This window comes from Panulirus ornatus, chromosome 43, assembly GCF_036320965.1.
Source record: "Panulirus ornatus isolate Po-2019 chromosome 43, ASM3632096v1, whole genome shotgun sequence".
Classification (NCBI taxonomy): domain Eukaryota; kingdom Metazoa; phylum Arthropoda; class Malacostraca; order Decapoda; family Palinuridae; genus Panulirus; species Panulirus ornatus.
Window position 1 is genome coordinate 2,484,868 of NC_092266.1, and position 69,664 is coordinate 2,554,531.

Below are 69,664 nucleotides of genomic sequence, written 5' to 3' on the forward strand. Positions count from 1 at the left end.
GATATCTAAAACACTTCACTTCCTCCAGTTTTTCTCCATTCAAACTCACCTCCCAATTGACTTGACCCTCACCCCTACTGTACCTAATAACCTTGCTCTTATTCACATTTACTCTCAACTTTCTTCTTCCACACACTTTACCAAACTCAGTCACCAGCTTCTGCAGTTTCTCACATGAATCAGCCACCAGCGCTGTATCATCAGCGAACAACAACTGACTCACTTCCCAAGCTCTCTCATCCCCAACAGACTTCATACTTGCCCCTCTTTCCAGGACTCTTGCATTTACCTCCCTAACAACCCCATCCATAAACAAATTAAACAACCATGGAGACATCACACACCCCTGCCGCAAACCTACATTCACTGAGAACCAATCACTTTCCTCTCTTCCTACACGTACACATGCCTTACATCCTCGATAAAAACTTTTCACTGCTTCTAACAACTTGCCTCCCACACCATATATTCTTAATACCTTCCACAGAGCATCTCTATCAACTCTATCATATGCCTTCTCCAGATCCATAAATGCTACATACAAATCCATTTGCTTTTCTAAGTATTTCTCACATACATTCTTCAAAGCAAACACCTGATCCACACATCCTCTACCACTTCTGAAACCGCACTGCTCTTCCCCAATCTGATGCTCTGTACATGCCTTCACCCTCTCAATCAATACCCTCCCATATAATTTACCAGGAATACTCAACAAACTTATACCTCTGTAATTTGAGCACTCACTCTTATCCCCTTTGCCTTTGTACAATGGCACTATGCACGCATTCCGCCAATCCTCAGGCACCTCACCATGAGTCATACATACATTAAATAACCTTACCAACCAGTCAACAATACAGTCACCCCCTTTCTTAATAAATTCCACTGCAATGCCATCCAAACCTGCTGCCTTGCCGGCTTTCATCTTCCGCAAAGCTTTTACTACCTCTTCTCTGTTTACCAAATCATTTTCCCTAACCCTCTCACTTTGCACACCACCTCGACCAAAACACCCTATATCTGCCACTCTGTCATCAGACACATTCAACAAACCTTCAAAATACTCATTCCATCTCCTTCTCACATCACCGCTACTTGTTATCACCTCCCCATTTACGCCCTTCACTGAAGTTCCCATTTGCTCCCTTGTCTTACGCACCCTATTTACCTCCTTCCAGAACATCTTTTTATTCTCCCTAAAATTTACTGATAGTCTCTCACCCCAACTCTCATTTGCCCTTTTTTTCACCTCTTGCACCTTTCTCTTGACCTCCTGTCTCTTTCTTTTATACTTCTCCCACTCAAATGCATTTTTTCCCTGCAAAAATCGTCCAAATGCCTCTCTCTTCTCTTTCACTAATACTCTTACTTCTTCATCCCACCACTCACTACCCTTTCTAAACAGCCCACCTCCCACTCTTCTCATGCCACAAGCATCTTTTGCGCAATCCATCACTGATTCCCTAAATACATCCCATTCATCCCCCACTCCCCTTACTTCCATTGTTCTCACCTTTTTCCATTCTGTACACAGTCTCTCCTGGTACTTCCCCACACAGGTCTCCTTCCCAAGCTCACTTACTCTCACCACCTTCTTCACCCCAACATTCACTCCTCTTTTCTGAAAACCCATACTAATCTTCACCTTAGCCTCCACAAGATAATGATCAGACATCCCTCCAGTTGCACCTCTCAGCACATTAACATCCAAAAGTCTCTCTTTCGCACGCCTGTCAATTAACACGTAATCCAATAACGCTCTCTGGCCATCTCTCCTACTTACATAAGTATACTTATGTATATCTCGCTTTTTAAACCAGGTATTCCCAATCATCAGTCCTTTTTCAGCACATAAATCTACAAGCTCTTCACCATTTCCATTTACAACACTGAACACCCCATGCATACCAATTATTCCCTCAACTGCCACATTACTCACCTTCGCATTCAAATCACCCATCACTATAACCCGGTCTCGTGCATCAAAACCGCTAACACACCCATTTAGCTGCTCCCAAAACACTTGCCTCTCATGATCTTTCTTCTCATGCCCAGGTGCATATGCACCAATAATCACCCACCTCTCTCCATCAACTTTCAATTTTACCCATATTAATCGAGAATTTACTTTCTTACATTCTATCACATACTCCCACAACTCCTGTTTCATGAGTATTGCTACTCCTTCCCTTGCTCTTGTCCTCTCACTAACCCCTGACTTCACTCCCCAGACATTTCCAAACCACTCTTCCCCTTTACCCTTGAGCTTCGTTTCACTCAGAGCCAAAACATCCAGGTTCCTTTCCTCAAACATACTACCTATCTCTCCTTTTTTCACATCTTGGTTACATCCACACACATTTAGGCACCCCACTCTGAGCCTTCGAGGAGGATGATCACTCCCCGCGTGACTCCTTCTTCTGTTTCCCATTTTAGAAAGTTAATACAAGGAGGGGAGGATTTCCGGCCCCCCGCTCCCGTCCCCTCTAGTCGCTTTCTACGACACGCGAGGAATACGTGGGAAGTATTCTTTCACCCCTATCCCCAGGGATAATATACATATATATATACATATACTCACACACACACACACACACACACACATGCACATACACACACACACACACATACATATATATATACATATGAAAAATGTAAGAAACAATTTAGAAAACAAACTTTTAGCTTGAAATGAATGAAAAAAAATGAATGTCACATAATGGTTCAACCTCTGGCTATGGAAAAGGAAATGTACAATTTATTCACACAAACGTCAATAGCAGTTCTCATCAATTTCACCACTGTGTCAATAAGCTTCAATGTCTAAGCTACATTTTTCTCCAACTTCACTATTTTCTTGTCAAAAACACCATGCATGAAAACTATCACTCCATTAACACAACTATAAACATTTACTTCCCCTTTAAAAGTTCTGGGGAAGTCTGTCTCGATACACTGCGGCGAGGCGACGCGACGCTGACACAATCACTGTCACAATATCACTTCTGCCTCCTCAAGTCAATCTCTCAGCCACAGTGCAGGCCTTCATCGTCGAAATCGGTCTTCTGGAGGTTACCGTTGTCGATGGGTGTGACCATGTCCTTGCTGGAGTTGCAGCCCAGTAGTTGAGGATGGGCTGGAGTTGTAGATCCAGTCCATCTTGTGTTCTCCACTCTTAATTCGACTTTGGGGATGCCAAAGTGCAAGGGAATTGCGTGGAGGCATCCAAAATCTGCGTGTAGTGGGCGTGGAAGAGGATGAAGACCGAGTGGTAGTAGCCAGCTGTTGCCAGAAGTGTGAGCAGCGCAAGCAGAGGCGATGAGGATTCTCCTTCTGCCACATCTTGCCATACCAGCCTCTTGTCTTCGTTACCTTCTGCCTCGTCTATCGCTCCTGTGATGCCTCGTTACGGACAGAAGCGCCTCCAATGGCGTGACATTGCGATATACTGACACACACACACACACACACCAGCGATGTATGTATTTTCAATAATGGATGGAACTCGGCTCCTAAGGTGATTTTGTTGTTGGAGTGGGACCTCCAGCCATTCTGTCCACCTTTTCCCTTTCTAGACATGTGGTGGTGCATTAAGTAGTGTGGCAACCTTCGTCTTCATCTTTTTGGGTGCAGGCTTCCAAACCTCGTGGAGTAGTTGTGGGGTTTGCTTCTTTACTGCATCCGATATAGCCATCTGGGCGTAGCTATCTACCCGGGCTGGTGGGTCAGCCAGCATAGCTACACGCTCACTCGGTACCTGGGCTGGTGGACGAGCAGCCTTCCTTTCTTCCATGGCTACAGTCTGCCTAACGTTACCTGGGGTTGTGGAGCAGCCATCCTTACTACCACCCAGGTTGGTTGGGCAGCCTTCTTTCGTTTCTTTGCTACACCCTTCTGGTTGGGCTGGTTGGGCAACCTTCTTTTTCCTCTTCTTCGATACAACCTGCCAACCGAATTCGTCTGCTGGTGGGTCCGTTTCTTTCATGGATACAACCTCTGTAGCCACTTGGGCTGGCCGGTCAACCTTCGGTTGTAGGTAAAAGTATATATATAGAATAATGTGGTTATCATCAGCAGCCAGAGGCCATTCCTCCCTCCTTGCCTGCAGAGTGCTTGATTTTCTGGAAAGTTCTACGAAATTCTGGTAAGATAAATACCATTGAGAGGACGTTGTTAGGGGACAGTCAGGTTCAGTTTAGAGTTTGTTGTGGGATGGTTCTTTTACTGTGTCGTATCAGCCAGATGGGTATTTCTTTTCACAATTTTCGTTAAAGTTTCTGTTTTCTAGAAGCATAATCTAGAACACTATTTTCCATATGTTTATCATTTTTCTCGTTATATTTTCATTATCATCATTAGTTATGTTATTGTTGACTTTCAGATATTTGATGTTATGTTTGTGATTCCCGTGGAAGCGTCTGACATCTTGCTAGAAGACTTTCTGGTCACAATATTTCTGCACTGGGGAGTTGATCGTATTCTTTTATTGCAGGTTTTGTTATTATCTTGCTTTACATTAAGGTCTACTGGAGGTTTTCCCAATGTTGGTTGAACATATGTCCAGCAACAGGAGATGGAGTAAGATACAGTATTGATGAGATTTATCTATCTATATAACTATCTAAATATTGCTCTATCAATCTATCAATCTATCTATCTATATATCTATCTTTATCTGAAAGTCAACAATAATAAAATCAATGATATATGAAGCATAACAATGTCCTCTCAATGGCAATTATCTCACCAGAATCTTCTAGAACCTTCCAGAAAACTATGAACTCTGCATGCAAGGAGGGAGGAATGGTCTCTGGCTATTGATAAAACCACATTATTCCATATATATGTTTATATATACATATTTATGTATATATATGAATGTGTACATAACGTACAGAATAATGCTGTCATCATCAGTATCGAAGAAAAGTGAAAAGATGGGTTCCCACCGAGATTCGAACTCGGATTGCTGGATCCAAAGTCCAGATGTGATTTCATCTAAATGTTTTACATATAATCAACCAGAGGCCATTCCTCCCTCCCTGCCTGCAGGGTTCAAGGTTTTCTAGAAGGTTCTCGAAGGTTCTGGTAAGATCATTACCTTTGAGAGGTCGTCGTTAGGTAACAGTCAGGTTCACTCTATGGTTGGTGTTTGTAGTTGGTTGTCCGAGGATGTTGTTATACTTGATCAATTTTGTAATTGTTGACTTTCAGGTAGGAAGTACTCATTTACGATGCATCCTTATACTCACAACAACCTTATGAGTCACTTCAAGATTTATCTTCACTACAACTTTATCTTCACTAAACCATTAAGGTTGAAGTCAATGGTCACATTCACTACAATCTCAACACGACTGGTCTTATACCTAACCCATATTATCACTACATCCATGTACATGTATTTCTTGCAGAATAACGCTGATATCAATGATTTCTGTGAAAATAGACATATACAGCCTTACGTATCTATCGATCTATCTAATATCTGTTTTTTACCTATCTATCTATCTATCTATCTATCTATCTATCTATCTTTCTAAATCAGAAAGTCAACAACAATATCATTAATGATACGTATAACTACGTCCTCTCAATGGCAGTTCCTACCCAGAATCTTCGAGAACCTTCTAGAAAACCTTGAACCCTGCAGGCAGGGAAGGAGGAATGGTCTCTGGTTGATTATATGTAAAACATTTAGATGAAATCATATCTGTTCTTACCAGGTCCCATGGTGTAAGGGTTAGCACTCTGGACTCTAAATCCAGCAATCCGAGTTCGAATCTCGATGGGACCTCACCTTTTCAGTTTTCTTAGAAACTGATGATGGAACTGAGCCATATAGTTGACCTTCGATGGACATATATTTCTTACGGCCGACCATTTTATTTAAGTATGAAGATCTCACGGCAGAGAGGAAACGTGTGATATTCAAAATCAAAAGCCGCAATTGCCCTCATGGTAATGGTCGACATGTTTGCAGACAGATGACACAGACATGTGAGAAGTTAGACAAACATGGACGTTCCTGGTTGCTGTATAGCCTAGGTTTCTTATCACTTGTAATGAAGGAGAAATGTTGCACATTATTCCACACCTTTTTTATTTAGGCTAGGTTAGGCTAGGATGAATAGGGTCCATAACGTAACAGAGCTGGGAAATGCATCATATCGGATCTGTATTTGTGCAAAATGGCGCAAGTTTGTGGAAGTGATTTACGCAATGCCGGAGAGAATCCACCTCCACCAGAAATAATGTCTCAGACCATACAATATCTGCTGTTGGACGAGCAGGGGACATTAGACCAATATATTCCTGTAGTTTACTGCTCTTCCCAAACACGCAGCAAGACATTCGTAAAAGCGTTAAACTGAACTTTTCCATCGGTTTTCATATCTTTAATTACTTACACCAGTTCCAACAGATGGAAAAAATCATTTGAAAAATCAGAAATTATTTGCCTACAAAAAGCATTTTGATCGATCGTACCAAATATTCAATTATTTATGTACCCGACAAAATATTCAGTCACTCCTATATCCGACATTTTTCCTGCTGGCTGGTGCCGTTAAAGTCATATGGTAATTTACCGCAATTAGATTATAGATATATTCATCTATATGGAATGGCTCAGCGTGAAGAAACATATATATTTTCACTAAATCCTCCTCTTCACTACACTCCCATCTTCACTACATAGTTCTAACAGAACATCTTGACTACACCATTGTATGACCACATTATCATATCATTGTGTTCTTATCTTCACCACAGCCTCGGCAAAATTGATGTTTTCTTTACACATCAGGGTAGATGGCCATCTTTATGATGACAGAGAACACGCATAACATATTAAACCACTTATCTTTAGTCACTTTAATATAATTTCTGCTGATAAAAACGAATTATAATGACAATCCTTGTGTTCTGTGACGGGACATTGCACAGGTGAAGGAATTGTTGTCAGGCACATGTATTAAACTATTGAGAAATAAACTTAACTGTATTAAAGTATTGACTTCACTATATTAGACTTCTCTATATTAAGCTATGCTAGGATATGATCAGTTCCCAGGGTATACAAGGGCGGGAGCCGGGACCGAGAGCATCATTGGAGCTGTGACCTCTGTCGAGTGAACATCTCTGCTCCGCCTTGCAAGCTCCCTCAACCTTTCCTCGAACACTTCAATATAATAATGTTCACCAAGGAGGTAGGACGATCCTCCTTTGTCCAGGAGATGGAATTTGAATATGTCCATGTATTTGACATGGGCTATGGCTGTGTGGACATGGAGGTGGAATACCCAGACGTGGAAGTGATGGATGGAGTGGAATTTGGCTGTGTGGATATGGAGGTCGAATACCCAGACGTTGAAGAGATGGATGTAGTGGAATTGGTGGAATACCCGGACGTGGAAGTCATGGATGGAGTGGAATTTGGCTGTGTGGATATGGAGGTGGAATACCCAGAAGTGGAATTGGAGGAAATGGAATATGGGTGAAGCTGGTATGAACGCCATATGGATTTGGTGAAGGTTGACCTCGTAATGTGTTGACGTAAAATAGGTCAACCACTGTGACCATGTGGCGGGGAGGGCCACATCCACCAACCACGAAGCGAGCCCCACCACGGAGAAGTATCCTGGCTGCATCCACGTACGAGAACCACCGCGGGATTGCCGTCATCCAGTACCCCTGCTATGCCTCCTACAAGAAGGCACTTCTTGCCAACGTGACACCACTTTCCGTCAACGGTCGCTGTACAAAAGTGAAACCTCACCGTCCCACTGATGCTGACCAAGTGACCTCGCCCACTCAAGTGGCACTGCAGCCCACACGCCCTACCAGACCCACCATCCATGAGGAAATGCAGCCCACCCCACTTGTCAGGCCCACCTTCAGGGAGACATGGCAGGTCTCAAGACCTGTCAGGACCACCATTCAAGACCGACTTGGTCCCCCAACACATGTCAGGCCCACCATTCAAGACCGACTTGGTCCTCCAACGCACGTCAGGCCCAGCGTTCTAGACCGACTGTGACCAATAACACATGACATGTCCTACGTTACAGACCGACTGCACTCCGCACCACGTACGGGCGTTAAAAGGCGTGTCGAGATGACACACGCTCCCCGTGCCAAAAGATTCAGTTTGTGAGGAACCTGAGTTCTTTCTTCCTGCCGGTGCTGCAGGAGAACACGGCCCTAGAGTGGACACTGGGGGTGTGTTTGTGTTTGTGTTTGGGTTATCACTGAGGAACCAACACCAAGACAACTTTAGTTTCGCCCCGCCAAGGATTACGGTAATCTAGCGGAAGTCTGGCTTTCTCCCAGTATCGGATGGCACATAATATCTACATAGGGACATTGAAAAACAAAGAAAGAAAAAAAATGGGAACATTATCCCGCCCCCCAAAAAATACATAAATTTACGGGGATAATTTCCTTCGTCTTCAAAGAAAAAAGGAAACTCTTCCGACGCTACCGTGCCTTCCATAAAGCAACCCTCAAAGAAATCACTTTCTACACAATGCGCAAGGATTCGGTTAACCAGTCTTCATATGGCTGGGCTATTCTTCCCTCTGATTGATTCATTTTTCAAGATTAAGGAAAGTTATAATAAAAATATTGTATTGAGTTTCTTCGTTGGCGTCAGGGTAAACACCCATCCCCCCCGAAGCTTGGTTACCTTTCCGTGGTGGGGGGGACTTCATGGATTGGGCAGTAGCAACCATCGTTGGTTGCTTCTGTTCAATCCATGAACGAAAAACCAAGCATCTTGAGCGTAATTGTCGTATAAATTCACTTGGTGTCAAAACTGACGCGAAAGTGGTTGTCTCAATTTTGTCAGAAATGTTTGTGCGTCTCGGCCTGATGGTGGGAGTCGGTTTGGCGCTGTGGTCATGAGGGAATACGAGGAAGATTGGCAACCGTCCCAGAAGTAGCTACAGTGAGGCCCAGCAGCTGTCCCTAATACTGTGGAAGGCACTCATGTAAGGTGTGCAGTGAGGCGTAGCAGTAACAAGGGAAACGGACAACCAAAACAGCAATCTTGATCATCAGGAGGCTATCCAATGCTCAGAGTAGATAAGGACGATTATTGTATGGCTTCGCTCAGAGGATGAAAATCTTAGCCGTCAAAATCAAGTAAAATAACTAGTAGTTAGTGGTAGTGAAGTGGAATTACCGCGTTTCTCTGGTCTTAATAGTAAAACGAAACTTTTCATTTTCTCCATCAATCTAGAGGTGTTGTAGACCACCATCCTTAAGGTTGTAAGGTAATGGTAACTACAAGGTTATGACCTCAGCAAATTTGTGATGGAAAGTGCAGGAAATGTGGTAATGTATATAATATAAATTATATATTGTTGTATAATAAATGTGTAAGAAAATTTTGTCTTTTCTGTTCCAGTTCATTAATTCAAATACTGGTAAGTTTTCTCTCTAACGAGGTGGGATAAGCTACGTGCACTCGGCTTGTAAATGTGGTGACTTTCCCTTCATTACCACAATGTTGTGCTGAACTGAAGATGTAGGATTCCGTAGACGAAACTAAGATAGGAAATCAATCTACATCAAAAATTGAACGTATGCATCTTTAGATGGACATAAAACAAACGGACGGAGGGGCACACTGGAGCAAATGAATTTCAATATCACCACTTAAAGTAGGCCTTTCAACTAGTTGTGGCTTTAAAGCAAACTTTTTCTAGCCAAGGTTTAGTTAGTACCTAAACTAATCCCCACGACCTTACCTTAAGAAATATCTTCAGAAGGTACTGTCTGAACATATTTCTAAGGTAAGGTCATTTAGGTTTGGTTTAGATGCTACCCTAACCTAGGCTAGAAAAAGTTTCCTTTGCTTTAGAGCCCCAACTACGTAGACGGGCTACTGTTGATATTAAACAGTAACAGAAAGTTGATAAAACTGAGATGAAATGAATAAAAATATAGAATGGGTCAGTTGAAAGTTGAAGTATTTGCTAAATACAATTTTTGACAGATCCAAATGCATCCTAAAGTCATTCACTTAAATCGCAGTGCTGACTATTGTTTTAATTGTTGGAACTAGTTACAAGAAGTAAAAACATCAAGCTTAAAGGGATGCCATTACAATAACATTACAATAACAATAACATTACCATTACATCTATAAAGTACCATGTAAAAATTGTGTTAAGTTTTATGTTGGGCAGACTGGTAAGGATCTTTCTGTTAGACTTAAGCAACATAAATATAGTATAAGAAAAGGAAAGGAATCGAAACTTGTTTAATCAAGTTAAAAACTACGACCATTGTATTGACTGGGGTAATGCCATATCAGTTATTAACTCTAACTCCAGTACCACGAGAAATACCATTGAATCTTCAGTTATTAAATACACAAAGAATTATGACTTTGATATTGATAAATGTCTATACATATTGGATAACTTTATTGTTGATAAGATTTGTAAACAATCCGTCTTCTTGTCCATATAATAAGTCTATGATACACTAGTTGTCTGTCTTGGACAATCGCATGTTTGCCAAATGGCGTCCTAGCTACGTTTATTCGTTATATATCAACTAACTGTTATATATATATATATATATATATATATATATATATATATATGTATATTTTTCTATTATATTTTGTCGCTGTCTCCCGCGTTAGCGAGGTAGCGCAAGGAAGCAGACGAAAGAATGGCCCACCCACCCACATACACTTATATATACATACACGTCCACACACGCACATATACATTCCTATACATCTCAACGTATACATACATAAACACACACAGACATATATTTATATACACATGTACATAATTCATACTGTCTGCCCTTGTTAATTCCCGTCGCCATCGCGCTACACATGAAATGACAACCCCCTCCTCCCGCATGTGCGCGAGGTAGCGCTAGGAAAAGAAAACAAAGGCCACATTCGTTCGCAATCAGTCTCTAGCTGTCATGTATAATGCAACAAAACCACAGCTCCCTTTCCACATCCAGGCCCCATGAAACTTTCCATGGTTTATCCCAGACGCTTCACATGCCCTGGTTTTATCCATTGACGGCACGTCGACCCCGGTATACCACATCGTTCCAATTCATTCTATTCCTTGCACACCTTTCATCCTCCACCATGTTCAGGCCCCGATCACTCAAAATCTTTTTCACTCCATCTTTCCACCTCCAATTCGGTCTCACACTTCTCGTTCCCTCCACCTCTGACGCATATATCCTCTTAGTCAATCTTTCCTCACTCATTCTCTTTATGTGACCAAACCAATTCAAAACACCCTCTTCTGCTTTCTTAACCACACTCATTTTATTACCATACATCTCTCTTACCCTTCCATTACTTACTCGATCAAACCACCTCACACCAGATATTGTCCTCAAACATCTCGTTTCCAGCACATCCACCCTCCTCCACACAACTCTATCTATAGCCCACGCCTCGCAACCATATAACGTTGTTGGAACCACTATTCCTTCAAACATACTCATTTTTGCTTTCCAAGATAACGTTCTCGATTTCCACACATTTTTCAACGCTCCCAGAACTTTCGCTCCCTCCCCCACCCTGTGACTCACTTCCGATTCCATGGCTCCATCCGCTGCCAAATCCACTCTCAAATATCTAAAACACTTCACTTCCTCCAGTTTTTCTCCATTCAAACTTACCTCCCAATTGACTTGTCCCTCAACCCTACTGTACCTAATAACCTTGCTCTTATTCACATTTACTTTCAGCTTTCTTCTTTCACACGCTTTACCAAACTCAGTCACCAGATTCTGCAATTTCTCAGCCGAATCAGCCACTAGTGTTGTGTCATCAGCGAACAACAACTAACTCACTTCCCAAGCTCTCTCATCCACAACAGACTTCATACTTGCCCCTCTTTCCAAAACTCTTGCATTCACCTCCGTAACAGCCCCATCCATAAACAAATTAAACAATCATGGAGACATCACACACCCCTGCCGCAAACCACCATTCACTGAGAACCAATCACTTTCCTCTCTTCCTACACGTACACATGCCTTACATCCTCGATTAAAACTTTTCACTGCTTCTAACAACTTACCTCCCACTCCATATATTCTTAATACCTTCCACAGAGCATCTCTATCAACTCTATCATATGCCTTTTCCAGTTCCGTAAATGCTACATACAGTTCCATTTGCTTTTCTAAGTATTTCATACATACATTTTTCAAAGCAAACACCTGATCCACTCATCCTCTACCACTCCTGACACCACAATGCTGTTCCCCTATCTGATGCTCTGTACTTGCCTTCACCCTCTCAATCAATACCCTCCCATATAATTCCCCAGGAATACTCAACAAACTTATACCTCTGTAATTTGAGCTCTCACTTTTATCCCATTGCCTTTGTACAATGGCACTATGCAAGCATTCCGCCAATCCTCAGACACCTCACCATGAGTCATAGATACATTAGATAACCTTACCAACCAGTCAACAATACAGTCACCCCCTTTTTTAATAGATTCCACTACAATACCATCCAATCCCGCTGCCTTGCTGGCCTTCTTCTGCCGCAAAGCTTTTACCACCTCTCCTCTGTTTACCAAATCATTTTCCCAAACCCTCTCACTTTGCACACCACCTCGACCAAAACACCCTATATCTGCCACTCTATCATCAAACACATTCAACAAACCTTCAAAATACTCACTCCATCCCTTTCTCACATCACCACTACTTGTTATCACCTTTCCATTAGCTCCCTTCATTGATGTTCACATTTGTTCCCTTGTCTTACGCACCTTATTTACCTCCTTCTAAAACATTTTCTATCCTCCCTAAATATGATGATACTCTCTCACCCCATCTCTTATTTGCCCACTTTTTCACTTCTTCTACCTTTCTCTTGACCTCCTGCCTCTTTCTTTTATACATCTCCCAGTCATTTGCATTATATCCCTGCAAGAATCATCCAAATGTCTCTCTGTTTTCTTTCACTAATACACTTACCTCTTCATCCCACCACTCACTACCCTTTTTAGTCTGCCCACCTCCCACGCTTCTCATGCCACAAGCATCTTTAGCGCAAGCCATCACTGCTTCCCTATACATATATATATATATATTTGTATATATCTAAATTTATCTTTCTATCTATCTATCTATCTATCTATCTATCTATCTATCTATCTATCTATATATATATATATATATATATATATATATATATATATATATATATATATATATATATATATATATATATATATATATATATATATATATATATATTTATATGTATATATATACATATATATATATATATATATATATATATATATATATATATATATATATATATATATATATATATATATATATATATATATATGTTTGTATTGGAAGGGGTCACAATTTTGCGCGCGATCAAGATATTCCTATGAGTCCACGGGGAAAAACGAAACACGAAAAGTTCCCAAATGCACTTTCGTGTAATAATTGCATCATCAGGGGAGACACAAGAGAGAAATATAACAGTCAGTTGATATACATCGAAGAGACGAAACTAGGACGCCATTTGGTAAACATGTGATTGTCTAAAACAATCACATGTTTACCAAATGGCGTCCTAGCTTTGTCTCTTCGATGTATATCGATATATATATATATATACATATATATATATATATATATATATATATGTATATATATATATATATATATATATATATATATATATAAATATAAATATATATATATATATATATATATATCTTCTTTTTCTTTCAAACTATTCGCCATTTCCCGCATTAGCGAGGTAGCGTTAAGAACAGAGGACTGGGCCTTTGAGGGAATACCCTCACCTGGCCCAATTCTCTGTTCCTTCTTTTGGAAAAAAAAAAAAAAAAAAAAAAAACGAGAGGGGAGGATTTCCAGCGCAAGGAAACAGACGAAAGAAATGCCCCCCCCCCCCCATACACATGTATATACATACGTCCACACACGCAAATATACATACCTACACAGCTTTCCATGGTTTACCCCAGACGCTTCACATGCCTTGATTCAATCCACTGACAGCACGTCAACCCCGGTATACCACATCGCTCCAATTCACTCTATTCCTTGCCCTCCTTTCACCCTCCTGCATGTTCAGGCCCCGATCACACAAAATCTTTTTCACTCCATCTTTCCACCTCCAATTTGGTCTCCCTCTTCTCCTTGCTCCCTCCACCTCCGACACATATATCCTCTTGGTCAATCTTTCCTCACTCATCCTCTCCATGTGCCCAAACCACTTCAAAACACCCTCTTCTGCTCTCTCAACCACGCTCTTTTTATTTCTACACATCTCTCTTACCCTTACGTTACTCACTCGATCAAACCACCTCACACCACACATTGTCCTCAAACATCTCATTTCCAGCACATCCATCCTCCTGCGCACAACTATCCATAGCCCACGCCTCGCAACCATACAACATTGTTGGAACCACTATTCCTTCAAACATACCCATTTTTGCTTTCCGAGATAATGTTCTCGACTTCCACACATTCTTCAAGGCTCCCACAATTTTCGCCCCCTCCCCCACCCTATGATCCACTTCCGCTTCCATGGTTCCATCCGCTGCCAGATCCACTCCCAGATATCTAAAACACTTCACTTCCTCCAGTTTTTCTCCATTCAAACTCACCTCCCAATTGACTTGACTCTCAACCCTACTGTACCTAATAACCTTGCTCTTATTCACATTTACTCTTAACTTTCTTCTTCCACACACTTTACCAAACTCAATCACCAGCTTCTGCAGTTTCTCACATGAATCAGCCACCAGCGCTGTATCATCAGCGAACAACAACTGACTCACTTCCCAAGCTCTCTCATCCCCAACAGACTTCATACTTGCCCCTCATAAAGCGAAGCGCGGAATGAAAACAATGCAGCAGAGTGTATTGTCACACGGTTTTTGAATATGATGACCTTCCCACCACCGTCGAGGACCACGTCACCCTCATTCGTCTACTGACATCGCAAGAGGGAGGAAGGAAGCCGTCATGACAGCACTCGTCTTGCCTCAAGGAGGGTTGTACCTCCTTCACGTGAATTAGGTCTACCGACTTCTAGTAAGAGGCCTATAGATGTTCCTGAAGAAATTGAATATGGAAAAGCTGAGCCACAACTTCTCCCAGGGAAGTCAGCACCACAAGTAAAGCATTCTCCTCGAAGGCTCAGTGCGAGGTGCCTAAATGTGTGTGTAGATGTAACCAAGATGTGAAGACCCTTACTGGAAAAACAATCACTCTTGAAGTAGAACCTTCAGACACAATTGAAAATGTGAAGGAAAATAGTGAAATTGGAAAAAAAAATGTAGCTTAGTCATTGAAGCTTATTGATACAGTGGTTAAATTGATGAGAACTGCTATTGACGTTTGTGTAAAAAAATTATACATTTCCTTTTTTCCATAGCCAGAGGTTGAACCATTATGTGACATTCATTTTTTTTCATTCATTTCAAGCTAGAAGTTTCAGTTTTCTAAATTGTTTCTTACATTTTTCATATGTATATATATGTATGTGTGTGTGTGTGTATATGTGCGTATGTATGTGTATGTGTGTGTATGTGTATATGTATATATATATATGTATATTATCCCTGGGGATAGGGGTGAAAGAATATATATATATATATATATATATATATATATATATATATATATATATATATTTTTTTTTTTTTTTGCTTTAACGCTGTCTCCCGCGTTTGCGAGGTAGCGCAAGGAAACAGACGAAAGAAATGGCCCAACCCACCCCCATACACATGTATATACATACGTCCACACACGCAAATATACATACCTACACAGCTTTCCATGGTTTACCCCAGACGCTTCACATGCCTTGATTCAATCCACTGACAGCACGTCAACCCCGGTATACCACATCGCTCCAATTCACTCTATTCCTTGCCCTCCTTTCACCCTCCTGCATGTTCAGACCCCGATCACAAAAAATCTTTTATATATATATATATATATATATATATATATATATATATATATATATATATATATATATATATATATATATATATATATATATATATATATATATATATATATATATATATATATATATATCACATACATTCTTCAAAGCAAACACCTGATCCACACATCCTCCACCACTTCTGAAACCACACTGCTCTTCCCCAATCTGATGCTCTGTACATGCCTTCACCCTCTCAATCAATACCCTCGGATATAATTTACCAGGAATACTCAACAAACTTATACCTCTGTAATTTGAGCACTCACTCTTATCCCCTTTGCCTTTGTACTTAGAAAAGCAAGTGGATTTGTATGTAGCATTTATGGATCTGGAGAAGGTATATGATAGAGTTGATAGAGATGCTCTGTGGAAGGTATTAAGAATATATGGTGTGGGAGGCAAGTTGTTAGAAGCAGTGAAAAGTTTTTATCAAGGATGTAAGGCATGTGTGCGTGTAGGAAGAGAGGAAAGTGATTGGTTCTCAGTGAATGTAGGTTTGCGGCAGGGGTGTGTGATGTCTCCATGTTTGTTTAATTTGTTTATGGATGGGGTTGTTAGGGAGGTGAATGCAAGAGTTTTGAAAAGAGGGGCAAGTATGAAGTCTGTTGTGGATGAGAGAGCTTGGGAAGTGAGTCAGTCGTTGTTCGCTGATGATACAGCGCTGGTGGCTGATTCATGTGAGAAACTGCAGAAGCTGGTGACTGAGTTTGGTAAAGTGTGTGAAAGAAGAAAGTTAAGAGTAAATGTGAATAAGAGCAAGGTTATTAGGTACAGTAGGGTTGAGGGTCAAGTCAATTGGGAGGTAAGTTTGAATGGAGAAAAACTGGAGGAAGTAAAGTGTTTTAGATATCTGGGAGTGGATCTGGCAGCGGATGGAACCATGGAAGCGGAAGTGGATCATAGGGTGGGGGAGGGGGCGAAAATTGTGGGAGCCTTGAAGAATGTGTGGAAGTCGAGAACATTATCTCGGAAAGCAAAAATGGGTATGTTTGAAGGAATAGTGGTTCCAACAATGTTGTATGGTTGCGAGGCGTGGGCTATGGATAGAGTTGTGCGCAGGAGGATGGATGTGCTGGAAATGAGATGTTTGAGGACAATGTGTGGTGTGAGGTGGTTTGATCGAGTAAGAAACGTAAGGGTAAGAGAGATGTGTGGAAATAAAAAGAGCGTGGTTGAGAGAGCAGAAGAGGGTGTTTTGAAATGGTTTGGGCACATGGAGAGAATGAGTGAGGAAAGATTGACCAAGAGGATATATGTGTCGGAGGTGGAGGGAACGAGGAGAAGTGGGAGACCAAATTGGAGGTGGAAAGATGGAGTGAAAAAGATTTTGTGTGATCGGGGCCTGAACATGCAGGAGGGTGAAAGGAGGGCAAGGAATAGAGTGAATTGGATCGATGTGGTATACCGGGGTTAACGTGCTGTCAATGGATTGAATCAGGGCATGTGCAGCGTCTGGGGTAAACCATGGAAAGCTGTGTAGGTATGTATATTTGCGTGTGTGGACGTATGTATATACATGTGTATGGGGGTGGGTTAGGCCATTTCTTTCGTCTGTTTCCTTGCGCTACCTCGCAAACGCGGGAGACAGCGACAAAGCAAAAAAGCAAAAAAAAAAAATATATATATATATATATATATATATATATATATATATATATTTATATATATATATATATATATATATATATATATATATATATATATATATATATATATATATATATATATATATATATATATATATATATATATATATATATATCTTCCGCAAAGCTTTTACTACCTCTTCTCTGTTTACCAAATCATTTTCCCTAACCCTCTCACTTTGCACACCACCTCGACCAAAACACCCTATATCTGCCACTCTATCATAAAACACATTCAACAAACCTTCAAAATACTCACTCCATCTCCTTCTCACATCACCACTACTTGTTATCACCTCCTCATTATCGCCCTTCACTGATGTTCCCATTTGCTCCCTTGTCTTACGCACTTTATTTACCTCCTTCCAGAACATCTTTTTATTCTCCCTAAAATTTAATGATACTCTCTCACCCCAACTCTCATTTGCCCTTTTTTTCACCTCTTGCACCTTTCTCTTGACCTCCTGTCTCTTTCTTTTATACATTTCCCACTCAATTGCATTTACTCCCTGCAAAAATTGTCCAAATGCCTCTCTCTTCTCTTTCACTAATACTCTTACTTCTTCATCCCACCACTCACTACCCTTTCTAATCAACCCACCTCCCACTCTTCTCATGCCACAAGCATCTTTTGCGCAATCCATCACTGATTCCCTAAATAAATCCCATTCCTCCCCCACTCCCCTTACTTCCATTGTTCTCACCTTATTCCATTCTGTACTCAGTCTCTCCTGGTACTTCCTCACACAAGTCTCCTTCCCAAGCTCACTTACTCTCACCACCCTCTTCACCCGAACATTCACTCTTCTTTTCTGAAAACCCATACAAATCTTCACCTTAGCCTCCACAAGATAATGATCAGACATCCCTCCAGTTGCACCTCTCAGCACATTAACATCCAAAAGTCTCTCTTTCGCACGCGTCAATTAACACGTAATCCAATAACGCTCTCTGGCCATCTCTCCTACTTACATAAGTATACTTATGTATATCTCGCTTTTTAAACCAGGTATTCCCAATCATCAGTCCTTTTTCAGCACATAAATCTACAAGCTCTTCACCATTTCCATTTACAACACTTAACACCCCATGTATACCAATTATTCCCTCAACTGCCACATTACTCACCTTTGCATTCAAATCACCCATCACTATAACCCGGTCTCGTGCATCAAAACCACTAACACACTCATTCAGCTGCTCCCAAAACACTTGCCTCTCATGATCTTTCTTCTCATGCCCAGGTGCATATGCACCAATAATCACCCATCTCTCCATCAACTTTCAGTTTTACCCATATTAATCGAGAATTTACTTTCTTACATTCTATCACATACTCCCACAACTCCTGTTTCAGGAGTACTGCTAATCCTTCCCTTGCTCTTGTCCTCTCACTAACCCCTGACTTTACTCCCCAGACATTCCCAAACAACTCTTCCCCTTTACCCTTGAGCTTCGTTTCACTCAGAGCCAAAACATCCAGGTTCCTTTCCTCAAACATACCACCTATCTCTCCTTTTTTCACATCTTGGTTACATCCACACACATTTAGGCACCCCAATCTGAGCCTTCGAGGAGGATGAGCACTCCCCGCGTGACTCCTTCTTCTGTTTCCCATTTTAGAAAGTTAAAAAATTACAAGGAGGGGAGGATTTCTGGCCTCCCGCTCCCGTCCCCTCTAGTCGCTTTCTACGACACGCGAGGAATACGTGGGAAGTATTCTTTCACCCCTATCCCCAGAGACAATATACATATATATATACATACACACATACACACACATACACATACATACGCACATATACACACACACACACATACATATATATATACATATGAAAAATGTAAGAAACAATTTAGAAAACTGAAACTTCTAGCTTGAAATGAAATGAAAAAATGAATGTCACATAATGGTTCAAACTCTGGAATTTATTAAAAAAGGGGGTGACTGTATTGTTGACTGGTTGGTAAGGTTATTTAATGTATGTATGACTCATGGTGAGGTGCCTGAGGATTGGCGGAATGCGTGCATAGTGCCATTGTACAAAGGCAAAGGGGATACATACACATACATACGCACATATACACACACACACACACATACATATATATATACATATGAAAAATGTAAGAAACAATTTAGAAAACTGAAACTTCTAGCTTGAAATGAAATGAAAAAGTGAATGTCACATAATGGTTCAACCTCTGGAATTTATTAAAAAAGGGGGTGACTGTATTGTTGACTGGTTGGTAAGGTTATTTAATGTATGTATGACTCATGGTGAGGTGCCTGAGGATTGGCGGAATGCGTGCATAGTGCCATTGTACAAAGGCAAAGAGGATAAGAGTGAGTGCTCAAATTACAGAGGTATAAGTTTGTTGAGTATTCCTGGTAAATCATATGGGAGGGTATTGATTGAGAGGGTGAAGGCATGTACAGAGCATCAGACTGGGGAAGAGCAGTGTGGTTTCAGAAGTGGTAGAGGATGTGTGGATCAGGTGTTTGCTTTGAAGAATGTATGTGAGAAATACTTAGAAAAGCAAATGGATTTGTATGTAGCATTTATGGATCTGGAGAAGGCATATGATAGAGTTGATAGAGATGCTCTGTGGAAGGTATTAAGAATATATGGTGTGGGAGGCAAGTTGTTAGAAGCAGTGAAAAGTTTTTATCGAGGATGTAAGGCATGTGTACGTGTAGGAAGAGAGGAAAGTGATTGGTTCTCAGTGAATGTAGGTTTGCGGCAGGGGAGTGTGATGTCTCCATGGTTGTTTAATTTGTTTATGGATGGGGTTGTTAGGGAGGTGAATGCAAGAGTTTTGGAAAGAAGGGCAAGTATGAAGTCTGTTGGGGATGAGAGAGCTTGGGAAGTGAGTCAGTTGTTGTTCGCTGATGATACAGCGCTGGTGGCTGATTCATGTGGGAAACTGCAGAACCCGGTGACTGAGTTTGTTAAAGTGTGTGGAAGAAGAAAGTTAAGAGTAAATGTGAATAAGAGCAAGGTTATTAGGTACAGTAGGGTTGAGGGTCAAGTCAATTGGGAGGTGAGTTTGAATGGAGAAAAACTGGAGGAAGTGAAGTGTTTTAGATATCTGGGAGTGGATCTGGCAGCGGATGGAACCATGGAAGCGGAAGTGCATCATAGAGTGGTGGAGGGGGCGAAAATTGTGGGAGCCTTGAAGAATGTGTGGAAGTCGAGAACATTATCTCGGAAAGCAAAAATGGGTATGTTTGAAGGAATAGTGGTTCCAACAATGTTGTATGGTTGCGAGGCGTGGGCTATGGATAGAGTTGTGCGCAGGAGGATGGATGTGCTGGAAATGAGATGTTTGAGGACAATGTGTGGTGTGAGGTGGTTTGATCGAGTAAGTAACATAAGGGTAAGAGAGATGTGTGGAAATTAAAATAGCGTGGTTGAGAGAGCAGAAGAGGGTGTTTTGAAATGGTTTGGGCACATGGAGAGAATGAGTGAGGAAAGATTGACTAAGAGGATATATGTGTCGGAGGTAGAGGGAACGAGGAGAAGAGGGAGACCAAATTGGAGGTGGAAAGATGGAGTGAAAAAGATTTTGTGTGATCGGGGCCTGAACATGCAGGAGGGTGAAAGGAGGGCAAGGAATAGAGTGAATTGGAGCGATGTGGTATATCGGGGTTGACGTGCTGTCAGTGGATTGAATCAAGGCATGTGAAGCGTCTGGGGTAAACCATGGAAAGCTGTGTAGGTATGTATATTTGCGTGTGTGGACGTATGTATATACATGTGTATGGGGGGGGTTGGGCCATTTCTTTCGTCTGTTTCCTTGCGCTACCTCGCAAACGCGGGAGACAGCGACAAAGCAAAAAAAAAAAAAAAAATATATATATATATATATATATATATATAAATATATATATATATATATATATATATATATATATATATATATATATAAATATATATATATATATATATATATACACATATTTTTTTTTTTATACTTTGTCGCTGTCTCCCGCGTTTGCGAGGTAGCGCAAGGAAACAGACGAAAGAAATGGCCCAACCCCCCCCCCCCCCCATACACATGTATATACATACGTCCACACACGCAAATATACATACCTACACAGCTTTCCATGGTTTACCCCAGACGCTTCACATGCCTTGATTCAATCCACTGATAGCACGTCAACCCCGGTATACCACATCGCTCCAATTCACTCTATTCCTTGCCCTCCTTTCACCCTCCTGCATGTTCAGGCCCCGATCACACAAAATCTTTTTCACTCCATCTTTCCACCTCCAATTTGGTCTCCCTCTTCTCCTTGCTCCCTCCACCTCCGACACATATATCCTCTTGGTCAATCTTTCCTCACTCATCCTCTCCATGTGCCCAAACCACTTCAAAACACCCTCTTCTGCTCTCTCAACCACGCTCTTTTTATTTCCACACATCTCTCTTACCCTTACGTTACTCACTCGATCAAACCACCTCACACCACACATTGTCCTCAAACATCTCATTTCCAGCACATCCATCCTCCTGCGCACAACTCTATCCATAGCCCACGCCTCGCAACCATACAACATTGTTGGAACCACTATTCCTTCAAACGTACCCATTTTTGCTTTCCGGCATAATGTTCTCGACTTCCACACATTCTTCAAGGCCCCCAGAATTTTCGCCCCCTCCCCCACCCTATGATCCACTTCCGCTTCCATGGTTCCATCCGCTGCCAGATCCACTCCCAGATATCTAAAACACTTTACTTCCTCCAGTTTTTCTCCATTCAAACTCACCTCCCAATTGACTTGACCCTCAACCCTACTGTACCTAATAACCTTGCTCTTATTCACATTTACTCTTAACTTTCTTCTTCCACACACTTTACCAAACTCAGTCACCAGCTTCTGCAGTTTCTCACATGAATCAGCCACCAGCGCTGTATCATCAGCGAACAACAACTGACTCACTTCCCAAGCTCTCTCATCCCCAACAGACTTCATACTTGCCCCTCTTTCCAAAACTCTTGCATTTACCTCCCTAACAACCCCATCCATAAACAAATTAAACAACCATGGAGACATCACACACCCCTGCCGCAAAGGAGATGGAGTGAGTATCTTGAAGGTTTGTTGAATGTGTTTGATGATAGAGTGGCAGATATATGGTGTTTTGGTCGAGGTGGTGTGCAAAGTGAGAGGGTTAGGGAAAATGATTTGGTAAACAGAGAAGAGGTAGTGAAAGCTTTGCGGAAGATGAAAGCCGGCAAGGCAGCAGGTTTGGATGGTATTGCAGTGGAATTTATTAAAAAAGGGGGTGACTGTATTGTTGACTGGTTGGTAAGGTTATTTAATGTATGTATGACTTATGGTGAGGTGCCTGAGGATTGGCGGAATGCGTGCATAGTGCCATTGTACAAAGGCAAAGGGATAAGAGTGAGTGTTCAAATTACAGAGGTATAAGTTTGTTGAGTATTCCTGGTAAATTATATGGGAGGGTATTGATTGAGAGGGTGAAGGCATGTACAGAGCATCAGATTGGGGAAGAGCAGTGTGGTTTCAGAAGTGGTAGAGGATGTGTGGATCAGGTGTTTGCTTTGAAGAATGTATGTGAGAAATACTTAGAAAAGTAAATGGATTTGTATGTAGCATTTATGGATCTGGAGAAGGCATATGATAGAGTTGATAGAGATGCTCTGTGGAAGGTATTAAGAATATATGGTGTGGGAGGAAAGTTGTTAGAAGCAGTGAAAAGTTTTTATCGAGGATGTAAGGCATATGTACGTGTAGGAAGAGAGGAAAGTGATTGGTTCTCAGTGAATATATATATATATATATATATATATATATATATATATATATATATATATATATATATATATATATATATATATATATATATATATATATATATATATATATATATATATATATATATATCCGTCCACACACGCATATATACATACTTATACATTTCAACGTATACATATATACATACAAAGGTATATACATATATATACATGTACATAGTTCACATTTGCGCCTTTATTCATTCTCGTCGCCACCCCGCCACACATGAAATGACACCACCTTCTGTACGGTTGAGTTCATAGGACGGAAATCAGGTCTTCTTCGTCTGTGGTACTCTATGAAGATCAGGCGGCCTTTGTAGATTTATCACAAAAATATGTACGTACATCTGTAGTACTCTGGGCTAAAGTCTTATGACACACTACGACACACTCTAGTGAACAGTGTGACGATGCTGGCCAGTGTGTCCCCTCAGGTCACACTGGCAGGGGTTATATTGGAGTCTGTCAACACCCATTCAACAACGTGTTCAAATAACAGATCAGCTCTTACGTGTTCAAACATCCTGATTAACAGTAGCCCGTGGGAACAGTGAGCCCGTGGCAACATGCATCTAACTCTATGTAACGAACAGTAAAATGATGATAACAAAAAGCTAATGAAAAATTAATGGTAGTGTGCGTGAGTCTTACATTTTGCTCGGCCACAACCTGGCTCAAGCTCCTGCGAGCCATGATAAGCTATGGTTATACATGAAATAATACTGAATATAAGGGTACAGAAATAAGCAAATTGTAGGTATTTACAAGAGTTATTCCTATATCAACTAGTGTGCTTGAGAAGAGGGATAACACACTTTACAATTATTAGATTATCAAAAAGATATATACATGGATATTATATATGGTGTAAACAAAATCAGTATGCAAATGAAATGAAAAAAAAATCAAAAATTCAAACAATTTATTGAATACATATTATGGAGTTAGATTTCTCCTTATATAAGGAAGTGCTGCTGCAACTACCTTTTGAACGTCCAGTGTGGGCGTAGGGAATTCTATGATAGATACCCTATGTCGTAGACGACAATATAAGATAAATATTACGAACAAAAATATAAGTGCAATAGACAATGAAACAATTGAAATTCCAGATATATGAGAAGCGTACTTAAAAGGTACAAAAGCCAGAACATCTATTGTAGAATCTAGATCGTTCTGAACCATAGATGGAAGATGTTGGATCTTTACTTCATCGATGATTGATAAGTTGATGTTTTGGGGGATTCGTCCTAAACTCGGGATAGTTCTATCAATTTGTCCCAAATAATGATCATGAGTGCCGAACAATTTGAAACTGGAACTGATAAGAGTATATTGTTGTCCTAACTGAATGTGTCCCAGAAATAAATAAGATTTGGGATGATTAGGTGGGCAATGAATAAGAACATTTTGTGGGTCTGGGAAAAACAGTACGTGATACTGGTCCATACTTTCAATCCAAGGTTCATTAACAACAATTTCCTTAAAGGAACAAGAACGAAGAACATTTTGTTGATGCCCAAAAAGTAGTTGGTACTCACATGAATTTGTTTGTAAATTATGGAAAACCAAGGTATTGGGGGGTGGGGGCAAATCAAGTTGTCAAGCAATGGTTTATGGCACAATGCTAAATCATCCAAGGAGAGATGTGCAATCAATGAGGAATAAATATTTTATAATAGAAAGTTTATGTTATCAGCAAGGACTATAGTTTTTTGCGACCCTTTTGTATAATTAAAAGAGAATGGTATTACGTTCACAAGGCTGTAAGTATTGGAGTCAGTGAATGGTATGTGGATAATGACCACTTCGAGGATCACGTCAACCGTTAGTAAGGAGTAATAACTGGCCACGTGATGCAGAGGGAGAGCTGGGGTGCAACCGAATTACGTCATTGCTTGTTTAATGATACGTGTGAGGTCCGAGAATGGCGTGACAACTTGGCTCACTAGATTATTAACATCTTCCAATAAGTCAGTGAAATAATGTGCATAATAAGTGATCTGGGCATATAAACTATCAACATATGTGGAAATAGTCACTATAGCATATATGGGATTAACAAACTTTGACAGTAGGTCTACCTGTTGTGTCATTAATTGTTAACATGATGTTATTCGAATACTTTGAATGTTGCTTTAAGATCTTAGCCTCAGCCTTAATGTACCTGTTGTTAAGAAATTGTTGAAATTGTATCTCATCTGATTCCTAACTGAATGAAGTTCTTTCTGAGTAGCAGTACCAAACAAATATGATTGGAGGGACCCTACAAAATTAAGCAGACCTCTTTCGCTTCTCCTTTGCTTTTTCGTGTTGATCCTGGCATTAGTATTTACTGGGGATTCAATGTGTTGTAACATGTCATACAGAATCACACAGGTGCTATTCAGTTTCCAGGTCCACTGTTGTAACAAAGTTGGAGGAGGAGCAACACTAGAGTTTCTGATGGACGCACTGGTGTAAAACTTGAGTAGGGTAGACCGTAATTGAGTCGTGCGATATTTTTCCGCAACAACTGATTTCTGGACCGCTGGACATGAAGGAGGGGACGCTATTATGTCATACGGCAACACTTTATCAAAACCGTGTAAGGCGTGGAAGGGTGTCTCCAATTGACTTATGATATCCAGAGTTTAATGAACATTGGATATCAGACAGGTATTCATCCCATTCATCATGATCAAAATTAATGTTGGTGCGAAGACACTGGAGGATTTTACAGTTCAACCTTTCTGCCAGGCCATTCGAGGCTGGGGGTTGTGCCATTATATTACATTTACTTATGTTATACAATTTACAGAGTTCTTCTAATAATGAGTTATTAAATTCCCCTCCATTATCTGTGAATAAAATCTTCGGCGCATTATATCTGTCTAAGATATGTTTTTTGAACGCCTTAGCGACAGTGGCTGCGTCTTTATTTTGAACTGGAACTAATTCACAATATCTCGTGAAGGCATCAGTAATTACTAAAATGTATCTGTAGCCTGCCATGGACCCAGGAAAACCTCCTAATATGTCCATATGAACTCTTTCCCATGGGTGTGAAGGTAAAGGACATTTCAACACAGTCTGCGGGGTAGTAGGACTTCCCTTGTGTGTGTTACAGGTTTGGCACCTCAAAATATGATCTGTAAAGTTTCTCTGCATCTTGGCCTAAAATACCTCAAACGAGTTTGCTTATAGCATGTATCTGCACTTGTGCGGCCTGGGTGTGCGGCCTGGGTGTGCGGCCTGGGGTCGCCTGGGTGTGCGGCCTGTGTGTGCGGCCTGGGTGTGTGGCCTGGGATCGCCTGGGTGTGCGGCCTCTGGGTGCTGCCTGGGTGTGCAGCCTGGGTGTGCGGCCTGGGTTCGCCTGGGTGTGCGGTCTGGGGTCGCCTGTGTATGCGGCCTGGGTGTGCGGCTTGGGGTCACCCGAGTGTGCAGCCTGGGTGTGCAGCCTGGGTGTGCGGCCTGGGGTCGCCTGGGTGTGCGGCCTGTGTGTGCGGCCTGCGTGTGCGTCCTGAGTGTGCGGCCTGGGGTCGCCTGGGTGTGCAGCTTGGGTGTGTGGCCTAGGGTCAACTGGGCGTGCGGCTAGCGTGTGCGGCCTGGGTGTGAGGCGTGGAGTCGCCTGGGTGTGCGGCCTGGGGTCGCCTAGGTGTACGGCCTGGGTGTGCAGCCTGGGGTCGCCTGTGTTTATGGCCTGGATGTGCAGTCTGGGTATGCGGCCTGGGGTCGCCTTGGTGTGTGGCCTGGGTGTGCAGCCTGGGGTCGCCTGTGTGTGTGGCCTGTGTGTGCAATCTGAGTGTGCAGCCTGGGTTCCCTGGGTGTGCGGCCTGTGTGTGCGGCCTGGGGTCGCCTGTGTATGCGGCCTAGGTGTGTGGCCTGGGTGTGCGAAATGGGGTCGCTTGTGTGTGCGGCCTTGGTGTGCGGCCTGGGGTCGCCTGGGTCTGCGGCCTGGGGTCTCCTGGGTATGCAGCCTAGGGTCGTCTGGGTGTGCGGCTTGGGTGTGCGGCCTGGGGTCGCCTGGGTGTGCGGCTTGGGTGTGCGACCTGGGTGTGCAGACTTGGTGTGCGGCATGGGTCGTCTGGGTGTGCGGCCTGGTTGTGCGGCCTGGGGTTGTCTTTGTGTGCTGCCTGGGTGTGCGGCCTGGGTGTGCGGCCTGGGGTCGCCTGGGTGTGCGGCCTGGGTGTGCGGCCTGGAGTCGCCTGTGTGTGCGGCGTGGGGTCGCCTGGGTGTGCGGCCTGGTGTCGCCTGTGTGTGCACTCTGGATGTGCGGCCTGGGGTCGCCTGTGTGTGCGGCCTAGGTGTGCGGCCTAGGGTCGCCTGGGTGTGCGGCCTAGGTGTGCGGCCTGGCTGGAGTCACCTGTGTGTGCAGCCTGGGTGTGCAGTCTGGGTGTCCGGCCTGGGGTCGACAGTGTGTGCGGCTTGTGAGTGCGGCCTGGGAGTGCTTCCTGGGGTCGCCAGTGTGTGTGGCCTGGGTGTGCGGCGTGGGGTCGCCTGGGTGTGCGGCCTGGGTGTGCAGTCTGGGTGTCCGGCCTGGGGTCGACAGTGTGTGCGGCTTGTGAGTGCGGCCTGGGAGTGCTTCCTGGGGTCGCCTGTGTGTGTGGCCTGGGTGTGCGGCCTGGGGTCGCCTGAGTGTGCGGCCTAGGGTCGCCTGGGTGTGCGGCCTGGGGACGCCTGAGTGTGCGGCCTGGGGTCGCCTGAATGTGCGGCCTAGGGTCGCCTGGGTGTGCGGCCTGGGGTCGCCTGAGTGTGCGGCCTGGGGTCGCCTGAGTGTGCGGCCTAGGGTCGCCTGGGTGTGCGGCCTGGGGACGCCTGGGTGTGCAGCCTGAGTGTGTGAAATGGGGTCGCCTGGGTGTGCAGACTTGGTGTGCGGCATGGGTCGCCTGGGTGTACGGCCTGGGTGTGCAGCCTGAGTGTGCGTCCTGGGGTCACCTGGCTGTGCAGCCTGGGTGTGCGGCCTAGGGTCACCTGGGTTTGCGGCCAGTGTGTGCGGCCTGGATGTGCGGCTTGGGTGTGCAGCCTAAGTGTGAGTCCTGGGGTCACCTGGGTGTGCAGCCTGGGTGTGCGGCCTAGGGTCACCTGGGTGTGCGGCCAGTGTGTGTGGCCTCTGTGTGCGGCCTGGGGTCGCCTGGGTGTGCGGCCTGGGGTCGCCTATGAGTGCGGCCTGGGTGTGCGAACTGGGGTCGCCTGTGTGTGCGGCCTGTGTGTGCGGCCTGGGTATGCGGCCTGGGGTCGCCTGTGTGTGCGGCATGGGGTCGCCTGGGTGTTCGGCCTGGGGTCGCCTGGGTGTACGGCCTGGGCGTGCGGCCTGGGTGTGCGGTCTGGGGTCGCCTGGTTGTGCGGTCTGGGTATGCGGCCTGGGGTCGCCTGGGTGTGCGGCCTGGGGTCGCCTGAGTGTGCAGCCTGGGTGTACGGCATGGGTCGCCTGGGTGTGCGGCCCGTGTGTGCGGCCTGGGTGTGCGGCCTGAGTGTGCGTTCTGGGGTCACCTGGGTGTGCAGCCTGGGTGTGCGGCCTAGGGTCACCTGGGTGTGCGGCTATTGTGTGCGGCCTGGGTGTGCGGCCTGGGGTCGCCTATGTGTGCGGCCTGGGTATGCGGCCTGGGGTTGCCTGTGTGTGCGGCCTGGGTGTGCGGCCTGCGGTCGCCTGGGTGTGCGGCCTGGGTGTGCGGCCTGGGTGTGCGGCCTGGGTGTGCGGCTTCGGTGTGCGGCCTGGGTGTGCGGCTTGGAGTCTCCTGTGTGTGCGGCCTGGGGTCGCCCGGGTGTGTAGCCTGGGTGTGCAGCCTGGGTGTGCGGCTTGGGGTCGCCTGGGTGCGCAGCCTGGGTGTGCGGCCTGGGGTCGCCTTGGTGCGCGGCCTGGGTGTGCGGCCTGGGTGTGCGGCTTCGGTGTGCGGCCTGTGTGTGCGGCTTGGAGTCTCCTGTGTGTGCAGCCTGGGGTCGCCCGGGTGTGTAGCCTGGGTGTGCAGCCTGGGTGTGCGGCTTAGGGTCGCCTGGGTGCACAGCCTGGGTGTGCGGCCTGGGGTCGCCTGGGTGTGCGGCCTGTGTGTGCGGCCTGGGTGTGCGACCTGAGTGTGCGGCCTGGGGTCGCTTGGGTGTGCAGCCTGGGTGTGCGGCCATTGTGTGCGGCCTTGGTGTGCGGCCTGGGGTCGCCTGGGTGTGCGGCCCGGGTGTGCGGCATGGGTGTGCGGCCTGGGTGTGCGGCCTGGAGTCGCCTATGTGTGCGGCCTGGATGTGCGGCCTGGGGTCGAAGTTGTGTGCAGCCTGGGTGTGCAGCCTGGGTGTGCGGCTTGGGTTTTCCTGGGTGTGCGGCCTGGGGTCGCCTGTGTGTGCAATCTGGATGTGCGGCTTGGGGTCGCGTGTGTGTGTAGTCTGGGTGTGCGGCATGGGGTCGCCTGTGTGTGCGGCCTGGGGTCGCCTGGGTGTGCGGCCTACGGTCGCCTGTGTGTGCGGCCTGGGTGTGCGGCCTGCGGTCGCCTGGGTGTGCGGCCTGGAGTCGCCTGGGTATGCGGTCTGTGTGTGCGGCCTGGGTGTTCGGCCTGGGTGTGTTGCCTGGGTGTGCGGCATGGGTGTGCGGCCTGGGTGTGCGACCTGGAGTCGCTTGTGTGTGGGGCCTGGGTGTGCGGCCTGAGTGTGCGGCTTGGGGTCGCCTGGGTGCGCAGCCTGGGTGTGCGGCCTGGGGTCGCCTTGGTGTGCGGCCTGGGTGTGCGGCCTGGGTGTGCGGCTTCGGTGTGCGGCCTGTGTGTGCGGCTTGGAGTCTCCTGTGTGTGCAGCCTGGGTGTAGAGGCCTGGGTGTGAGGCCTGGGTGTGCGGCCTGGGTGTGCGGCCTGGGTTCGCCTGTGTGTGCGGCTTGGGTGTGCGGCCTGGAAGTGCGGCCTGAGGTCGGCAATGTGTGCGGCCTGGGTGTGCAGTCTGGGTGTGCGGCCTGGGGTCACCCGTGTGTGCGGCCCGGGATCGCCTGTGTGTGCGGCATGGGGTAGCCTGTGTGTGTGGCCTGGGTGTGCGGCCTGTGTGTGTGGCCTGGGTTCGTCTGGGTGTGCGGTCCCGGGTGTGCGGCTTGGGTGTGCGGGCCTGGGAGTGCGGCCCTGGAGTCGCCTGAGTTGTGCGGCCTGAGTGTGCAGTCTAGGTGTGCGGCCTGGGGTCGTCTGTGTGTGCGGCTTGGGTGTGCGGCCTGGGAGTGCGGCCTGGGGTCGCCTATGTGTGCGGCCTGGGTGTGCAGTCTGGGTGTGCGGCCTTGGGTCACCTGTGTGTGCGTCCTGGGGTCGTCTGTGTGTGCGGCCTGGAGTCGCCTGGGTGTGCGGCCTGGAGTCGCCTGGGTGTGCGGCCGAGGATCGCCCTGGGTGTGCGGCATGGGGTCGCCTGTCTGTGTGGCCTGGGTATGCGGCCTGGGGTCGCTTGGGTGTGCGGCCTGGAGTCGCCTATGTGTGCGGCCTGGGGTCGCCTGTGTGTGCGGCCTGAGTGTGCGGCCTGGGTTTGCGGCCTGGGGTCGCCTGGGTGTGCGTTTTGGGGTCGCCTGTGTGTGCGGCCTGGGTGTGCGGACTGGGTGTGCGGACTGGGGTCGCCTGTTTGTGCGGCCTGGGTGTGCGTCCTGGGGTCACCTGGGTGTGCGGCCTGGGTGTGCGGCCTGGAGTCGCCTGTGTGTGCGGCCTGGGGTCGCCTGTGTCTGCAGTCTGGGTGTGCGGCCTGGGGTCGCCTGTGTGTGCAGTCTGGGTGTGCCGCCTGGGGTTGCCTGTGTGTGCGGCCTGGGTGTGCGGACTGGATGTGCAGCCTGGGTTTGCTGCCTGGGTGTGCGGCCTGTGTGTGCGGCCTGGGGTCGTCTGGGTGTGCGGCCTGTGTGCGGCCTGGGGTCGTCTGGGTGTGCGGCCTGGGTGTGCGGCTTGGGTGTGCGGCCTGGAGTCACCTGTGTGTGCGGCCTGGGTGTGCAGTCTGGGTGTGCGGCCTGGAGTTGCCTGTGTGTGCGGCTTGGGTGTACGGCCTGTGGTCCCCTGTGTGTGCGGCCTGGGTGTGCAGTCTAGGTGTGCGGCCTGGGGTCGCCTGTGTGTGCGGCCTGGGTGTGGGGCTTGGGTGTGCGGCCTGGGTGTGCGGCCTGGGGTCGCCTGTGTGTGCGGCTTGGGTGTGTGGGCTGGGTGTGCGGCCTGGGGTCGCCTGGGTGTGCGGCCTGGGTGTGCGGCCAGGGGTCGCCTGTGTGTGCAGCCTGGGGTCGCCTGGGTATGCGGCCTGGGTGTGCCGCCTGGGGTTGCCTGGGGTCGCCTGTGTGTGCGGCTTGGGTGTGTGGCTTCGGTGTGCGGCCTGGGGTCGCCTGTGTGTGCGGCTTGGGTGTGCGGCCTAGTTGTGCGGCCTGGATATGCGGCCTGGGGTCGCCTGTGTGTGCTGACTGGGTGTGCGGCGTGGGTGTGCGGCCTGGGGTCGCCTGGGTATGCGGCCTGGGTGTGCGGCCTGGGGTTGCCTGGGTGTGCCGCCTGGATGATGGATGATAAAAGATAAAAAATAAAAAAAGGATGTGAAGATGGACTGGAGGCAACGCGGGGGTGTGGGAAGCAGCGAAGGTGGTGAGGGAACAACATCGGGTCTCTTCTCTTCGAGGAGAGTGGCAATCAGATGACGGCCATTGTGATAGCTGCGCACGTTAAATTGTAAGATTTTTAGCATTTTACGACTTATGGAAGTTTATTGGCCTTCTGTGTCTGTTGTCGATGGAGGCCGTTGACGCACCGTTTGAGTGTTTCACGTGTATCATGTTTCTAGTCTTGGGTCGGGATCTATCTGGTGAGGGGTCAGGAGAGGGGAGAGGGGAGGGGAGAGGGTCATTGTCGACAATTTGAAGGTCGAGGTTGACCGTTGGTGGGTTGTCTGGTGTGTGGGCAGGATCAGGTGCTGGGGCTCCTCTGGGAGGGTTAGTCGTTGGACGGAGGGAGGGGGAAGGGGGAGGGGGGGATTGATGAGTTGAGGTTCAGGGGAGACTGTCGTGGTGGTGGAAGTTGGGACGGTGGGGGTGGGAGAGGAATTGGTATTTGGAGAGACAGTTCAATTGTTGGTGTTGGGTTGGGGGGTTGTGGATGGAGTTGTGTTAGGGGGTGCGGAGGGGGTATTGGAAGTTGGGAGGGTGACAGGTTGTGTTGTTGGGGGAGAGTTGGAAGTGTTACTGGGGGTCTCCTGGGCAACATTATCGTTAGGGGTCAGGGAGGCAGACGAGACAGGGGTCGGGGAGGGATGGTTGTTGGCGAGGGAGGTGAGGAGTTCAGGTGGAGTTCGTACGTTGGGTAGGTTGTTATGAGCAAGCAGCAAATCGAAGATTCTGATGAATTCCGACTTATCTTCCTTGCTCAGGAACAACACTTTTAGGTAGCACGCATGCATCCTACCTTGTAGGGTGAGGAGGTCTGAAGAATTAGTAGTTGGGATAGGAGAAGCTTGGGTGGCAGGGGAAGGAGCAGCATCAGCAACTGTTGCGTAGAGGTGTGGGTTTGTGGAAGGAGGTGAATTGGATTTTTGTGCCTGACGCACTGCGCGGAGGTGCTCCTTTTTACAAGGGCACAGCCCAATACAACAATGTGATTACCTTTACAGTTAACGCACTTCGCTGCCTGAGCCTTGCAATCACGAAAACCATGACTAGTTTCCGCGCATTGACTACAGGTTTGGTGGGGTTCTTTACATTTCTTAGTCCCATGTCCGAATTTCAGACATTTGAAACATTGTTATACGTCGAGATATTCATCTTTCTTCAGGGATTTTGCTGGCAGAGAGATCATGGGGAACAGGACTCCCCGGGAGAGCAGGCGATCGGCCTCGGTCGGGTTTGAACATTGTATCTTTATTGATCTGGAGTTATTCGGTTTATAGACGTTGATGACTTTAACGTCATTGTTTTCGCCATTGATGGCTTCAACAATCTCCGAAGGGCTGAGGGACAAGATAGATTCATCAACATTGTAGGCATTGTAGGCATTGTAGCTTGAAGGGGGCAGCGGTTCTAAACGATTTGGTAGTTTTTTTTGGCTAGTTCATCAAGGAGAGGCTTTGATTGGACTTCATCTAAATCACTATCTTTGCCCAGGCAAGTCTTAAACTGGTATTTGTTCAAGAGGAATTGAATGACCCTAATGGGACGGATCTTAGTGGTCTTAAAGACGATGGACAGGAGTTCGAACGTGGAAGGGGGCGGGGGGACAATCAGTTTTGAGGGATTTTAGACGTATGTCGGGCAGCATGTTGGTGGCATCAGTGTCCTAGTGCGAGAAAACGTGAGTGAGGGACGCTCGACGGTCCAAGGTAGGGGAGTGGTAAGAGAAAGTGTGAGGGTCTCCACCCCGTCAGGTGAGAACAGGTTCACTCCAGCCTCCACTCCTCAGGAAAATGAGTTTTCCAGAATGGGGTGGGGAAGCTGGGGTAGAGATTGCTCAAGCCAAACGGTCGAGAGATGGATGATGGATGATAAAGTATAAAAGATAAAAAGGGATGTGAAGATGGACTTGAGGCAACGCGGGGGTGTGGGGAGCAGCGAGGGTGGTGAGGGAACAGCCTGCCGGCGTCGTCACCGTAACGGTCTCCCGCGGGAAGGACCAACGCGGGAGGCAACGTTACAATCCACTTCTTTCTTCTGTCTTCTCTCTTCTGTCTTCTTTCTTCCCTCTTCTTTCTTCTCTCTTCTGTCTTCTTTCTTCTCTCTTCTGTCTTCTCTCTTCTTTCTTCTCTCTTCGTGGGATCTGGCGGTTAATCCTCCATCAACCACGTAGCCGAAACAGGAGCAGCAAGAACCTTCTCGAATGGCAAGAAAAGAAGGGAATACGATGATAGAAAGGTCCCTTCCAAGGAAGAGCGGAAAAAGAGTGGGGGAAAGAGCAAGAAATTGTTAGAGGAAGTGAATTTTAGAGGGAGGAAAAGAGCCAAGTCTTAACCCAGCTTGCACAGGAATAATAGGATGAGCAGGTCAAAGATGATGAGTGGAGGGCAAGTTTTTTTTTTTTTTTTTTAATATAGGAGGAAATGGATCGTATCTCTGGCTGATGGACACTGATTTTACCAAGGCCTTCCCCGCACGGACTTAGCAGCAAGATCTATAGTGATTTTTAGTTCTTCATATATTGGCACTGGATGTTGTTCATGTTGGATAATGAACATGTTATCTGGGTGATCTATTGGCAGGAGATTGTTGAAGTAACCAGTCCAGTGAGTATGATGTATCTGAAATCGCTCTACTTGTCTTTCAAACAATTTCCTCCAATAGATGTTTGGAGGAGGGATTCGTGCTCTCTCGTGAAGTTCTGTGTTCCTGATGAACGCGTGCCATTTGATGTTAAAAAGCCAACGTAGAGCTTTGTTCTGAATGATTTAGAGTGCATGGATGTTGGATTGGGCTCCGAGTTCAAGAACTGAAGGGGCATAAGTGATAAATGATCGTATTATTGCTTTATAGAAGTGCAATTTGGTTTTGAATTGCGCCTCTCTAAATCTATACAATTTCACGAACTCTGCTCTCGCGATAGCCGCTCTAGACTGAATATGTCGTCTCATTCTCCGGTATACATCATAATTCAGGCTCAGCACAGTGTTGGTATTTGAGATGGGAATGGGTAAATGACGGTGTATACGGGAGTGTAGGTAGACATTAGTTATGTCGTATCTCTGACGTACATTAAAGTAGGATATTTTGGATTTTGCTGAATTTGTTTTGATCCTCCATTGTAGCTCCCAGAGCGAAACGTGGTCAATTTCCTGTTGGGTTCTATTGATTAAGTGTGTGAGGGTTCTGGCTCTGATTAGCTGTGTAACATCATCTGCATATTGGAGAGTGATGGAGTCCAGGTGTATAGGATTGGGAAGATCATTTGAATAGAGTGTGTGAAGAGTGGGGGCCAGCACGAAGCCTTGGGGTAGACCGGCATTAAGGAGGAAGTAGTTTGAGTAAGTGTTTCTGTATTTCATTTGGGTTTTTCTGTTGCTAAGATAGTTAGAGAGAAGCTTAATACTGGGTCATGGGGGTTGGAACTGGGTGCTTAGTTTATACCTCAATCCATCGTGCCACACGGTGTCAAAGGATTTTTCAACATCTTTTGTGATGAGTGCGGTCATTTTGTGTGTCCGCGTGTTGTTTCTTATGTAGTTCGTAATGATGTTGAGTTCATCTTGTGTGGAGCGATACTGATGAAAGCCAAACTGCTTGTGTGAGAGTATGTTGTTGTTTGTTAGGTGTTGTCTAAGTCTGTTGTTTAAGATTCTTTCAAATGTCTTCCCAATGGACTCAAGTAGGCTGATGGGTCTGTAGTTCATGGGGTCTCTGTTGGATTTGTTGGGTTTAGGTATCATTGTGGTTGTTGCAGCTTTGAAGGCCGCGGGAAAATAGCCAGAGGCTAGTGCCGCGTTGAAGAGGAAGGTGATGGCTCTGATAGTGTTGCCAGGGAGATGTGTAAGTAGCTGGTAACCAATGCCTGAGTTACCTGGAGCTGCTTTGAACGATTTTAGGAGGTGGAATTTGACCTCGCTCGATCTTATTGGAGTTGTGAGAAGGTGGTCGTGTGAAAGCGATTGGAGGTGTATGATCTGTTCTGGGTAGAAGTGACTGGGTCTGTTTTGTATGTGTTGTGCGACAATTTGAGTGTTTTCGTACGCCAGAGGGTGAAAGGGGTGAGGGTGAAAGATATCTTCCCAGTGTTTTTGAAAAATATTGGCAATGTCTTGTGGGTTATGGGGTAGTGTTGTCGTCATTTAGCCCATTAAAATCTGTTTTCGGTATTCCTTTGAGTTTTCGGAGTCTGTTCCAAAACTCTTGAGGAGATTTGATCCGGCGTTGTTCTGTTGTGGTGATAAGAGATTTCCAGTGTCTATCGTGGTCTTTTAGACGGCTGTTGAGTGTGTGGTTTCGTAGGGATGTGAGGTCCCACCGTACTAGGCCCAATCGACGTCTGTTTTGCTCAAAGCGTCGACGGTAGCACGAGAGGAGTCTTGTTTTGGGAGAGGGAAAGAAGGAGTATCTTGAAGTAAATGAAGATTTGGGGATAGAAATGTTAGCTGCCTGTTTGATTGTTCCATGTATATGTTCTATTTCTGTGTCTATTAGTGTTATTGGGTGGTTTTCGCAGTTTGTGGTGTAAGTGCAGTTGGAGAGAGTGTCTCTGAAGTTCTCCCAGTCTGCTCTTTTGTAGTGGTAGTGTGAGGGTGATGGGACGAGGATAGGGTTAGACGAGAGATGAATAAAGATAGGGATGTGGTCGGAACCACACAGTGGTCCCGGAGACAAGAAATTGTGAAGATAATTACTGGCTCTGTTGGAAAAGACAACATCCGGTCTGCCTTTTCCTCCTAGGCCAGTTAAGACAGAGTGGAAGTAAGGTCCTAGGAAGTTAAGACGTTTGTAAGAGTATAAAGCGAATAAGTCATCACCATGAGAATTGTTTCTGTTGTGGTGGAAGGTTCTGTGTTGGGCGTTGAGGTCACCTAGAAGGTAGACTGGGATATGTGTGTGTGATTAAATACTGTGTAGAGATCATGGAGTGGAATGGTAGTGTTCGGTCGAGAGTATGTAGTACAGAAGATAATTAAGACATATATTGTGTTTATCTTAACTGCTAGAAAGTGTTCGTATTGCCATGAAGCGGCCAGGTATTGGTGTTCGATGGTGTTGCGTGTAAGGATGGAGACTCCCTCGTGTCTACTGTCTGGAGACTGTCGTGATGTATACCCGCAATGTCTGATCTTATACCCGTTGGTGATACATGTGCTGTTAAGTATCACAACATCGGGTCTCTTCTCTTCGAGAAGTGTGGCAATCAGATAACGGCTACTGTGATAGCTACGCACGTTAAACTGCAAGATCTTAAGCACTTACGATTTTTGGAAGTTTGTCGGCCTTCTGGGGGAGAGGGTGAACGTCGACTATTTGAATGTCGGGTTTGACCAGAGGAGGGTTGTCAGGTGTGTCGGCAAGGTCAGGTTCTGGGGCTCCTCTGGGAGGGTTAGGCGCAGGAAGGGAGGGGGTGGGTGGAGGGGGGGGATTGGTGTGTGGAGGTTCAGGGGAGACTGTCGTGGTGGTGGAAGTTGGGACGGTGGGGGTGGGAGAGGAATCGGTATTTGGAGAGAGTTGGATTGTTGGTGTTGGGTTGGGGGGTTGTGGATGGAGTTGTGTTAGGGGGTGCGGAGGGGGTATTGGAAGCTGGGAGGGTGACAGGTTGAGTTGTTGGGGGAGAGTTGGGAGTGTTACTGGGGGTCTCCTGGGATACGTTTTTGTTAGGGGTCAAGGTGGCTGACGAAACAGGGGTCGGAGAGGGATGGTTGTTGGCAGAGGAGCTGAGGAGTTCAGGTGGAGTTCGTACGTTGGGTAGGTTGTTGTGAGCAAGCAGCAAATCAAAGATTCTGATGAATTTCGACTTATCTTCCTTGCTCAGGAACAACACTTTTAGGTAGCACGCATGCATCCTACCTTGTAGGGTGAGGAGGTCTGAAGAATTGGTAGTCGGGATAGGAGAAGCTTGGGTGGCAGGGGGAGGAGCAGCAGCAACTGTTGCGTAGAGGTGAGGGTTTGTGGAAGGAGGTGAGTTGGATTTTTGTGCCTGACGCACTGCGCGGAGTTGCTCCTTCTTACGTGGGCACAGTCCAGATACAGCAACGTGATTACCTTTACAGTTAACGCACTTCGCTGCCTGAACCCTGCACTCACGAAAACCATGACCAGTTTCCGCGCATTGACTACAGGTTTGGTGGGGTTCTTTACAGTTCTTAGTGTCATGTCCGTATTGCAGACATTTGTAACATTGTTGAACGTCGAGATATTCATCTTTTTTCAGGTATTTTGCTGGCATAGAGATCATGGGGAACAGGATTCCCCGGGAGAGCAGGCGATCGGCCTCGGTCGGGTTTGAACATTGTATCTTTATTAATCTGGAGTTATTCAGTTTATATACGGTGATGATGTTAACGTCATTATTTTCGCCATTGATGGCTTCAGCAATTTCCGTGGGGCTGAGGGTCAAGATAGATGCATCAACATTATAGGCAATAATGGTACATCTAGTTTGAAGGGGGCAGCGGTCTTGAACAATTTGGTAATTTGTTTTAGCTAATTCATCAAGGAGAGGTTTGAATAGGATTTTATCTAAATCACTATCTTCGCCCAAGCAAAATTTAAACTGGTATTTGTTCGTAGGGAATTGAATAACCCTAGTAGGACGGATCTCAGTGGTCTTAAATACGATGGACAGGAGTTCGAACGTGGAAGGGGGAGGACAGTCAGTTTTGAGAGATTTTAGTCGTATGTCGGGTCGTATGTCGGGCGGCATATTGGTGGCATCGGTGTCCTAGTACGTGAAAACGTGAGTGAGGGACGCTCAGCGGTCCAAGGTAAGGGAGAGGTAAGAGATAGTTGGTGGCATCAGTGTCCTAGTACGTGAAAACGTGAGTGAGGGACGCTCAGCGGTCCAAGGTAAGGGAGAGGTAAGAGATAGTTGGTGGCATCAGTGTCCCAGTACGTGAAAACGTGAGTGAGGGACGCTCAGCGGTACAAGATAAGGGAGAGGTAAGAGATAGTTGGTGGCATCAGTGTCCTAGTACGTGAAAACGTGAGTGAGGGACGCTCAGCGGTCCAACGTAGTGGGGAGGTAAGAGAGAGTGTGAGGGTCTCCACCCCGTCAGGTGAGAACAGGTCCACTCCAGCCTCCGCTCCTCAGGAAAATGAGTTTTCCAGAATGGGGTGGGGAAGCTGGGGTAGAGATTGCTCAAGCCAAACGGTCGAGAGATGGATGATAGATGATAAAACAAATGAAAAAAAAAATTGGAAGAGAAAGATTGAGTGGAGGCAAGGCAGGGGTGTAGGGTGCAGCGGCGAGGGTGGTGAGGGAACAGCTTGGCTGCGTCAGCTCACCGTAACTGTCGCCCGCGGGAAGGAGGCAATGTTACTATCCGCTTCTTTCTCCTCCCTCTTCTTTTTTCGGTCTTCTCTCTTCTTTCTTCTGTCTTCTGTCTTCTCTCTTCTTTCGTCTTCTTTCGCCAGACGGACCTTAACGAGGAGCGTAATATGGAGGAGAGGATGGAGGAGGTGGTCCACTATGATGATAAACCTGCTGAGTTCTGGCAACGTGTCGTCTATGGTGACGAAAACACGTTCACCTCAGATGGTCATCCACAAACACATTATGTTGGGCCTAACACCAGGCTACTCTCTCTCTCTCTCTCTCTCTCTCTCTCTCTCTCTCTCTCTCTCTCTCTCTCTCTCTCTCTCTCTCGCGGCTGCCTATTCCTAACAATAGGTGCCTCAGCTTCATCCATATCCATAGATTGGTGTTGTCTGTAGGTTGGAGAATGCCTCACTACTGCAACGTAACTGAACGTCAAACAAATTGAAGGAAATACGTTATCCCACAACATAGTAACTATCTGCAGCCTTGTTATCCTACAACATAGTAACTATCTGCAGCCTTGTTATCCTACAACATAGGAACTATCTGCAGCCTTGTTATCCCACAACATAGTAACTATCTGCCACCTTGTTAGGTTTCTACTGTATATATGTCACACAGCCGTAACTAGTTTAACATATTGACATGATTCAGCAACACCTACACAAACGTTAATGATCAATAAAACCTCCATCATGATGTGGTATGTTTGACATACACACTTCACTATCACTTATATAGTGACAGTGGACGAGTCTGAACGATTAATTATCGTGCCCTGGCAACCTACCGGACGCACTGGGACGGTGCCAGGTCACGATGATTAAACCTTCACACTCGTCCACCATGACTATAGATGGGTTAATGATGTGTGGCTACTGTATGTTGCCACATGTGCCACACCTGCAACGACCCCGGACGGACCCGTGCTGCTGCTGCTGCTGCTGTCATCGCCGGTGGTGTGGAGACGTGGCACCACAGCGACCGACCGACGCCGTCCTGGAGTACACGTCACATGGTGACGTCAGCCATGTCTGAGGCTGGACTGTGTTAGCACAGCGCCAGGATATACTCGTTGTTTATATATTAATAAAGATGTGAAGCAGGTCTTACTTTGGTTTTCCTGAACATATGACACAATATATTGTAAATATAGTATTATATTACCTGAGCGTAATAGAGTATATGATTTTGCCTAACAATCATATTGTAATGATGGCCAGTCAGCGACCAACCATACATAATTGTCATACATTGCATTACACAGGTGATGTGTATTAACGTGACACGTGAGGTGTTTGGTCACGTGATTAGATCCATGATGTGTGTGTGTGTGTGTGTGTGTGTGGGTAATAAGCACATGACGTCATCCGTTGATCACATTATCGGCACACAAAGATCGGCCTGTATACGTCACCAATGTGAGTCACGTGACCCACTGGTCTCCCATGATAAATGACCAATGTGTATGACCAATGTGTGTTTATATAAACATATGTTAACAAGGGGATATCGGTAGTTGGCGATATATGGCAACTCCCGACATCAGGGCTACCAACATGTGCTACGACCGACACTAATATTTCAGTGAGTTTCGTAGTGTGTTGCCAAATGTTTCACTCATATTGTACACCGATACTTTTGTGATGTAGTGTACATACTGCGTCTTATATACTGACATGATTTTCATTGTTCACAAGATACAAGGAGGAATTAATGACCACTTAGCTGAGCCTCAACAATACTGAGATATACAATACAAAATGTCAAATGTATTAAGAATATGAACGAGGGGAAAGAGAGGGGGGGTGGGGGGGTGAGGATCTGGTGGAAGGTCAAAGTGGTGGTCAGGTTAAGGTTGGGTCACCGCTGCCAGACGTAGCGTAACACAATGTTATTAATGGTCATATCTGCAGTGCATTACACACATGTCTCACTCCCCACAGGTGTTAGTGGTGTCATGTCTCACTCCCCACAGGTGTTAGTGGTGTCATGTCTCACTCCCCACAGGTGTTAGTGGTGTCATGTCTCACTCCCCACAGGTGTTAGTGGTGTCATGTCTCACTCCCCACAGGTGTTAGTGGTGTCATGTCTCACTCCCCACAGGTGTTAGTGGTGTCATGTCTCAATCCCCACAGGTGTTAGTGGTGTCATGTCTCACTCCCCACAGGTGTTAGTGGTGTCATGTCTCACTCCCCACAGGTGTTAGTGGTGTCATGTCTCAATCCCCACAGGTGTTAGTGGTGTCATGTCTCACTCCCCACAGGTGTTAGTGGTGTCATGTCTCACTCCCCACAGGTGTTAGTGGTGTCATGTCTCACTCCCCACAGGTGTTAGTGGTGTCATGTCTCACTCCCCACAGGTGTTAGTGGTGTCATGTCTCACTCCCCACAGGTGTTAGTGGTGTCATGTCTCAATCCCCACAGGTGTTAGTGGTGTCATGTCTCAATCCCCACAGGTGTTAGTGGTGTCATGTCTCACTCCCCACAGGTGTTAGTGGTGTCATGTCTCACTCCCCACAGGTGTTAGTGGTGTCATGTCTCACTCCCCACAGGTGTTAGTGGTGTCATGTCTCAATCCCCACAGGTGTTAGTGGTGTCATGTCTCAATCCCCACAGGTGTTAGTGGTGTCATGTCTCACTCCCCACAGGTGTTAGTGGTGTCATGTCTCACTCCCCACAGGTGTTAGTGGTGTCATGTCTCACTCCCCACAGGTGTTAGTGGTGTCATGTCAAGATATTTCCTACAAGTGGCTTCTGTCTGACGTGTAGTTCATTCATATTTACACAATATCCCCTGCATGACCTGACCTAAGACTCGTATTACTCTTCATCTCTTGTAACTGATCCAGAATGACAAAGTTCCCTCCATCCTCACTGATCCTGGCTACTGAACCCTCTGGCTATATATGCTTCCTCCCTGATTCAAGCCTCACACTTGATATATATGGCACATATAGGTATGTACATGTGCGTGTGTGGACGTGTATGTATATATATGTGTATGTGGGTGGGTTACGCCATTCTTTCGTCTGTTTCCTTGCGTTACCTCGCTAACGCGGAAGACAGCGACAAAGTATAATATATAAAATGAATAGATAAATTGATATATATATATATATATATATATATATATATATATATATATATATATATATATATATATATTTTTTTTTTTTTTTTTTCATACTATTCGCCATTTCCCGCGATAGCGAGGTAGCGTCAAGAACAGAGGACTGGGCCTTTGAGGGAACATCCTCACCCGGCCCCCTTCTCTGTTCCTTCCTTTGGAGAGAAAAAAAAAAAAAAAGAAAAAAAAAAAAACGAGAGGGGAGGATTTCCAGCCCCCCGCTCCCTTCCCTTTTAATCGCCTTCTACGACACGCAGGGAATACGTGGGAAGTATTCTTTCTCCCCCATCCCCATATATATATATCTTATTATTATTTTGCTTAGTCGCTGTCTCCCGCGTTTGCGAGGTAGCGCAAGGAAACAGACGAAAGAAATGGCCCAACCCACCCCCATACACATGTATATACATACACGTCCACACACGCAAATATACATACCCATACATCTCAATGTACACATATATAAACACACACAGACACATACATATATACACATGCACACAATTCACACTGTTGCCTTTATTCATTCCCATCGCCACCTCGCCACACATGGAATAACATCCCCTTCCACATCCATGTGTGTGAGGTAGCGCTAGGAAAAGACAACAAAGGCCCCATTCGTTCACATTCAGTCTCTAGTCAATGGATTGAATCAGGGCATGTGAAGCGTCTGGGGTAAACCATGGAAAGTTCTGTGGGGCCTGGATGATATATATATATATATATATATATATATATATATATATATATATATATATATATATATATATATATATATATATATGAGCAGTACAGATGAATTTTTTACATTGTAGTGTTACAATCAGGAGGCTGTTTACAGTAAAGTATGAAGATGGCATAACGTTATATTGTGTGAAGAATTCAATAAAAAAGCGCATGGATGAAAAAAGTACAGAATGGTATGGTTATGTAGAGCGGACGGCAGATAATAGGTGTGTCGAGAAGATACAGAGCAGGAGAGCAGAGGGTACAAGGAGAGGCAGACTTTGGAAGAGATGAACTGATGAGAGACAATTTTCCTTACAGGGAAGTATATATCAGATGAAGATGTCAGAGCAGTGACTGGGGTTGGATACAGTGGACACATGGTAACTATGGATCTGGTGCGACTGCCGACGTTGATCTCACAAGACGAATCAACTTACTGTAGTGAAAACGTAAGAATCACTTTCCGAAGTGTGGAAGTCCGTGTGTCAATCTGACCGCTGGACACGGGTTATGTAGTTTGTGTGATGTTATGGAAGCTTTATGTATCTGGTCCACCTGATTAAGATGGGAATGGGTGATAAAATGTACTTTACAACACATTGTACTTTACACAATAACTGTATATGCAAATTCATGTGTTTTGTTAAAAGTATCCCAAAACATATTTCATATCCCAAGCTAACTGATGTTCCTGCTTGAGAAATTAACGTTTTAGTGTGTGTGATTTTTATGATGATAATATACAAAGAAAAAATATAATATTAGTAAAGCTTGGTAACACAGGCAAGATAACATGCCAGACACCACTTGCAAATGACACACATTAGTCTGTATAAAACAGTATCATATGGAAGTTCATATGCTTTTGCATTATTTTCATTGGGTCGCTTACATCCAATGCCAGCTTCTGCTTCTGCTATGGGAATGGAAGTGTAAGTGATAATACAACGTACAACGTAAATAGAAAGATATGAGATAAGAAATGTGAAGTACTCAGATAAGAGGAGATGCCAGACACCACTTGCAGAGGACAATCTTTGTGTCACTGGAACCACACCAAGTTAACCTAAATTGATATGACTCGAGAAGACTAAACCAGAGATTACTTAACTGTCTGAATTACACATCTAAGCGATACTCAGGAGTATCTTAGATAAAACCATTTTCTTTTTTCCTGGTAATGTCATCGCCCTCGATGGGAGAAATCTATTACAAAAGACAAACTTTCTTGAAGCAATTGCATCGCTGCCGACACTAAGAACAATGCAGCTGAACTTGTCAACAACTCGACAGAATTCTTTGTTAGTCATGTTTACACTGAGGCGACCGCAGCTCCTACATAGGCCTCTCGATAGACCGTCACTAAGTTACTGGTTCACCGGTTCACTGGTAAAAGTATCTGATGTGTATATCTCTCTCACAGTCATGTTCACTGAAGATGGACACTCTTGTGTGACGATGAGAGGTCCATTGAGGGGCAATACAAGCATCAGGCTGAGAGAGAGAGAGAGAGAGAGAGAGAGAGAGAGAGAGAGAGAGAGAGAGAGAGAGAGAGAGAGAGAGAGAGAGAGAGAGAGAGAGTTCAGGTCGACATCTTGATCTGTAGGCGGCGCAGTAGGCGGTCCGGTAGTATGTTTTGTATAAGTGATAACGAATGTTAAGTAACGTAATATTTCGTGGTGTTGGTAAGACCAGCTGTCAAACTGCTGTCATTACTTACTTAATAATTATGTTATATGACACTTTATTAGCAAGTGTCCGTTGTGGAGGTCCATGCAAGATTCTGTGTAACATATATTAAATACAAACACAGCAACTGTGTCAAACATGAACAAGCAACATTTACGGGAAAATTGTCATGTCTTGTGACCTCTAGACACTCACCCTCCCCCTCTGCTGCCCCTCCCAGACACCCTAACCCCCCTTACCCCGTTTTAACCCAACCTTCCCTGGCCAGTGATATCGCTGCCTTCACACGTCTGTGATTACCTCTGATCGAATAAAAATCATTGTTGCTTTCCCTTATGATATTAGTGCTAATCACCATTTGCACCTGAAAACAGTTAACAGTTCACGTCACTCTACTGTGTTCCACGTCCCATTACTCCTCCCCCATACTGTCTTACCAGTTCAGTTGACATACGCATTACTTTTGACCTATTATATTGCTATCATTGCTAACGACTGTACATCATATTGTGCACTATTTCAAATACACATTTATACTCTGTATAAATGTATATTTATGTGTAAATTGTAAGTCTAAAATGTTTCATCACTTACCCATGTATATATGTCAATGCTAAGATGATATCCTGTATGACTTATGTCATACCTCCTTCGTATTACACAAACGTTGTTACCTATGTTACTATCAGTATACTGTATGTCGTGTTATACCTGCTTTGTGTTAAACAAACGTTGTTACCTATGTTACTATCAGTATACTGCATGACTTATGTTATACCTGCTTTGTGTTACACAAACGTTGTTACCTATGTTACTATCTGTATACTGTATGTCGTGTTATACCTGCTTTGTGTTACACAAACGTTGTTATCTATGTTACTATCAGTATACTGTATGACTCATGTTATACCTACTTTGTATTACACAAACGTTGTTACCTATGTTACTATCTGTATACTGTATGTGGTGTTATACCTGCTTTGTGTTATACCTGCTTTGTGTTACACAAACGTTGTTATCTATGTTACTATCAGTATCGCTCAGTATACTGTAATTAATGTATCCTAGACCCACCTCTGAAGGGAGTATACCCTTGGGGTGCCTGAGCCCGCTCGCTTTCCCCCGTCACTCTTCTATGATGATGTATTTTACCCACTGTGCGCTCTATACTGGCCTCCACCTACACCTAGATATGTATGTACACTTCACCCATACAATCACTGAGATGTTTTTTCTATGGATATCCAGACAAGAATCTTTCTTTTGATAAAAGAAATAACATTTATTGAATTGTAACAAACTTACTCAATCCTCAACATTATCAACGTCACGAGCAGGTTTCTCAACTAATTGGACTATGGAACTATCAAGCAAATTTACGTGGATCCGAACATTAACAATATCTACAATACTTTATGTCGTCGCAAAAACGACACATTTCTTTATAGATACCAGTACACGGCTTCACTTTCATGAAACAATGACAGTAAAACAATGCAAAGTTCAATATTAGTATTAGGTGCAGCGACAAGTATAACATTGCAAACTGTTGGCACCCGTTACCACCACACATAAGTATTAAGGTTTTCTACACAGTCTAATGGCAATAAACAGACAACTTACCCACAGTAAGCTTATTTTAATGAAAAATCACGTTTCCTTCAGGAACTTCGCCTTATGTGCTTGCAGACAGTAACCTGAGTTCTCCTGGCTTAATGTTGAGGCTCTCTATATACTGTACTACACGTCTGTACATACCATTATGCATAGTTAATTTTCATTGTAAATAACATGTGTCCTGCTGTTGCTTTTATAAGTAGATGCAAGTGACATGACATACTGCTGATCAGGCAAATAAAAAGTGAAGTGATTAATCAAAAGGCAATCTATTTTGATAACATATCACTAATAGAGTAAACACGGTAGATCAATACTTTGTTCCAAAACAATTGATATTTCTGTATTGAGAGTTTTTACAAATCAAGTAATCTATGGCACAGTCTACTGAGGCCGTAATGTATATATTTGATCAAAAGGTTGTGAACATAAAGTTGCTTAAGCCGCAGACACCCACCAGAGATGATCATATGTGAGCAAGAGGGTGACAACTATGTTACTATAGACCAGACCTGAGGGTGAGGCAGTGTGCCTACCACACACTAGACCAGGCACTGGGCTGCTGTATTCTACACTCATCATGGATGGTACAAGATAATGAATTTCCCATAAGCCAAGCATAATGTCCTCAAACATCAAGACTGGCAACGTGTCTCTGCAGACCAGACCTGCAGAGAAGCTTGCCGATTGTGTCACTACACAACAGGCTTAGCACTGTGGTACTGTGTCACTAGGCACTGCACCTGGCACAAGGGTCCTGTGGCACCACACATACACTAAATCTGTGGTAGTGTCTCACCACACACCACACCTGTCACGAGGGTCGTGTACCACCATACCATACCTACACTAACACCGGGGTACTGATGTCACCAGACACCTCACCGTAGTGAAGGAAGGTCTTGTAGGTCGGCAGTGAGGGTGAGTAGTGTACGTAGGTGGTGAAGGAAGGTAGTGTTGGCACCTGAGCGCTGTACCACCACACCTACACCGACACTGGGGTACTGTGTTACCAGACACCCACAAGGCACTAGGACGGTGTAACACCACACCTACACTTACACTGGGGTACTGTCTCACGACACACCACATATGACACTAAGCCATTTCATCTCACACTCACCAGTATTGCACTGGCACTGAGGTACTCTGTTCCTCACATACCAGACCTGGCAGGTAGTACTATGTCCCACACACCGCAAGCTTGTACCGGGATGAGGATACTGTGATAAGAGTTCCGTATCTCTGCTTGGGCATGGCGTTCCTTCACACATCACATCTCACACATAGGTATTGTGTCCCTCACACACCAGACGTAGCACTGGGGAACTGTTCCTGCACACCACACCTGGAGCTGGGATCCTGTTTTCCCACATCCTGAAAAATAATGAATATAACTCTCAGCACTGGTAGGCTTCCTGTAGATCTTAAAGGATAACTAATCAAAATACCTAATTATCACCACATTAAGGAAGGGTGATTTGCCTTTGTGTTTCCATTTAGTCTTAAACTTGATGGTGGGATGAATCGTAATTCATTAAAGAAAACATCATGATCTTGGTAAGATGGCCATAAGAACCACACATCGTTAACGTATCTTAACCATATTTTTGGACTGTTACTAACTGAAGTTTGGATCTCAGTATTCCATGAATAAGTTACTGAGAATGGGAGTGAGGGAATTTATCATGGCTAAACCGAATTTCGTTCAATAAGAATCAGCCTCAGCAACTTGGAAAACGTTATTGTCAACAAAGTTTTATTAAATCAATGAAAGTTTTTGAGGGTAGGGGCATCTCAGCTACGTTAAAGGAAAAAGAATCTCGCCATATAATGTAAATAATAGATTAGATTTTGCTAAGAGGGCTAGGATCATTTATTTGCCTGATCATGAACTTCTTAGATTTGATATCAATTTCTCTTTACCAAAGTCTATATTGATGAAACCATTGCTTACTTAACCCTAAAACACTATTGTCAATAATGAGGAATGGTTTTACTTTCCTCGGGTCCAACAGACACAGAGGGAAAAAAGATCTCATTACAATTTACTAAACAAATTACATGGACTTAAGCTTTAATTTACCTTATTGAAATATACGAGTAAAGAGAACAAATATAGGAGTAGTTATTGTGTATAATGCAAAAAATAAAATATGCGAGAAATGAAAAGAGAGAAGTAGAGAGAATTTGTACGTGTGTGTGTGTGTGTGTGTGTTTGTGTGTGTGTGTGTGTGTGTGTGTGTGTGAGTGTGTGTGTGTGTGTGTGTGTGTGTCTGTGTGTGTCTGTGTGTGTGTGTGTGTGTGTGTGTGTGTGTGTGTGTGTGTGTGTGTATTTTCAGGTCTGCCATTACATGTTAATCAGATCAACAATTCCACGTACTTCAGGTGGAGTGAGCGAGGATCTTAAGCCGCGGCAACAATGTATTAAAGTGTGTAATAAGGCTAATAGTTTGTTTGGGTTCATTAATGGGACTGTTAGCAATGAGACTCCTAGAGTATTATTACAACATTATCTTGAATTGGTGAGACTCACATTTGAATCATGCGGTTTAGTTTTGGGCTCCATACTATGCAGCTAATAATGATTATTAGAGAGAGAGAGAGAGAGAGAGAGAGAGAGAGAGAGAGAGAGAGAGAGAGAGAGAGAGAGAGAGAGAGAGAGAGAGAGAGAGAGAGAGAGAGAGAGAGAGCACAAATGCGAATAACATAAATGATTCCTGGAATTAGAAACCTCACTTATGAAGAAAGGTAAAAAAGGCTGAATTTGCAGTCATTTAAGAGGAGAAGGTCTAGAGGGGATGTGAATGAAGTTTTTGAATAGGTGAAGACCATACATAGAGGTAACATGAATAAAGTTCTTAGAATGACGCCACTGGGTAGGACCAAAAATAATGGATTTAGATAGATTCAGGTCGGATGTGGGTAGATATTGGTTCGGGAATAGGGTAGTAGATTTATGGAACAAGCTGTCAAGTACAGTAGTTGAAGTTAGTTCTTTAGTTAGCTTTAAACGAAGGTTGGATGTGTTTATGGGTACAGGCAGTTGGTTTGTGGACAGACTCAGGACCTGCCTAGCTCGGGCCAATACGCCTCTTGCAGTGTCCTTACTTCTCATGTTCTTATGGTATGTAGTTTTGTAATATACTCTATAATACAGTTGGACTATGTATCCCTGATAATACCTTTGTATGTATCTAGACAGTTTTCTCGTATAGGCGTTAATATTAAAAATCAATCCCAGAGATAGAACAAACATACTTATAAACCGGTACAAACATACTTATAAACCGGTACAAACATACTTATAAACCGGTACAAACATACTTATAAACCGGTACAAACATACTTATAAACCGGTACAAACATACTTATAAACCGGTACAAACATACTTATAAACCGGTACAAACATACTTATAAACCGGTACAAACATACTTATAAACCGGTACAAACATACTTATAAACCGGTACAAACATTAAAAAATGACGATTTTTTTCATCCAAACTTTCTAATATATATATATATATATATATATATATATATATATATATATATATATATATATATATATATATATATATATATATATATTATTATTTTTTTTTATTATACTTTCTCGCTGTCTCCCGCGTTTGCGAGGTAGCGCAAGGAAACAGACGAAAGAAATGGCCCAACCCACCCCCCATACACATGTATATACATACGTCCACACACGCAAATATACATACCTACACAGCTTTCCATGGTTTACCCCAGACGCTTCACATGCCCTGCTTCAATCCACCGACAGCACGTCAACCCCGGTATACCACATCGCTCCAATTCACTCTATTCCTTGCCCTCCTTTCACCCTCCTGCATGTTCAGGCCCCGATCACACAAAATCTTTTTCACTCCATCTTTCCACCTCCAATTTGGTCTCCCTCTTCTCCTTGTTCCCTCCACCTCCGACACATATATCCTCTTGGTCAATCTTTCCTCACTCATCCTCTCCATGTGCCCAAACCACTTCAAAACACCCTCTTCTGCTCTCTCAACCACGCTCTTTTTATTTCCACACATCTCTCTTACCCTTACGTTACTCACTCGATCAAACCACCTCACACCACACATTGTCCTCAAACATCTCATTTCCAGCACATCCATCCTCCTGCGCACAACTCTATCCATAGCCCACGCCTCGCAACCATACAACATTGTTGGAACCACTATTCCTTCAAACATACCCATTTTTGCTTTCCGAGATAATGTTCTCGACTTCCACACATTCTTCAAGGCCCCCAGGATTTTCGCCCCCTCCCCCACCCTATGATCCACTTCCGCTTCCATGGTTCCATCCGCTGCCAGATCCACTCCCAGATATCTAAAACACTTCACTTCCTCCAGTTTTTCTCCATTCAAACTCACCTCCCAATTGACTTGACCCTCAACCCTACTGTACCTAATAACCTTGCTCTTATTCACATTTACTCTTAACTTTCTTCTTCCACACACTTTTCCAAACTCAGTCACCAGCTTCTGCAGTTTCTCATATGAATCAGCCACCAGCGTTGTATCATCAGCGAACAACAACTGACTCACCTCCCAAGCTCTCTCATCCCCAACAGACTTCATACTTGCCCCTCTTTCCAAAACTCTTGCATTTACCTCCCTAACAATCCCATCCATAAACAAATTAAACAACCATATATATATATATATATATATATATATATATATATATATATATATATATATATATATATTATCCCTGGGGATAGGGGAGAAAGAATACTTCCCACGTATTCCCTGCGTGTCGTAGAAGGCGACTAAAAGGGAAGGGAGCGGGGGGCTAGAAATCCTCCCCTCTCGTTTTTTTTTTTTTTTTTTTTTTCCAAAAAAAGGAACAGAGAAGGGGGCCAGGTGAGGGTATTCCCTCAAAGGCCCAGTCCTCTGTTCTTAACGCTACCTCGCTATCGCGGGAAATGGCGAATAGTATGGAAAAAAAAAAAAATATATATATATATATATTATCCCTGGGGATAGGGGATTAAGAATACTTCCCACGTATTCCCTGCATGTCGTAGAAGGCGACTAAAAGGGGAGGGAGCGGGGGGCTGGAAATCCTCCCCTCTCGTTTTTTTTTTTTTTTCCCAAAAGAAGGAACAGAGGGGGCCAGGTGAGGATATTCCAAAAAAGGCCCAGTCCTCAGTTCTTAACGCTACCTCGCTAACGCGGCAAATGGCGAATAGTTTAAAAGAAAGAAAAAGAATATATATATATATATATATATATATATATATATATATATATATATATATATATATATATATATATATATATATATATATATTTATTATTTATATTTTATTATACTTTGTCGCTGTCTCCCGCGTTTGCGAGGTAGCGCAAGGAAACAGACGAAAGAAATGGCCCAACCCACCCCCCTACACATGTATATACATACGTCCACACACGCAAATATACATACCTACACAGCTTTCCATGGTTTACCCCAGACGCTTCACATGCCTTGATTCAATCCACTGACAGCACGTCAACCCCGGTATACCACATCGCTCCAATTCACTCTATTCCTTGCCCTCCTTTCACCCTCCTGCATGTTCAGGCCCCGATCACACAAAATCTTTTTCACTCCATCTTTCCACCTCCAATTTGGTCTCCCTCTTCTCCTTGTTCCCTCCACCTCCGACACATATATCCTCTTGGTCAATCTTTCCTCACTCATCCTCTCTATGTGCCCAAACCACTTCTAAACACCCTCTTCTGCTCTCTCAACCACGCTCTTTTTATTTCCACACATCTCTCTTACCCTTACGTTACTCACTCGATCAAACCACCTCACACCACACATTGTCCTCAAACATCTCATTTCCAGCACATCCATCCTCCTGCGCACAACTCTATCCATAGCCCACGCCTCGCAACCATACAACATTGTTGGAACCACTATTCCTTCAAACATACCCATTTTTGCTTTCCGAGATAATGTTCTCGACTTCCACACATTCTTCAAGGCCCCCAGGATTTTCGCCCCCTCCCCCACCCTATGATCCACTTCCGCTTCCATGGTTCCATCCGCTGCCAGATCCACTCCCAGATATCTAAAACACTTCACTTCCTCCAGTTTTTCTCCATTCAAACTCACCTCCCAATTGACTTGACCCTCAACCCTACTGTACCTAATAACCTTGCTCTTATTCACATTTACTCTTAACTTTCTTCTTCCACACACTTTTCCAAACTCAGTCACCAGCTTCTGCAGTTTCTCACATGAATCAGCCACCAGCGCTGTATCATCAGCGAACAACAACTGACTCACTTCCCAAGCTCTCTCATCCCCAACAGACTTCATACTTGCCCCTCTTTCCAAAACTCTTGCATTTACCTCCCTAACAACCCCATCCATAAACAAATTAAACAACCATGGAGACATCACACACCCCTGCCGCAAACCTACATTCACTGAGAACCAATCACTTTCCTCTCTTCCTACACGTACACATGCCTTACATCCTCGATAAAAACTTTTCACTGCTTCTAACAACTTTCCTCCCACACCATATATTCTTAATACCTTCCACAGAGCATCTCTATCAACTCTATCATATGCCTTCTCCAGATCCATAAATGCTACATACAAATCCATTTGCTTTTCTAAGTATTTCTCACATACATTCTTCAAAGCAAACACCTGATCCACACATCCTCTACCACTTCTGAAACCACACTGCTCTTCCCCAATCTGATGCTCTGTACATGCCTTCCCCCTCTCAATCAATACCCTCCCATATAATTTACCAGGAATACTCAACAAACTTATACCTCTGTAATTTGAGCACTCACTCTTATCCGCTTTGCCTTTGTACAATGGCACTATGCACGCATTCCGCCAATCCTCAGGCACCTCACCATGAGTCATACATACATTAAATAACCTTACCAACCAGTCAACAATACAGTCACCTCCTTTTTTAATAAATTCCACTGCAATACCATCCAAACCTGCTGCCTTGCCGGCTTTCATCTTCCGCAAAGCTTTCACTACCTCTTCTCTGTTTACCAAATCATTTTCCCTAACCCTCTCACTTTGCACACCACCTCGACCAAAACACCCTATATCTGCCACTCTATCATCAAACACATTCAACAAACCTTCAAAATACTCACTCCCTCTCCTTCTCACATCACCACTACTTGTTTTCACCTCCTCATTTGCGCCCTTCACTGAAGTTCCCATTTGCTCCCTTGTCTTACGCACTTTATTTACCTCCTTCCAGAACATCTTTTTATTCTCCCTAAAATTTAATGATACTCTCTCACCCCAACTCTCATTTGCCCTTTTTTTCACCTCTTGCACCTTTCTCTTGACCTCCTGTCTCTTTCTTTTATACATCTCCCACTCAATTGCATTTTTTCCCTGCAAAAATCGTCCAAATGCCTCTCTCTTCTCTGTCACTAATACTCTTACTTCTTCATCCCACCACTCACTACCCTTTCTAATCAACCCACCTCCCACTCTTCTCATGCCACAAGCATCTTTTGCGCAATCCATCACTGATTCCCTAAATACATCCCATTCCTCCCCCACTCCCCTTACTTCCATTGTTCTCACCTTTTTCCATTCTGTACTCAGTCTCTCCTGGTACTTCCTCACACAGGTCTCTTTCTCAAGCTCACTTACTCTCACCACCCTCTTCACCCCAACATTCACTCTTCTTTTCTGAAAACCCATACAAATCTTCACCTTAGCCTCCACAAGATAATGATCAGACATCCCTCCAGTTGCACCTCTCTGCACATTAACATCCAAAAGTCTCTCTTTCGCACGCCTGTCAATTAACACGTAATCCAATGACGCTCTCTGGCCATCTCTCCTACTTACATAAGTATACTTATGTATATCTCGCTTTTTAAACCAGGTATTCCCAATCATCAGTCCTTTTTCAGCACATAAATCTACAAGCTCTTCACCATTTTCATTTACAACACTGAACACCCCATGTATACCAATTATTCCCTCAACTGCCACATTACTCACCTTTGCATTCAAATCACCCATCACTATGACCCGGTCTCGTGCATCAAAACCACTAACACACTCATTCAGCTGCTCCCAAAACACTTGCCTCTCTTGATCTTTCTTCTCATGCCCAGGTGCATATGCACCAATAATCACCCACCTCTCTCCATCAACTTTCAGTTTTACCCATATTAATCGAGAATTTACTTTCTTACACTCTATCACATACTCCCACAACTCCTGTTTCAGGAGTATTGCTACTCCTTCCCTTGCTCTTGTCCTCTCACTAACCCCTGACTTTACTCCCCAGACATTCCCAAACCACTCTTCCCCTTTACCCTTGAGCTTCGTTTCACTCAGAGCCAAAACATCCAGGTTCCTTTCCTCAAACATACTACCTATCTCTCCTTTTTTCACATCTTGGTTACATCCACACACATTTAGGCACCCCACTCTGAGCCTTCGAGGAGGATGAGCACTCCCCGCGTGACTCCTTCTTCTGTTTCCCATCTTAGAAAGTTAATACAAGGAGGGGAGGATTTCTGGCCCCCCGCTCCCGTCCCCTCTAGTCGCTTTCTACGACACGCGAGGAATACGTGGGAAGTATTCTTTCACCCCTATCCCCAGGGATAATATACATATATATATACATATACACATACACACACATACACATACATACGCACATATACACACACACACACATACATATATATACATATGAGAAATGTAAGAAACAATTTAGAAAACTGAAACTTCTAGCTTGAAATGAATGAAAAAAATGAATGTCACATAATGGTTCAACCTCTGGCTATGGAAAAAAGGAAATGTATAATTTATTTACACAAACGTCAATAGCAGTTCTCATCAATTTAACCACTGTATCAATAAGCTTCAATGTCTAAGCTACATTTTTCTCCAATTTCACTATTTTCCTTCACATTTTCAATTGTGTCTGAAGGTTCTACTTCAAGAGTGATTGTTTTTCCAGTAAGGGTCTTCACATCTTGGTTACATCCACACACATTTAGGCACCCCACTCTGAGCCTTCGAGGAGGATGCTTTACTTGTGGTGCTGACTTCCCTCTTTAAATTTGATCGCCGTTTCCCGCGTCTGTGGGTGATGAACTGCTAGACTCCTACTTTCGCACCCTTAATGAGCGACCACCTGCTTCTCCTCGCTGGGTGAGTCTTGCTGCTTGGCCGGAGGAGGAGGGTTGGCCTGAAACTGTGGTCTTCGTTTGACGTTCTGTGGTCCTACAGGATGTGGTCCGGGTCGAGGTGGAGTACCGGATCGTCTGGCTGGGCCGGAGAATGGGGTCTGTGGTCCGCGGAAGGGCTTGGGAAGACTGCTGAAGAACGGCTTATCCTGCAGACCACCACCACCAGGGAAGCCCTCATGGTGCGTCTCGAGGGTAAACAACGCACCAGGTATATATATATATATATATATCTTGAAGCATTTCCTATCCATTTTTTAGAGGTGTTGTTTATTTCAGATGAATTAACTTGCAGCTGTTTTTTGATCCCCTTATTTTTGTTCCGCATTTCTTTAATAGTTTTGTTGTTGGTGACAACTTTTAATTGCTTAAATGTTTCATTTAAGTCTGTCCTTGGAATAGATGGGGCTGTTGATCTGAACAAGAGGGTTGAGATTGCACGCTCTGCTGACTTATCTGAGGAGGGATTGGCAGTGTCTACAAATCATGATGCCTCCTGGTCAAGCACCTGTATGCTCAAGTATAATTCTTCTCCATCATTTGCTGCAACTTCTTAATGCACTTCATTTTGAATTAAGCAAGCAAGGGTTCAGGCCAGCATTCATCAAAATGATGGTGATGCCCCGAGCCTGGCTGGTGGGCCATATATATATATATATATTCTTAATACCTTCCACAGAGCATCTCTATCAACTCTATCATATGCCTTCTCCAGATCCATAAATGCTACATACAAATCCATTTGCTTTTCTAAGTATTTCTCACATACATTCTTCAAAGCAAACACCTGATCCACACATCCTCTACCACTTCTGAAACCACACTGCTCTTCCCCAATCTGATGCTCTGTACATGCCTTCACCCTCTCAATCAATACCCTCCCATATAATTTACCAGGAATACTCAACAAACTTATACCTCTGTAATTTATGGTGTGGGAGGAAAGTTGTTAGAAGCAGTGAAAAGTTTTTATCGAGGATGTAAGGCATGTGTACGTGTAGGAAGAGAGGAAAGTGATTGGTTCTCAGTGAATGTAGGTTTGCGGCAGGGGTGTGTGATGTCTCCATGGTTGTTTAATTTGTTTATGGATGGGGTTGTTAGGGAGGTAAATGCAAGAGTTTTGGAAAGAGGGGCAAGTATGAAGTCTGTTGGGGATGAGAGAGCTTGGGAAGTGAGTCAGTTGTTGTTCGCTGATGATACAGCGCTGGTGGCTGATTCATGTGAGAAACTGCAGAAGCTGGTGACTGAGTTTGGTAAAGTGTGTGGAAGAAGAAAGTTAAGAGTAAATGTGAATAAGAGCAAGGTTATTAGGTACAGCAGGGTTGAGGGTCAAGTCAATTGGGAGGTGAGTTTGAATGGAGAAAAACTGGAGGAAGTGAAGTGTTTTAGATATCTGGGAGTGGATCTGGCAGCGGATGGAACCATGGAAGCGGAAGTGGATCATAGGGTGGGGGAGGGGGCGAAAATTCTGGGGGCCTTGAAGAATGTGTGGAAGTCGAGAACATTATCTCGGAAAGCAAAAATGGGTATGTTTGAAGGAATAGTGGTTCCAACAATGTTGTATGGTTGCGAGGCGTGGGCTGTGGATAGAGTTGTGCGCAGGAGGATGGATGTGCTGGAAATGAGATGTTTGAGGACAATGTGTGGTGTGAGGTGGTTTGATCGAGTGAGTAACGTAAGGGTAAGAGAGATGTGTGAAAATAAAAAGAGCGTGGTTGAGAGAGCAGAAGAGGGTGTTTTGAAGTGGTTTGGGCACATGGAGAGAATGAGTGAGGAAAGATTGACCAATAGGATATATGTGTCGGAGGTGGAGGGAACGAGGAGAAGAGGGAGACCAAATTGGAGGTGGAAAGATGGAGTGAAAAAGATTTTGTGTGATCGGGGCCTGAACATGCAGGAGGGTGAAAGGAGGGCAAGGAATAGAGTGAATTGGAGCGATGTGGTATACCGGGGTTGACGTGCTGTCAGTGGATTGAATCAAGGCATGTGAAGCGTCTGGGGTAAACCATGGAAAGCTGTGTAGGTATGTATATTTGCGTGTGTGGACGTATGTATATACATGTGTATGGGGGGGGGGGGGGTTGGGCCATTTCTTTCGTCTGTTTCCTTGCGCTACCTCGCAAACGCGGGAGACAGCGACAAAGCAAAATAAATAAAGAATAAATAAATAAATAAATATATATATATATATATATATATATATATATATATATATATATATATATATATATATATATATATATATATATATATATAATATCATTTTACAGAAATACTAGTATATTACCAGAGATGAAACAGTATCATTTGTTTATGAGTGTGGGGTCTCACCTGTTTGCCGCCTAACCTCCCAGGCGGGTCCTCTGTGATCTTGGGAAAGATGTGTGTGACGTCATGGGTCGCTCCACTACACGCAGGTCGTGGCCGGTTCTCAACACATGAGATCTGGGATGCGTTCAACTACCTTGCGTTTTACTATACTGCTTTTTCGGGAGAAACATTTAGGACCTTCTGAACATAAGCATCGTTTCTGCCCTGTGTGAACTCTCCGATGGCTTCCTTAATCACCTCTTCAAGAAAATTGTTTTTGACATTCTGAACACCGGTATGGCTTCTTGCCTTGTGAACTCTCAGGTGTCTGACTAAAGCACTTTTACCAGGGAGAGTTTCTTGACATTCTGAACACTATTATGGTTCCTCGCTTGTGTAAAATCCCGATGTGTCACTTAAGTAGTTAAACCAGAAAAGGTATTTTGATATTCTTTTTACTTGTTTGGCTTCTCGGCTGTGTGAACTCTCAGACGTTTTACTAAATTACCTGTGTTATAGAATTGTTTTTGATATTCTGAACATTGGCATGGCTTTTAGCCTGTGTGAAGTCTCAGGTGTGTCACTAAATTGCTTTTCTGAGAAAAAGTTTTTTGACATTCTGAACATTGGTATGGCTTCTCGCCTGTGTGAAGTCTCAGGTGTGTCACTAAATTACTTTTCTGAGAAAAACTTTTTTGACATTCTGAACATTGGTATGGCTTCTCGCCTGTGTGAACTCTCACGTGTGTCACTAAATTACTTTTCTGAGAAAAACTTTTTTGACATTCTGAACATTGGTATGGCTTCTCGCCTGTGTGAAGTCTCAGGTGTGTCACTAAATTGCTTTTCTGAGAAAAAGTTTTTTGACATTCTGAACATTGGTATGGCTTCTCACCTGTGTGAACTCTCAGCTGTTGAACTAAATCACTTTTCTGAGAAAGACTTTTTTGACATTCTGAACATTGGTATGGCTTCTCGCCTGTATGAACTCTCTGGTGTCTCACTAATTCACATTTGTGAGAAAAACTTTTTCGACATTCTGAACATTGGTATGGCTTCTCACCTGTGTGAAATCTCAGGTGTCTTACTAAATCAATTTTCTGAGAAGAGGTTTCTTGGCATTCTGAACATTGGTATGGCTTCTCACCTGTGTGAACTCTCAGGTGTGTCACTAAATTACTTTTCTGAGAAAAAGTTTTTTGACATTCTGCACATTGGTATGGCTTCTCGCCTGTATGAACTCTCTGGTGTCTCACTAATTCACATTTGTGAGAAAAACTTTTTCGACATTCTGAACATTGGTATGGCTTCTCACCTGTGTGAACTCTCAGGTGTGTCACTAAATTACTTTTCTGAGAAAAAGTTTTTTGACATTCTGAACATTGGTATGGCTTCTCGCCTGTGTGAACTCTCAGGTGTTGAACTAAATCACTTTTCTGAGAAAAACTTTTTTGACATTCTGAACATTGGTATGGCTTCTCGCAGGTGTGAACTCTCGGGTGTGTCACTAACCCACTTTTTAAAGTAAAACTTTTTTGACATTCTGAACATCGGTATGGCATCTCGCCGGTGTGAACTCTCGGGTTCTCACTAATTCACTTTTCTGAGAAAAAGTTTTTTGACATTCTGAACATTGCTATGGCTTCTCGCCCGTGTGAACTCTCAGGTGTGTCACTAAACTACTTTTCTGAGAAAAACTTTTCTGACATTCTGAACATTGGTATGGCTTCTCGCCCGTGTGAACTCTCAGGTGTGTCACTAACCTACTTTTAAAAGAAAAACTTTTTTGACATTCTGAACATTGGTATGGGTTCTCACCAGTATGGATTCTCAAGTGTTTCTTTAAATCACATTTTTTAGAAAAATTACTTTTGACGCTCTGAACACTGATATTGCTTTTGTCCAATGTGAACTTTCATCTGCAACACTAAGTTGTTCTTACGGGAGAAGATACTCTGGTATTCTTTACACTGATATGTCTTTTCAAAAGTATGTGATTTCATGTGCCTATGAAGATAGACATGTTTCGTATAGCTTTTCTGACACTCAGGACATTTGAAGGGTTTTTCTTGTGTTTATGACCTTCTGTCTCCTGTTGTCAAAACTGTTTGAGGAGGTTTCGCTGCACGGAGAATATGGCCCTGGTTGTCCCTCCATGCTGCAGTCTTCTGTATCACCATAACACGTTTATAACACAGTGTAGCTCACCCTGTCAGTCCACAACTGCCGTCCGTGACACAATGAGATGCTTTGCGAGTGAACACCAGAGAGAGACTGACCTTGGCTAGAGTGTGGGATATAAAGCCAACTCACTCTCCACCCTACGTTGCCTCCAGTCCATTTCTCTCGTGCTTTTTTCTATCTTTTTTACCATCCATCATCCAACATCTCTCGACCGTTAGGCTTGAACAATTTCTACCCCAGCTTCCCCACACCATTCAGGAAAATTACTTCCTGAGGAGCGGAGGCTTGGTGTGGACCTGTTCTCACCTAACGGGGTTGAGACCCTCACATTCTTACCACTCCCGCCGAGCCTCCTGGGTTACCCTGTGATAGTGCAGGGTCCTCCCTGGAGTGGGGTTGTGGTCCCTCACCTACGTTTCCTCGGCATTAGGACATTGATGCCATCATGCCTCCTGACATTCGTTTAAAATCTATCAAAACAGAAAGTCCCCTCTTTACACGTTCGAATTACTAACGATTGTATTTAAGACCACTGAGGTCCGTCCCAGTAGGGTTATTCAATCCCCTACTAATAAATATCTATATAAAATATGTTTAAGCAAGGATAGCGATCCAGATGAGATCCTATCCAAGCTTACGACCATCCCCTTCAAGCTAGATGTATCGATAGTGCTAATAATATTGATGCATCTATCTTGTCCCTTAACCCCATAGAGATAAATGAACACTTCAAGATCACTTAAAATACAATGCTCTAACTCGACCGAGAGAGATCGCCTACTCTCCCGGGGAATCTTGTTTCCCATGATCTCACTGCCTGCCAAATACCACAAACCCGACCAGTACCTCGATATACAAGGTTTTAAATGTCTACAATACGGACACGAGACTAAGAGCTGCAAAGCTCAGCACCAGACATGCAGTCAATGTGCGGAAATTGATCACGGTTTTCGTGAGTGTAAGGCTCAGGCAGCAACCTGTGTTAATTGTAAAGGGACCTTTCTATCATCGTATTCCCTTCTTTTCTTGCCATTCGGGAAGGTTCTTGCTGCTCCTGTTTCGGCCAGGTGGTTGATGGAGGATTAACCGCCAGATCTCACGAAGAGAGAAGAAACAAGAGAGAAGACAGAAGAGGGAAGAAAGAAGACAGAAGAGAGAAGACAGAAGAAAGAAGTGGATTGTAACGTTGCCTCCCGCGTTGGTCCTTCCCGTGGGAGACCGTTACGGTGACGACGCCGGCAGGCTGTTCCCTCACCACCCTCGCTGCTCCCCACACCCACGCGTTGCCTCCAGTCCATCTTCATATCCCTTTTTTTTTTTTTATTTTCATCATCCATCATCCATCTCTCGACCGTTTGGTTTGAGCAATCTCTACCCCAGCTTCCCCACCCCATTCTGGAAAACTCATTTTCCTGAGGAGTGGAGGCTGGAGTGGACCTGTTCTCACCTAACGGGGTGGAGACCCTCACACTATCTCTTACCTCTCCCCTACCTTGGACCGTCGAGCGTCCCTCACTCACGTTTTCTCGCACTAGGACACTGATGCCACCAACATGCCGCCCGACATACGTCTAAAATATCTCAAAACTGATTGTCCCCCCGCCCTTCCACGTTCGAACTCCTGTCCATCGTCTTTTAGACCACTGAGATCCGTCCTACTAGGGTTATTCAATTCCCTTCGAACAATTACCAGTTTAAGATTTGCTTGGGCAAAGATAGTGATTTAGATGGAATCCTATCTAAGCCTCTCCTTGATGAACTAGCTAAAAAAACTACCAGATCGTTCAGGACCGCTGCCCCCTTCAAGCTAGATGTACTATTATTGCCTACAATGTTGATGCATCTATCTTGTCCCTCAGCCCTTCGGAGATTGTTGAAGCCATCAATGGCGAAAACAATGACGTTAATGTCATCAACGTCTATAAACCGAATAACTCCAGATTAATAAAGATACAATGTTCAAACCCGACCGAGGCCGATCGCCTGCTCTCCCGGGGAGTCCTGTTCCCCATGATCTCTGTGCCCGCAAAATGCCTGAGGGAAGATGAATATATCGACGTACAACAATGTTTCAAATGTCTTAGATACGAATATGAGACTAAGAACTGTAAAGAACCCCACCAAACCTGTAGTCAATACGCTGAAACTGGTCATGGTTTTCGTGAGTGCAGGGTTCAGGCAGCGAAGTGCGTTAACTGTAAATGGTAATCACGTTGCTGTATCTGGACTGTGCCCACGTAAGAAGGAGCAACTCCGCGCAGTTCGTCAGACACAAAAATCCAACTCACTTCCTTCCACAAACCCTCACCTCTACGCAACAGTTGCTGCTGCTGCTCCTCCCCCTGCCGCCCAAGCTTCTCCTATCCCAGCTACTAATTCTTCAGACCTCCTCACCCTACAAGGTAGGATGCATGCGTGCCACCTAAAAGTGTTGTTCCTGAGCAAGGAAGATAAGTCGGAATTCATCAGAATCTTTGATTTGCTGCTTGCTCATAACAACCTACCCAACGTACGAACTCCACCTGAACTCCTCACCTCCCTCGCCAACAACCATCCCTCCCCGACCCCTGTCTCGTCTGCCTCCCTGACCCCTAACGATAATGTTGCCCAGGAGACCCCCAGTAACACTTCCAACTCTCCCCCAACAACACAACCTGTCACCCTCCCAACTTCCAATACCCCCTCCGCACCCCCTAACACAACTCCATCCACCACCCCCCCAACCCAACACCAACAATCCTACTGTCTCTCCAAATACCAATTCCTCTCCCACCCCCACCGTCCCAACTTCCACCACCACGACAGTCTCCCCTGAACCTCAACTCATCCATACCCCCCTCCCCCTTCCCCCTCCCTCCGTCCAACGACTAACCCTCCCAGAGGAGCCCCAGCACCTGATCCTGCCCACACACCAGACAACCCACCAACGGTCAACCTCGACCTTCAAATTGTCGACAATGACCCTCTCCCCTCCCCTCTCCCCTCTCCTGACCCCTCACCAGATAGATCCCGACCCAAGACTAGAAACATGATACACGTGAAACTCTCAAACGGTGCGTCAACGGCCTTCATCGACAACAGACACAGAAGGCCAATAAACTTCCATAAGTCGTAAAATGCTAAAAATCTTACAATTTAACGTGCACAGCTATCACAATGGCCGTCATCTGATTGCCACTCTCCTCGAAGAGAAAAAACCCGATGTTGTCCCTCATCCACCCTCGCTGCTCCCCACACCCCCCGCCCGGGTTTTTGCTCCAGTCCATCTTCACACCCCTTTTTTTATTTTTTATCTTTTATTTCCATCATCCAGGCGGCACACAAAGGCAACCCAGGCCGCACCACCCAGGCCGCATACCAGGCGACCCCCAGGCCGCACACCCACGCCGCACACCCAGTCTGCACAACACAGGCGACCCCAGGCCGCATTCCAGGCGCCACAACTAGGCCGCACACCAACCGCACACACAGGCGACCCCAGGCCGCACACCAAGCCACACACCCAAGCCGCAACACAGGCGACCCCAGGCCGCCCACCCAAGCACACACAAAGCGCACACACAGGCGACCCGCAAACCCAGGCGGGCACAACCAGGCCGCCATACCCAGGCGACCCCAGGCTGCACACCAGGCGACCCCTGGCCGCACACCAGGCGACCCCCCCCCCCAGGCGCACACCCAGCCCACACACCCAAGCCGCACACAAGGACGACCCAGGCCGCACACCCAGGCCGCACACCAAGCCCCACACCCAGCCCGCACACACAGGCGACCCAGGCGCACACCTAGACTGCACACCCCAGGCCGCACACACAGGGGACCACAGGCCGCCACACATTGCCGAACTCAGGCCGCACTTCCAGGCCGCACACCCAAGCCGCACACACAGGCGAACCCAGGCCGCACACCCAGGCCGCATACCCAGGCCTCACACCCAGGCCGCACACACAGGCGACTCCAGGCCGCACACCCAAGCCGCACACCCAAGCCGCACACCCGGGCCACACAACCAGACGACCCCAGGCCGCACACCCAGGCGACCCCAGGCCGCACAACCAAACTGCACACACAGGCGACCCCAGGCCGCACACCCAGACTGCACACACAAGCGACCACAGGCCGCACACCCAGGCGACTCCAGGCCGCACACCCAGGCCCCACACACAAGCGACTCCAGGTCGCACACCCAGGCCGCACACCCATGCCGCACACCCAGGCAACACACCCAGGCCGCACACCCAGGCCGCACACACAGACCGCACACCCAGGCGACTCCAGGCCGCACACCCAGGCGACCGCAGGCCGCACACCCAGGCCGCACACAGAGGCGACCGTAGGCCGCACACCCATGCTGCACACCCAGGCGACCCCAGGTCGCACACACAGGCGACCCCATGCCGCACACCCAGACTACACACACACGCGACCCCAAGCCGCACATCCAGATTGCACACACAGACGACCCCAGGCCGCACACCCAGGAAAACCCAAGCCGCACACCCAGGCTGCACACCCAGGCTGCACACAACTGCGACCCCAGGCCGCACATCCAGGCCGCACACATAGGCGACTCCAGGCCGCACACCCAGGCCGCACACCCATGCCGCACACCCAGGCCGCACACCCAGGCGACCCCAGGCCGCACACCAAGGCCGCACACAATGGCCGTACACCCAGGTGACCCGAGGCCGCACACCCAGGCTGCACACCCAAGCGATCCCAGGCCGCACACTCAGGCCGCACACCCAGGCCGTACACACAGGCCGCACACCCAGGCGACCCCAGGCCGCACACCCAGGCTGCGCACCCAGGCGACCCTAAGCCGCACACCCAGGCTGCACACCCAGGCTACACACCCGGGCGACCCCAGGCTGCACACACAGGAGACTCCAAGCCGCACACCGAAGCCGCACACCCAGGCCGCACACCCAGGCCGCACACCAAGGCGACCCCAGGTCGCACACCCAGGCTGCGCACCCAGGCGACCCCAAGCCGCACACCCAGGCTGCACACCCAGGCTACACACCCGGGCGACCCCAGGCCGCACACACAGGAGACTCCAAGCCGCACACCCAGGCCGCACACCGAAGCCGCACACCAAGGCCGCACACCCAGGCCGCACACCAAGGCGACCCAAGGCCGCACACCCAGGCCGCACACACAGGCAACCCCAGGCCGCATACCCAGGCCGCACACATAGGCGACCCCAGGCCGCACACCCAGGCCGCACACAATGGCCGCACACCCAGGTGACCCTAGGCCGCACACCCAGGCTGCACACCCAGGTGACCCCAGAACGCACACTCAGGCCGCACACCCAGGCCGCACACACAGGCCGCACATCCAGGCGACCCATGCCGTACACCCAGGCTGCACACCCGGGCGACCCCAGGCCGCACACCCAGGCGACCCCAGGCCGCATACCCAGACCGCACAACGAGGCGACCCCAGGCCGCACACCCAGGCCGCACACACAAGCGACCCCAGGCCGCACGCCCAGGCCGTACACCCAGGCGACCCCAGGCCGAACACCCAGGCGACCCCATGCCGCACACACAGGCGACCCCAGGCCGCATGCCCAGGCCGCACACACAGGCCACACACACAGGCGACCCCAGTTCGCACACCCAGGCCGCACTCATAGGCGACCCCAGGCCGCACACCCAGGCGACCCCAGGCCGCACACAGAGGCCACACACACTGGCCGCACACCCAGGTGACCCTAGGCCGCACACCCAGGCTGCACACCCAGGTGACCCCAGGACTCACACTTAGGCTGCACACCCAAGCCGCACATCCAGGCCGCACACACTGGCCGCAAACCCAGGTGACCCTAGGCCGCACACCCAGGCTGCACACCCAGGTGACCCCAGGACGCACACTCAGGCTGCACACCCAGTCCGCACAATCAGGCGACCCATGCCGCACACCAAGTCTGCACACCCAGGCGACCCCATTTCACACACTCAGGCTGCACACCCAGGCGTCCCCAGGCCGCACACCCAGGCGACCCTAGGCCGCACACCCAGGCGACCCCAGGCCGCACACCCAGGCCACACACACAGGCGACCCCAGGAAGCACTCCCAGGCCGCACTCACAAGCCGCACACACTGTCGACCCCAGGCCGGACACCCAGCCTGCACACCCAGGCTGCACACACAGGCGACTCCAGCCAGGCCGTACACCCAGGCTGCACACACAGGCGACTCCAGCCAGGCCGCACACCCAGACTGCACACACAGGCGACCCCAGGCCGCACATCCAGAGTGCACACACAGGCGACACCAGGCCTCACACCCAGGTGACCCCACGCCGCACACACAGGCGACTCCAGGCCGCACACCCAGGCCGCACACCCAGGCCGCACACCCAGGCAGCACACAAAGACAACCCCAGGCCGCACACCCAGGCCGCACACCCAGACGACCCATGCCGCACACCCAGGCTGCACACTCAGATTGCACACACAGGCCACACACACAGGCGACCCCAGGCTGCACACCCAGGCCACACACCAAGGCGACCCCAGGCCGCATACCCAGACCGCACATCCAGGCCACACACACAGGCGACCCCAGGCTGCACACCCAGGCCGTACACCTAGGCGACCCCAGGCCGCACACCCAGGCGACTCCACGCCTCACACCCAGGCCGCACACACTAGCCGCACGCCCAGTTGACCCTAGGCCGCACACCCAAGCTGCACACCCAGGCGACCCCAGGCCGCACACTCAGGACGCACACGCAGGCCGCACACACAGGCCGCACACACAGGCGACCCCAGGCCGCACACCCAGGCTGCACACCCAGGCTGCACACTCGGGTGACCCCAAGCCGCACACCCAGGCCGCATACACAGGCGACCCTAGACCGCACATCCAGGCGAACCCAGGCCGCACACCCAGGCTGCACACCCAGGCAGCACCCAGAGGCCGCACACCCAGGCGATCCCAGGCCACACACCCAGGCCGCACACACAGGCCGCACACCCAGGCGACCCCAGGCCGCACACCCAGGCCGCACACCCAGGCCGCACACCCAGGCAGCACACAAAGACAACCCCAGGCCGCACACCCAGGCCGCACACCCAGACGACCCATGCCGCACACCAAGTCTGCACACCCAGGTCGCACACCCAGGCCGCACACCCAGGCGACCCCAGGCCGCACACCCAGGCGACCCCAGGCCGCACACCCAGGCCGCACACCCAGACGACCCTAGGCTGCATACCCAGGAGACCCCAGGCCGCACACCCAGGCGACCCCAGGCCGCACACCAAGGCCGCACACACAAGCGACCCCATTTCGCACACCCAGGCCACACACCTAGGCCGCATACACAGGCGACCCCAGGCCGCACACACAGGCCGCACACCCAGGGGAACCCAGGCTGCACACTCAGATTGCACACACAGGCCACACACACAGGCGACCCCAGGCTGCACACCCAGGCCACACACCAAGGCGACCCCAGGCCGCATACCCAGGCCGCACACCCAGGCCACACACACAGGCGACCCCAGGCTGCACACCCAGGCCGTACACCTAGGCGACCCCAGGCCGCACACCCAGGCGACTCCACGCCTCACACCCAGGCCGCACACACTAGCCGCACGCCCAGTTGACCCTAGGCCGCACACCCAAGCTGCACACCCAGGCGACCCCATGCCGCACACTCAGGACGCACACGCAGGCCGCACACACAGGCCGCACACCCAGGCGACCCCAGGCCGCACACCCAGGCTGCACACCCAGGCTGCACACTCGGGTGACCCCAAGCCGCACACCCAGGCCGCATACACAGGCGACCCCAGACCGCACATCCAGGCGAACCCAGGCCGCACACCCAGGCTGCACACCCAGGCAGCACCCAGAGGCCGCACACCCAGGCGATCCCAGGCCACACACCCAGGCCGCACACACAGGCCGCACACCCAGGCGACCCCAGGCCGCACACCCAGGCCGCACACCCAGGCCGCACAAGTGCAGATACATGCTATAAGCAAACTCGTTTGAGGTATTTTAGGCCAAGATGCAGAGAAACTTTACAGATCATATTTTGAGGTGCCAAACCTGTAACACACACAAGGGAAGTCCTACTACCCCGCAGACTGTGTTGAAATGTCCTTTACCTTCACACCCATGGGAAAGAGTTCATATGGACATATTAGGAGGTTTTCCTGGGTCCATGGCAGGCTACAGATACATTTTAGTAATTACTGATGCCTTCACGAGATATTGTGAATTAGTTCCAGTTCAAAATAAAGACGCAGCCACTGTCGCTAAGGCGTTCAAAAAACATATCTTAGACAGATATAATGCGCCGAAGATTTTATTCACAGATAATGGAGGGGAATTTAATAACTCATTATTAGAAGAACTCTGTAAATTGTATAACATAAGTAAATGTTATATAATGGCACAACCCCCAGCCTCGAATCTCCTGGCAGAAAGGTTGAACTGTAAAATCCTCCAGTGTCTTCGCACCAACATTAATATTGATCATGATGAATGGGATGAATACCTGTCTGATATCCAATGTTCATTAAACTCTGGATATCATAAGTCAATTGGAGACACCCTTCCACGCCTTACACGGTTTTGATAAAGTGTTGCCGTATGACATAATAGCGTCCCCTCCTTCATGTCCAGCGGTCCAGAAATCAGTTGTTGCGGAAAAATATCGCACGACTCAATTACGGTCTACCCTACTCAAGTTTTACACCAGTGCGTCCATCAGAAACTCTAGTGTTGCTCCTCCTCCAACTTTGTTACAACAGTGGACCTGGAAACTGAATAGCACCTGTGTGATTCTGTATGACATAATACAAGACATTGAATCTCCAGTAAATACTAATACCAGGATGAACACGAAAAAGCAAAGGAGAAGCGAAGAGGTCTGCTTAATTTTGTAGGGTCCCTCCAATCATATTTGTTTGGTACTGCTACTCAGGAAGAACTTCATTCAGTTAGGAATCAGATGAGATACAATTTCAACAATTTCTTAACAACAGGTACATTAAGGCTGAGGCTAAGATCTTAAAGCAACATTCAAAGTATTCGAATAACATCATGTTAACAATTAATGACACAACAGGTAGACCTACTGTCAAAGTTTGTTAATCCCATATATGCTATAGTGACTATTTCCACATATGTTGATAGTTTATATGCCCAGATCACTTATTCTGCAGATTATTTCACTGACTTATTGGAAGATGTTAATAATCGAGTGAGCCAAGTTGTCACGCCATTCTCGGACCTCACACGTATCATTAAACAAGCGATGACGAAATTCGGTTGCACCCCAGCTCTCCCTCTACATCACGTGGCCAGTTATTACTCCTTACTAACGGTTGACGTGATCCTCGAAG

The 69,664-nt window shown here is 46.3% G+C and overlaps 1 protein-coding gene across 1 annotated transcript; it reads right to left on the bottom strand.

Moving 5' to 3' along the window:
* Positions 1-46,803: 46,803 nt before the first annotated feature.
* Positions 46,804-60,346, bottom strand: LOC139762273 (uncharacterized). Its single transcript, XM_071686867.1, has 2 exons — positions 58,128-60,346; positions 46,804-47,928 (listed from the first exon to the last, which is right to left on the bottom strand). Exon 1 carries the CDS (start codon positions 59,666-59,668, stop codon positions 58,661-58,663), a length of 1,008 nt encoding a protein of 335 aa, XP_071542968.1. The 5' UTR covers positions 59,669-60,346; the 3' UTR covers positions 46,804-47,928; positions 58,128-58,660.
* Between the last annotated feature and the right edge of the window lie 9,318 nt (positions 60,347-69,664).

Bases quoted from the DNA above. Each gene is read 5' to 3' on its own strand.
- LOC139762273 (XM_071686867.1), bottom strand. From the start codon at position 59,668: ATGCCATACCGATGTTCAGAATGTCAAAAAAGTTTTACTTTAAAAAGT.